Source organism: Mesoplodon densirostris, chromosome 2 (genome assembly GCF_025265405.1).
Source record: "Mesoplodon densirostris isolate mMesDen1 chromosome 2, mMesDen1 primary haplotype, whole genome shotgun sequence".
Classification (NCBI taxonomy): domain Eukaryota; kingdom Metazoa; phylum Chordata; class Mammalia; order Artiodactyla; family Ziphiidae; genus Mesoplodon; species Mesoplodon densirostris.
The window spans coordinates 21,438,231-21,499,178 of NC_082662.1; the positions used below are offsets into that span (position 1 = coordinate 21,438,231).

The 60,948-nt window shown below is 51.0% G+C and overlaps 6 protein-coding genes and 1 non-coding gene across 7 annotated transcripts; 4 read left to right on the top strand and 3 right to left on the bottom strand.

Annotated features, from left to right (window-relative positions):
• The first annotated feature begins 20,262 nt into the window (after nucleotides 1-20,262).
• Nucleotides 20,263-21,812, top strand: FAM110D (family with sequence similarity 110 member D). Its single transcript, XM_060081100.1, has 2 exons — nucleotides 20,263-20,276; nucleotides 20,906-21,812. The coding sequence occupies exons 1-2, from the start codon at nucleotides 20,263-20,265 to the stop codon at nucleotides 21,810-21,812; spliced, it is 921 nt and encodes a 306-aa protein (XP_059937083.1).
• A 1,452-nt stretch (nucleotides 21,813-23,264) lies between these two features.
• Nucleotides 23,265-26,688, bottom strand: C2H1orf232 (chromosome 2 C1orf232 homolog). The gene is made up of 4 exons (XM_060081114.1): nucleotides 26,605-26,688; nucleotides 25,185-25,268; nucleotides 24,974-25,071; nucleotides 23,265-23,550 (listed from the first exon to the last, which is right to left on the bottom strand). Exons 1-4 carry the CDS (start codon nucleotides 26,686-26,688, stop codon nucleotides 23,265-23,267), a joined length of 552 nt encoding a protein of 183 aa, XP_059937097.1.
• A 1,299-nt stretch (nucleotides 26,689-27,987) lies between these two features.
• Nucleotides 27,988-28,975, top strand: ZNF593 (zinc finger protein 593). The gene is made up of 3 exons (XM_060081128.1): nucleotides 27,988-28,293; nucleotides 28,529-28,591; nucleotides 28,683-28,975. Exons 1-3 carry the CDS (start codon nucleotides 28,094-28,096, stop codon nucleotides 28,822-28,824), a joined length of 405 nt encoding a protein of 134 aa, XP_059937111.1. The 5' UTR covers nucleotides 27,988-28,093; the 3' UTR covers nucleotides 28,825-28,975.
• A 342-nt stretch (nucleotides 28,976-29,317) lies between these two features.
• Nucleotides 29,318-29,785, bottom strand: ZNF593OS (ZNF593 opposite strand). Its single transcript, XM_060088704.1, has 2 exons — nucleotides 29,741-29,785; nucleotides 29,318-29,464 (listed from the first exon to the last, which is right to left on the bottom strand). Exons 1-2 carry the CDS (start codon nucleotides 29,783-29,785, stop codon nucleotides 29,318-29,320), a joined length of 192 nt encoding a protein of 63 aa, XP_059944687.1.
• A 2,689-nt stretch (nucleotides 29,786-32,474) lies between these two features.
• On the bottom strand, nucleotides 32,475-32,546 carry TRNAV-UAC (transfer RNA valine (anticodon UAC)). Its single transcript has one exon. It is a non-coding gene; the product is annotated as a tRNA-Val (tRNA).
• A 1,555-nt stretch (nucleotides 32,547-34,101) lies between these two features.
• Nucleotides 34,102-44,043, top strand: CNKSR1 (connector enhancer of kinase suppressor of Ras 1). The gene is made up of 21 exons (XM_060081143.1): nucleotides 34,102-34,153; nucleotides 37,014-37,171; nucleotides 37,275-37,456; nucleotides 38,032-38,116; nucleotides 38,518-38,559; nucleotides 38,639-38,743; nucleotides 39,458-39,517; nucleotides 39,630-39,698; nucleotides 39,992-40,093; nucleotides 40,180-40,250; nucleotides 40,342-40,418; nucleotides 40,562-40,668; nucleotides 40,747-40,777; nucleotides 41,183-41,355; nucleotides 42,219-42,292; nucleotides 42,456-42,527; nucleotides 42,795-42,868; nucleotides 43,016-43,077; nucleotides 43,158-43,257; nucleotides 43,357-43,538; nucleotides 43,789-44,043. The coding sequence occupies exons 1-21, from the start codon at nucleotides 34,102-34,104 to the stop codon at nucleotides 44,041-44,043; spliced, it is 2,133 nt and encodes a 710-aa protein (XP_059937126.1).
• Nucleotides 44,044-45,189: 1,146 nt separating this feature from the next.
• Nucleotides 45,190-59,879, top strand: CATSPER4 (cation channel sperm associated 4). Its single transcript, XM_060118612.1, has 11 exons — nucleotides 45,190-45,261; nucleotides 45,389-45,463; nucleotides 45,942-46,085; nucleotides 49,070-49,171; nucleotides 55,063-55,160; nucleotides 55,331-55,451; nucleotides 55,644-55,777; nucleotides 57,279-57,453; nucleotides 58,208-58,419; nucleotides 58,970-59,135; nucleotides 59,754-59,879. Exons 1-11 carry the CDS (start codon nucleotides 45,190-45,192, stop codon nucleotides 59,877-59,879), a joined length of 1,425 nt encoding a protein of 474 aa, XP_059974595.1.
• The last annotated feature ends 1,069 nt before the right edge of the window (nucleotides 59,880-60,948 follow it).

The following is a 60,948-nucleotide window of genomic DNA, read 5'->3' on the forward strand; positions in this document are numbered from 1 at the left end:
TGCTTTTACTGCTAATTTACACCCCTGATAAAGAGCAAGTTTTGTTTGTTTTTTATTTAATTTAGCTTATATTTTTACAATATTTGAAAAATATCTTGTATTCCATGACTATAATGTCCTGTCCTGCCTGACTCTTTGCCTTATACCCTCCACAGGTATAGTTCTTAACTGACAATCTCCTTAGCCCAGTTTTCTTTCCTCTATTTGCTGATAACATGATTTCTGTCTCTCAGACGTAGAGAACCATGCCTAGAAATTTGGAGAGTACTCATAAGTACCAAATCCTAGAATGTCATGCCGTTTCTCCTAGCTTTGCATATAAGGCAAGGAGAATGTGAGTTAACCTGCATGATTTGAGAGGTGACAGTAGAAGCACGGCTGCAAGGGGGCCAGAGAAAAGCATGGCAATAGTGGCTAAAACTCCAATAACAAGAATAGAATTAGACTACAGTGGTTCCCAACTCCAGCCATACATTAGAATTTTAACCTAGGGAGATTGAAAAAAAAACCAAACTGATAACTTCTGCTTCTGGCCATTAGGGGGTGACAGGGCCTAGATTTCTCTTCCTGCCTTATACAGCTAAAACGTCAGACATTGGACAACTGGCAGTGCGGGATAGTGATCCCTGGGAGAAGGAAATCAAATGAGGAGCACTGTGATTGCCCCAGCTTGCTTCCTGTAGAGAATCTTCAGGCTGCCATACAGGGAAGGGGCATCTAAACCAAGTCCAGCAATCTTGCTGAGTTGAGGAGACAGCATTCAGAGTTCAGGGAGGCCAGGTCAACTAGAATTCATGGGAGAGAGAGAGCTGAACAAAGAGAGAACTCCAGACATTTGCGGAGAGCTTTTTCAAGACATTGGCTGAGCACTGATGAGTATATATGCTTGTGAGGAAACTACCTGAGAGCAGGAAAGACTGTCTGAAAGGATCAGGCAGAACAACCCTCCCAGCTCACACAGGATCAAGGATAATTGCTGTTCCCACCAGCCAGAATGGAGAGATCTCCTAATACATCACAGAAGTACATCCATCAGGAGTGAGGCCAAATTAGTCCTAGGCTAAAGGGTATTCTGGATCTGTCTAACAAAGCTTAAAAGTAAATCTTGAAAGAAATTTTTTTCCCTAAGAAACTTCATGTGCCGGGACAAAGCTCAAAATTACTTAAAGGAGTACAAAAATTCCAGTCCTCAATAACGTAAAATTCACAATGTCTGCCATAAAATTAAAAAGTATTAGGCATGCAAAGAAAGCAGGAAAATACAACCCACGTTGAAGAGAACAACCAGCAGAAACAGACCTCAGAAATAACACAGATAAAGTACTATACAAAGATGTTAAATATACTTCATATGTACATTTGAAGGCAGAGGGAAGCATAAGCATGGTAAGGAGAGAAGGTATGGAATATATATATTCCAAAATGAAATTTGAGAAATGAAAAAATATAATTACTGGGGTGAAAAATACACAGAAATTAGACACTATAGAAGATAAGCAACCTTGAAGACAATTCAATATAAGCTATACAAAATGAAACAGAGAGAAAAGAAGACTGAAAGAAAAAAAAATGAGCACAGCATTAGTGAGCTGTGAGACATCAAGTGGCCCATGTATAACGGATCCCAGAAGAAGAGATGAGAGTTGGAGAAAATATTTGAAGTAATAATGGTCAAATTTTTTTCCTAAATTTGATGAAAATTAGAAACTCAGAGATCCAAGAAGCTCAATAAGCCCAAGAACAAGAAAACTATACCAAGATATATCAATTACTTAAAATCAATGATAAAAGAAAATCTTAAATGGAGCCAGAGGAAAAACATACCTCACATACAGAAGAAAAAACAATTTGATGACAGATTTGTTGGAAATAATGCAGACCAGAAGACAGTGGGATGACATCTTCTAAATACTTAGAGAAAAAAAAAATCTAGAATTTTATACCCAGAAAAAAAATACCTTTCAGGGCTTCCCTGGTGGCGCAGTGGTTGAGAGTCTGCCTGCCAATGCAGGGGACACAGGTTCGAGCCCTGGTCTGGGAAGATCCCACATGCCGCGGAGCAACTGGGCCCGTGAGCCACAACTACTGAGCCTGCGCGTCTGGAAACTGTGCTCCGCAACAAGAGAGGCCGAGATAGTGAGAGGCCCGCGCGCCGCAATGAAGAGTGGCCCCCACCCGCCGCAACTAGAGAAAAGCCCTCGCACAGAAACAAAGACCCAACACGGCAAAAACAAAACAAATAAATAAATAAATAAATACCTTTCAAAAAATGAAGGTTAAAAAAAGGACTTTTTTCTGGAGTACAGAAGCTGGAAGAACTCATCACCAGTAGATCAGCACTATAAGAAATATTAAAAGAAGGCTTTCAGGGACTTCCTTGGTGGCACAGTGGTTAAGACTCAGCGCTCCCAATGCAGGGGGCCTGGGTTCAATCCATGGCCAGGGAACTAGATCCTACATGCCACAGTTAAGGAGCCCGCATGCTGCAACTAAGAAGACTGTGAGCTGTAACTAAGGAGCCCACGTGCCGCAACTAAGGAGCCGGCGAGCTGCAACTAAGGAGCCTACCTGCTGCAACTAAGACTCGGTGCAACCAAATAAAAATGAATAAATATTAAAAAATAAAAAAATAAAATAAATAAAAGAAGGTTTTCAGGGAGAAGGAAATGATAGCAGATGGATCTGGGCCTATACAAAGGATGAAGAGCAACAGAAATGGTAAATATGTGTGAAAATATAAAACACTTTTCTTTAAAAGAGGAAAAATAATAACAATGTATTGTGGGATTTATAATATATGTAGAATTAAATGTAGGACAACAATGACACAAAGGCCAGCAGAGGGATAAAGGAAGTATACTGTCATTATGTTCTTAAACTATACGTGAAGTGGTATAATATTATTTGAAATAGACTGTAATAAGTTAAAGGTATGTACTATAAACCTTAAAACAATTACCAAAAGCAAAACAAAACAAAAAACCAAAGAGATATAGCTAATAAGACAATAAAGGAGGTAAAATGAAATCATCAAAACTACTCACTGCAAAAGAAGGCAGAAAAAGAGGTAAAGGGAACAAAGAACAGATGAGACAAATAGCAACATGGTAGATTTAACAATGTGATTTACACTGAAGGCTTTGGAACACATCACATCAGTTCCAACCTCCAGAGGAACTGGAGACTGAAGGAATTGAACTGAACCTCTGGGAGGGGCTGGAGACTAAAGGTCAGCCATTCAAGCACTGTGTGACAGAGCCCCATTCAAACTCAGGGGCCCAAAGGCTCAGATGAGCTTCTCTGGTTGGCAGTACTCTGAGTATGGTCACATTTTAACACCGGGAGAGTAACGTGTTGAGGATGATAGAAGCCTCACTTTTGGAACCTTCCCAGACTATGCCCTTGTGTATCTCTGCCTTTGCTTACAATTCTAGTGGGTCTGGTTCTAATGGTCTAATTGCTATAATAAAACTGCCGTCGTAAGTATAACACTTTACTGAGTTCTGCATGTCCTTCCAGCAAATTATTGAACCTAGGGGTGGTCCTGGGAACTCCTGAATTTGTAGTTAGCACCTGGGAAGTGAGGGTGACCCTGGGACTCTCAGACGTTGCTTTTGATGTCTACAGTGAGGTCAGTCCTATGGGGAGTATGCCCTCAGTCTGGGCAGTATGCCCAAACTCCCTTATAACTATTCAGCAATAAAAAGGAACAAATGCATCTTTAATGATATTGTAAAAGCAGCCAGGCCCCTCCCCTGGGGAGGTACATACTGTATGGCTACATTTCACATTAATAAAATCTAGAACAAATATACCAGAAAGCAGCTCAGTGGTTGCCTGGGGATGAAGTGGGGTAGGTGGTAGGAGCATGGACCACAGAGGTGCATAAGGAGGAAATTTTGGGGAAAATGGGTATGTTCATGGGTTTCATATATATATCAGAATTTTCCAAACTATATACTTAAATGTATTTTATTTTGCATCAATAAAGTCGTGTAAATGTTTAAAAAACTGATGCCCAGGGTCCATCTCATATTAATTAAGTGAGAATTTCAGTAGGTAGAGTACTCACACTAATATTTTTAAACTATTAGTGACCCTAATGTGAAGATAGGATGAAATGTTGCAACTGAAAGAGCATCGGTCAGACTTTGGGATAGGTAGATTAGGTCAAAGTATGGTCTTTCAGATTCACTTACCTTCTACCAACCAGCAGCACCCCACCCCTGTCTTCACCCTCAGGTTCCTTCTACCTCATGTTAGAACTTAACTGTGTTTCTGAGAAACAGAAGAGATAAATCATTATCAGGTATTTTGCTCTAGGGGAGGGCTTCTTAAGCAGGAATCCAACAGAGGGCTCCAGGATTGTCAGCAGACTCCCTAGAATTGTAAGCAAAATTTTATGTATACATGAATTTTTCCATGGAGATGTTCCATAAATTTTAGCAGATTCTTAAAGAGGTCCAAAAGACTAAGAACCACTATTCTACTCACATAAGGAGAACTCTGGGTACAGGGTAAATTGGGTGGATATTAAAAGGAAAAGAGGGGCTTCCCTGGTGGCGCAGTGGTTGAGAGACCGCCTGCCGGTTCGTGCCTCGGTCCGGGAAGATCCCACGTGCCGCGGAGCGGCTGGGCCCGTGAGCCATGGCCACTGGCCTGCGCGTCCGGAGCCTGTGCTCCGCGATGGGAGAGGCCACAACAGTGAGAGGCCCGTGTACCGCAAAAAAAAAAAAAAAAAAAAAAAAGGAAAAGAATGAACACCAAAGGGTTTGGAAAACTGAGTCAGAGACTAGCCTAATGCAGCCTGGAGTTGCCTGGTTGTCTCCTGAGAGGCAGCCATTCTTATGTAGGTCTGTGTGTCAGAATACAACTACTTGTATCTGCAGGGGCTCTGGTCCTTTTCCAGCTGGCTCACAAACTAACCAGCCTGCTCCAGAGGCTTGATTTGGGCCCTGCCTTTTCCATTTTAGCAGACAGGATTCCTGAAGCTGATGAGAGATCTGGTGGGCCCTCAGCCCCTCTGCTCTAATCATATCAATACCAGTGACTGGAGGAGGACACTTGGTACTTCCAGTCCTTCCCAAAGGAATGTCTGTACGTGTGAGCTACAGTGGGCTGTGGAGAAGAATTATTCTTTAAGGTTGCTCACTTCCCTGTCTTTCAACACTTTGAGCCATTTCATTGCCCTTGAGACTTGAAAAGCAAAGCACCTGGGGACTTCCCTGGTGGCGCAGTGGGTAAGACTCTGAGCTCCCAATGCAGGGGGCCCGGGTTCGATCCCTGGCCAGGGAACTAGATCCCACATGCATGCTGCAATTAAGAGTTCGCTTGCCACAACTAAGGAGCCCACCTACCACAACTAAGACCTGGCTCAACCAAATAAATAAATATTAAAAAAAAAAAAAAAAGCAAAGCGCTTGTCTCCCTACTGGGACAAGTGAAGCTATAGGCCTCCAGGACAGAAAGCTCTATTGCCCCCTTGAAATGGCAAAAGGAAAATTGCCTCTTGAGAAAATTAGCCCTACTGTGTGCTGAGCACTTTGTTAAGTACTTTAAAAAACTATTTTATTAACAGAAATCCTCTCTCAGTTTACAGATGAGATGTAGGAAACTAATAGTGACACACTATATAAGAAAGAATAGTAATAACCCCTAAAAATGTATCAAGCAGTTACAATGTGCCAGGCACTGCTTTAAGTGCTTCACATGCATTGACTCATATGATCCCTGCAACCCTGAAACATAAGTACTATTCTTTACCATTTTACAAGTAAAGAAACAGAGACACAGAGAGGGTAGATCACCTGCCCAAGGTCCACAGTTAGTTCAGGATCTGATGCCGATCAACTAACTGATGAATACAGTTAGTTCAGACCCAGGCTATCTTGACCTGAGAGCCCATGATCTAAATCACTACTCTGCACTCTACAAACAGAGGAAGCCCAGAATTGAGTAGAAATCATGGAGATGCTGAGATGGACCACTGCTGGGAATGTATGTCAGGAAAAAAATGTTGGATGAATCTAATGAGATCAAATTATGAAGGGTCTTTGAAGACAGGCAGAAAAATATGAACTTGTGATCAAAGCTAAAAAATTAATGCCTTTCTGTTCCACCTCACTGCACTGTAACATGCAGGGGTTCTTAATGTAGAATCCATGGATGGATCTTGGAGAATCTTGACCCCCCTGAAATTTTAGTGTATTTGTATCAATGTACACATTTCTGGGAAGAGGGTCTAGAGCTTTCATTGGGTTCTTAAAGAGGTCCATGTCTTCCAAAGATTCTTAGCAAAAGTTCTTAACCTTTAGAGGGTGAATACCAATGGTTATACCAAGTCCCGGTTCAGCCCTAGAGTTGGTGTAACCTTGGGCAAAACTCAGTGCCTATGTTTCTTCACCTGTAAAATAGGGATAATAATATCTACCTCTCTAGGTTAGCTGGGCAAATTAAATGATTTATTATCATTATAAATCATAATATATACAAGTCATACTATATGAAACTCATAACATTAAATGTATAAAAAACTCTAAAATGTCATAAAGCAAATAAATGTGAGTTATAATGAAACATTTCATTTTAACATTTTTTCCCAACAATACAGTGAATTGGGTACCTGAGTAACCCTCCTGATGAAAAAAATTAAAATATTGCATAGAGGGGCTTTTTAAAAATTATTTTTTACGATGTTGCTGAGCTGCTGTGAAAGTAAGGAATATGCCAAGCCCCCAAATGAAGTGAAACCAGGAACTGTGGAGAGGGGAAAGTAAATGCCCAAATTGTCCTTAACTCTCACAGGATGCCTGTCAAGGCCTGGAGACCGTAATGTCCTCCTTTTGTGTGTGCAAAGGATATATGGGAGACAGGAGATAAATCCCAGGGCCCCTCCCAGATAGAACTCTAATAGGATATCCCAAAGGATTATAAGTACAATGCAAGAGCCAATGTCAAGTAAACCCTCACACTCAGAAAGGAGGAGATATGAAAATTTCCTATATCAACTCTGGCCCGGGGAAGAGGGGAAAACAAAATTCTCCTTTAAGAATTCATAATTTACAAGTCAGTTCCCTCATAAAATCTGAAGTCAAATCACATTACTTATATAATCCTAAAATCCTCAAACAGAGAATTTAAAGTGGTGTGGGCTGATGGCACCAGCACGTTATTGACAGCAATAAATGCACATTGTCTCTGAAGGAACTCAATTTCAACACAGGCCTCTCACAAATTTCTAGGCAATATGAGCAGCTCATGGTAAAAAAAAAAAAAAAAAAAAAAAGTCACCAAACACACAAGGTAACAAGGCACCATAAGGGAGAACAAGTAGAACTGAGAGGTGGTGAAACAGACCTTCAAAGATATTGTAATTACCAGACACACAATATAAAATAAACTTGTTTAATGTATTTAAAGAAATAAAAGAGAAACTTGATACTATGTGGGAACTAGTACATTTGGAAAAAGAACCAAATACAATTTCTGAAAATACAAAAATATGTTAATTGGAATAGAAAACTCAGCAGATATTAGGTTAGAATTGCTGAGGTAACCATTACAAGAGCCTACAAACCTCCAAACAAACAGAGGTGAGGAGTGGGGAGATCAATCCAAAAAAAAAATGTTTTAAAAAAAGAGAGAGAGGGAAAGTTCAACAAATATAATGCACATTACAAGATGAGAGAAATAAATAAAAATATATCAGTCTCATTGGATGAGCTAAATTCTCCAGAGATAAAGGATGTCAGACCAAATAAAACAAAATCCAGCAATGTTCTGTTTACAAAAGACAGATCTAAAACATAAGAACACAGAATGACAAAGTTTGAACAAAGAAATACTAGGCAAAAAATAAATAAAAATAAAGAGGACAAAATAACTATAGTAAGGCAAAAAGCATCACTAGAGATAAAGAGGGTCACTACAAGTTGTTAAACTTCAATGCACCACAGAGAGAAGGCACATTTCTAAGGTGGTGTGCACTAATACCTTAGCCTCGAAATACTACAGAGAGAAATGGGCAAATCCACCATCCCACCGTGGAATATTTTAACACAAATTGTTAAATTTGTAACAGTAATTGATAGGTCAAGTAAACAAAAATTCAGTAAGGACATGGGAGATTTAAACTGTACAGTTAATAAGCTCTATATGTTCCAGTCATCTATTTGTCTATCCCTACTTCACTGTCTTATTTACTGTAGAATTAAATAAATCAACCCTTAACCTCATCCTTGTCACACAGCGAGTGCTCACTAGATGTTAGTGCAGCAGCAGCAGTAACTTACTATGTGACTTTGGTCGAGCCACTCAACCTGTGAGCCTCAGTTACCGCTTCTAAAAATGGTCATAATAATAAATTATTTTTCCAAGTTGCTTTGCAAACCAGAAGAGTATGTTTGTGAAGATATTTCATAAACTATGGGGAAAAACATAAATGAAGGATCATTGCTTTTACCAGTTAACTGGTATTACAAAGCACCAAGGGTCAAGGTAAATAACCGTCAGAGTGGTCACCTGGTGGAGCAGCAGCACTAAGGGTGTCCAGGGAGGGCACATTATGCCAGCCGTGGTGTGGACCCTTGGGCTATTGGAGCCGGGAAGAGAGCCCGCAGGTGAAGGCAGATCAGGAAAGCTAGAGGGGTGAAGGCTGCCCTCTGGTGGATGTGCCTGGAATACCTTGCTCAAACACAGACTTGCACTTTCTGGGTGTCCTTAGGTAAAGCACTCCCTAGTCGGCACCTCTACATCCCCTCAGTTCCACAGACTTGCTTCCTATATACGATGTACGGTAGGGTGGGGTAATTTGGAAGCAAAATTTTCATTGTGGCCTGTGCCTTACAGTGCCAAGAGCTCACCTCATCTCAGAGCCTTGCTAGGGTCAGTCTCTAAAGGTAAGTGATTGACCGTAGATCCCACAGTACATCAGTAAAGAAGACGGCCTGGGCTCCCACCTCCTGATGACCAATCTCTTTTAGATCAGAGGATGGCAAGCGCAGCCTCTCTGACTATGGTTGGAACCTCCGGAAGCCAAAGGGGAGCAGATGACTCAGGATCCAGGGCCTTTATGGCACAAAGACTTATTCTCAGTTCTCACCTGAAGGCACTGAAACATTATCAAGGCTCTGGAACTAGTGGGTGCTTAATATTTGTTTGTAGAACAAACATTGAAGGGAGGAAGTGGGAAAGGGTGTCCAAATTTGTAATAAAGTAGAAAGAGATGTTTGGGAGGAGCTGCTCAGAAGCCCCCTTCAGATGGCCTGGGGATCTCTGAAGGGAAGCTGGAGAGAGGCTGAACTGTTCCTGGGGGCTGGAACAAGAGTATGTCCCAAGGGTAATACACTGCTGGTGTCATGGCTGGATTTTCTGAAAACAGACAGTGAGACAGAATTTGGGGTGCAAGGTGTTTATTGCGGAAAAACACCTATGAAGAAAAGGAGCAGGAATGAGGCTTAGGCAGAGAAAGAAGTTAAATTACAATGCAGGTTTGCAGATGACATGATATACATTGAGAATCCTAAAGACTCTACCAGAAAACTACTAGAGCTAACCAATGAATTTGGTAAAGTAGTACAAAATTAATGCACAGAAATCTCTTGCATTCCTATACACTAATGAAAAATCTGAAAGAGAAATGAAGGAAACACTCCCATTTACCACTGCAACAAAAAGAATAGGGGCCTCCCTGGTGGCGCAGTGGTTAAGAGTCCGCCTGCCGATGCAGGGGATGCGGGTTCGTGCCCCGGTCTGGGAGGATCCCATATGCCGCGGAGCGGCTGGGCCCGTGAGCCATGGCCGCTGGGCCTGCGCGTCCGGAGCCTGTGCTCCGCAACGGGAGAGGCCACAACAGTGAGAGGCCCACATACCGCAAAAAAAAGAAAAAAAAAAAAAAAAAAAAAAAAAAAAAAAAAAGAATAAAATACCTAGGAATAAACCTACCTAAGGAGACAGAAGACCTGTATGCAGAAAACTATAAGACACTGATGAAAGAAATTAGAGATGATACAAACAGATGGAGAGATATACCATGTTCTTGGACTGGAAGAATCAACATTGTGAAAATGACTATACTACCCAAAGCAATCTACACATTCAATGCAATCCCTATCAAACTACCAATGGCATTTTTCACAGAACCAGAACAAAAAATTTAACGATTTGTATGGAAACACAAAAGACCCCGAATAGCCAAAGCAATCTTGAGAAAGAAAAACGGAGCTGGAGGAATGAGACTCCCTGACTTCAGACTATACTACAAAGCTACAGTAATCAAGACAGTATGGTACTAGCACAAAAACAGAAATATAGATCAATGGAACAGGATAGAAAGCCCAGAGATAAACCCACGCACATATGGTCACCTTATTTTTGATAAAGGAGGCAAGAATATACAATGGAGAAAAGACAGCCTCTTCAATAAGTGGTGCTGGGAAAACTGGGCAGCTACATGTAAAAGAATGAAATTAGAACACTCCCTAACACCATACACAAAAATAAACTCAAAATGGATTAAAGACCTAAATGTAAGGCCAGACACTATAAACCTCTTAGAGGAAAACATAGGCAGAACACTCTATGACATAAATCACAGCAAGATCCTTTTTGACCCACGTCCTAGAGAAATGGAAATAAAAACAAAAATAAACAAATGGGACCTAATGAAACTTCAAAGCTTTTGCACAGCAAAGGCAACCATAAACAAGACCAAAAGACAACCCTCAGAATGGGAGAAAATATTTGCAAATGAAGCAACTGACAAAGGATTAATCTCCAAAATTTACAAGCAGCTCATGCAGCTCAATATCAAAAGAACAAACAACCCAATCCAAAAATGGGCAGAAGACCTAAATAGACATTTCTCTGATGAAGATATACAGATTGCCAACAAACACATGAAAGAACGCTCAGCATCACTAATCATTAGAGAAATGCAAATTAAAATTACAATGAGGTGTGGTGTCACCTAACACGAGTCAGAATGGCTATCATCAAAAAATCTACAAACAATAAATGCTGGAGAGGGTGTGGAGAAAAGGGAACCCTCTTGCACTGTTGGGGGGAATGTAAATTGATACAGCCACTATGGAGAACAGTATGGAGGTTCCTTAACAAACTAAAAACAGAACTACCATATGACCGAGCAATCCCACTACTGGGCATATACCCTGAGAAAACCATAATTCAAAGAGTCATGTACCACAATGTTCAATGCAGCTCTATTTACAATAGCCAGGTCATGGAAGCAACCTAAGTGTCCATCAACAGATGAATGGATAAAGAAGATGTGGCACATATATACAATGGAATATTACTCAGCCATAAAAAGAAACGAAATTGAGTTATTTGTGGGGAGGTGGATGGACCTAGAGACTGTCATACAGAGTGAAGTAAGTCAGAAAGAGAAAAACAAATATCATATATTAACGCATATATGTGGAACCTAGAAAAATGGTACAGATGAACCGGTTTGCAGGGCAGAAATTGAGACACAGATGCAGAGAACAAACATATGGACACCAAGTGGGGAGAGCGGTGGGGGTGGGGGTGTGCTGAATTGGGCAATTGGGATTGACATGTATACACTGATGTGTATAAAATTGATGACTAATAAGGACCTGCTGTATAAAAAAATAAATAAAATTAAATTTAAAAAAAATTCATTCATGAAACAAATGTATTGAGCACCCACTGGGCACCAGGCACTGTTTCAGGCACTTGGGATATATCAGTGAACCAAACAGAGATCCTTGCCTTCATTGAACTTACATTCTAGTTGGGGGCGGGGAGATATTTATGAGCACAAACAAGTAAATTAGTATGTTACAATGTGATAAGTTGAAACAAAGAAGAAGCAAAGAAAAAGTAGAACAGAGTAAAAAGGATTGGGAATGCTGCAGAAAGGGGCTGGCTGACTTAATAAACAAGGTCAGGGTTGGTCTCACTGGGTGAGATATTAACCAAGTCCTAAGGAAGTAAAAGAGGTATCAAAGCGGAGAACTAGAGGAAGGGCATTCCAGGTGGAGGGTCAAAGGCCGTAAGGTGGACATAGTCGGCGTGTTCAAGGAACAGGCCAGGAGGCGAAAGGTACCTGGGGTAAAGTGGGTGAGAGGGAGGATAGTAGGAGATCGGGTCAGAGAGCTAGCAGGGCCGGGTCATGTAAAGCCTTGCAAGCCAGTGAAGACTTTAGCTTTCCCTCAAGCGAAACGAGGAGCCTTTTCTGGGATTTGAGCAGAGAAGTGACATGATTGACTTTTATATATATATATAATTTTTTTTTTTTTTTTTTTTTTTGCGGTACGCAGGCCTCTCACTGTTGTGGCCTCTCCCGTTGCGGAGCACAGGCTCCGGACACGCAGGCTCAGTGTTCATGTAGCCAACTGGAATCCACCCAAGGAACAGCTTTGGGGAACCACTGATCTGATCCACTTTCCTCCTTTTAACAGATCAGAATCTGAGGGTGGAGAGAGAAAGTGACTTGCTCCAGACCAAAAGTGAGTTCATGTCCAAGTCAGGACCATAACTTTGGTCTCCTGACTCCTTATGGGAACTTCTGCTGCTCTTCCAGGCCAGCTTTACCACAAACCTGGAAATATCTGGTCAGCATACCTGAGAAATTAGTGTGGAGATGGGTCGGAATGGTGGGCAAACCAAGGCTGCACATGTTCAATGCTACAGGCACTGTGATGAAGGTGACCTAGTTGGGGAGAGAATGATGTGTTTCCTTCTGGTTGATCTTGGTTGTAAGTGACTAAAAAATCAACCCAACAGGGTTAAGCCAAAAAGAAATGTACTGGCTTACCCAGTGTCAAGACCACGTGTAGGTTTGCTTCACACGTGATGAGATATGGAGGCTCCACTCATCCAGGTTGGTTTTCACTGTCTGTTCTCTGCTGACTCTGTCCTCAGGCAGGCTGTCCTCTCAGGGCTCTGTCTTCCCAGGTTCTTGCACAGCAGAGAACAGAGGGAAGCTTTGTCTCAGTCGTCTCAGCAAAAGTCTCATCGGCTGTAATCAAGTTACATGTCCAGCTTTAAATGACATACTGTAGCCAGAGAAATGTGATAGGCTTTTTGACCCACACTTAGGTCAAGTGCCCCACTGAGTCATGTTACCCCACTCTGGGAGCACAGGGACTGAGAGTGGGAGAAAAGTGGCCAAGATCAGGGTAAGAGTGCCAGGAGAAAGATGAGTAATTGCTGAAAGGTCAAAACTGCAGATGTTTCCAGTCCTAGGAACGATGGGGAACCTGACAACGGCCCTGGAGAAGGTGGTGGTTATAATCCAGTGGTGATATTAAGGTGTTGGTTATAATGCTATGGTGGTGTGAGAGATGGTGGTTATAATGCCCACCTCTTGGGGTGTCCGCCCAGTCCTCAACCTCCACTTTCTCTGGGAATTGCCCTCTTCACATATAAAAGGGTAGGTCCTCACCTTCGGGTATGTTCAGTGTGACACAACACCTCCGTGGCCATAGCTCAGTGCTACATTTACAAGTGACCAGAGAGGCTCCCACCCATAAAGGGCCCTTGATATAAAAAGTACCCCAAAAGTCATTTATTAAGGACCACATGGGCATCTGCCACTCAGGACACAGTGCTCAGCGCTGCACAGTGTAAACTCAAACCCTCAGCATCTACTCAGCCCTAACACCATTCGGCCCCAGGGAAACAGACGCTTCTCCACACCTCTTACCTCGTCCTCCAAACAAAAGACGATTGCATCGCTCTGCCGGAAGGTTTGCACTGCTGCTGAAATTGCAGACAGCCACTGTTTGGAGTGTGGGGAGACTGGGGAAAGCCCTTAGGTAAGAGAAAATGCAGATTAATTAACTGGTCAAATCTTCCCTCTCAGAGAGCATTAATGCGTAGATTCGTTCGTAAGGGAGTATTGTTTCCCAGAAAGTGCTAGCATCCATTTTCTTGCTTCACTTCGTGCTCCAGTGGGTAGCATGGTATTTGCAATAGTAGCGTATGATGGCTGAGGAACATTCTGCAGCATTAAACAATGCATTTTACACTTAAATTTGTAAATGAAGGCGAAGCATAATATGGAAGAAGTATTCTTGCCAATTCTTTACTGTTATGAATCTAGACATTGCTTAATGAGATGGTAAAAGTCGTGATATAAGATATAGGGATTTATATGATGTCATTAAGATACATTGTAATATGTTCTGTGCTGATGATAATTTATCATATACACACCATTTAAATATTTGAACATGTTATGTACCATTTATAATTCATCTCTAAATTTAAGTATTAAGTATTGAAAATTTATTTTCAATTCTAACTTCTACTACCTCAGCAGAACAAAGTTTCCTCAAATTGAAATTTTAAAAAAATGAAAAAATAAAATAACAGACTAAGTAAAAGTGGTCTAATTAGACATTACTATCAGCAGAATACAAATTATGTGAAAATTTAGTTATAGCAACACAATTGGTAATTTTGCTGAAATCAAAGCAAGAAAAATAGGTTTTATGGAATGAAGATATAATAATTTATTAATTATTCACATCTTTGTTTTTTCGCTCATCTAACATTGCTGACCCTCATCTAACAAAACATCTATGTATGCTCAATGATAATTAAATTCAATCATCTTTGGTACTTTGATGACTTTCTCTGTATAAAAAAATCAAAACATATTTTTCAGTGTGTCATTATGAAAGTGTATTTGTCAAGGTAGGAGGATAGATTTCTTGCCATTGCTTTTCTATGAGAAGCCCCTGATTCCCTTACACGTGTTCCTCTACTTTGCTTAGTGTAGACTGGATGCTTTTTGTTCCTTGTGCTCTATCTAAAGGCCACTTAGTGAAGACAGTGGTGGAAGGTAGAATGCTGGAGATGTTGTTGATAAAGACGGGATGATGCAAGTGTAGGTGATAAGGCCTGGAGCACAATGCAGTTGGGGCTGACCTCCTTCCAATCCTTGCTTGGGTCCAGAAGACTTGGAAGTCCTGCCCAGCCAACAGAAAAGCAAGGCAGGAGGGCCAGCGGGCAGGGAGAGCAGACTTGCTTGAGCCCCGCCTGAGGGGTAGAATCGAGGCAGGCAGTGGGTAAGAGCCGGCTCCGGAGTCCCAGCTCTACCATCTGCAAGCTGTGTGACCCTAGGTGAGTTACTTTGCCTCTCTCTGCCTCTGTTTACTCACCACTTCACATGGGGTTTTGTGAGGAGTAAGAGAGGTACTGAGAGTCAAGCACTTAGCAGAGCGCCTAGCACAGAGTAAGCGCTCAGTAAATGCAGCTGGTTTTGTTCTAACTCTAGGTTATAAGCTCCTGAGAGCAGAAATCCTATCTGTTTTATTTCCGTTGTTCGTTAGCATCTTGTACGTGCTCCGGGGGAAAAATGTTTAATGACCCCCTCCTCCCCTCTTCGGCCGCCCCCGCGGCGAGTACCCGGCAGCAGGCGGCGCCGGCTCTGCCCAGAAGCCACACCCCTCGGAGGGAGAGGGCGCGGGAGCCAGGCTATTGTTGTGGCCGAGATTCCTTCCGAAACGGAAAGCCCGGAATTAGGGGATAGCGGCTCTAATCGGTACGGGGCTCACCCACGGCCGGCGTAGGGGGGTCTCCTCCTGTGGTGCCGGGGCGTTACAGACCCCAGTCTGAGCCCCTCCCTCTCTCTGAACTCTCCACCTCCCACTGAACCCCTGTCCCCTGCCCTGAGGCCCCACCTCTCCTCTAAGCCCCCTTCTCTCACTGAGCCTGCCTTTGCTCGGTGTCCCCATCGCCTCCCTGCGCCCATCTCCTCACAGAAACCCCTCTCTTCCCTGTACCCCCTCTTCTCTCTAAGTCCTCTTGAGCACCGGCCCCCCTTCTCTCTCAGCAGCCGCCTTCCCTAGCCTCTTGCCCTCACTGAGACCCTGGCTCCTGCCGTCCCCTTAGCCTATTGCTCTCACCATCCCTCCCTCAACGCCCCCCCCAACCCTGCCCTCTACAGCCTCCCCTCCCTCCCATCCCACCCCCATCAGAAATCCCCTCCAGACCCAGATCTGATACCCCCTCCTCTTTGAAAGCTTCCCACCCCAGCCCGGGCAGAACAGATGCCCCCCCAAGTGCCCCTGCTTTTTTCAACTTTGTTAACAGCAGCGCTGCTCACACTTGAGCTGTGGTCAGTCCTTCACACTTCTGTTCCCCCCACCCCTGCAGCAGGGTGAGCTCCCTGAGAGCAAAAGCCAGGTCTGACCCATCTGCTGCACAGGGCAGTGTTCAAAACGACTTGGTGATGTGGCTGACAGTGAGACTGTGGGATGAGAAAAAAAGACTTAGGCCGTTGGGGTCGGGGAAGGCGCTGGAGGGTGCTTTCTCAGGCACCACTTCTTTGCGCCACACAAAAGCTGGTCTTACTCCCATTTTACACAGAAGGAAAGTCAGAGAGGTTAAGTTCTTGCCTGAGGCCTCAGAGCCAGTGACTGACAGACCAGGATTAGAATCAGAGGCACCGAGGTGTGCTTGCCTGTGGTGAGGGGGCAGTATCTGGCTGGTGAGGGAAGTGACACATTTCTCCTCTGCGACAGTGTGGATCTGGGGCCTGAGGCTGGAGCTGAAGGTTCTCCTGACCTGTCCTCATCACTCCTGACACTGACCAGAGATGTGTCCCCACCCTCCCACCACCCTCTCCTGGAAGGAGCCAGTTCTGACTCAGCCATTCCCATCTACCCTCATCCTCAAGGTGATCCGGGAATGAGCTCGGAAATAGGAAGGAAACATCCCTCAGATTTGACCTCCCCCCTCAACAAAGGTCCTGGCTCTAGGGCCAGAAGGAGTCACTTTAAGGCTCTCCCTGGGGACCCATGACCAGAAAGACAGATGATCCAGTTCAAGTCAAGTGTGACCAAGAGACAGGCAGGGCAGGCAGCTGGATCTCCCACGATCTCCCCCACCTCCCACCTCTTTCAGGGCTGACTCCTTCAGGGCTCGCTCAGCCGAAAGCCAATCCAGTCAAACCTCGCCCCCATGACTCTGCTCTCCAGGATGGTAGTATGTGTCTATTGACATCCTGGGATAGGGTACCATCACCCCTCAGACTGGGAGCTCCTGAAAGCAGGGCTCTTTGACCAGTCCCCACCCCCAGACTCCTGAGGGCAGGGCTGTGTCTGGCCCTTCTGACTGGGGACTCCCAGGGCTGGGGCTGTGTCTCCCTACTCTGAGCACTCCTGAGGGGAGGTGGGCTCACTTTTAGTCACCCTCATCAGACTGGGGGCTACCCCAGGGCAGCACCTGCATTGTACTCTGAATCCCCCTCTTTCTGTAGCCCAGTATCTGTCTGGAGCTGAGAAGGAGGCCCCTGCCTGCCCTGCCACCCAACCCGGATGCTCCTTTAAGACCAAAGGGATGGGGGTTGTATAAGAGTCAGACACAACAGCCCCATCCTCCCCCTCCTTCACAGGCCAGGTTTCCTGCCATTGACAGCATCCCAGCTGGGCCCTGCCCGGCCTCATGCTTAACCCCTTCATGACCAGATCTCAGGGCTACTGGCCTGCACCTGCAAACTTCATCTATAAAATTAGGAAAATAATTGAGTTGTTTTGAGGATTAAATGTGTTAATCATTGTGTGAAGTACTCAGAACAGTGCCCTAGGATATATTAGTCTCTCAATAAAAATTAGCCGTTCTTCCTAATTGTGTGAGCTTGGGTTAGTCATTTCACATATCTGAGCCTCAGTCTCTTAAGCAGTCAAATGGAGAAAATAACAAACCTACTTCCGAAACATAGTCCTGGGGATGAACTGTGATAATGTATATGGGAGCATTTTGTAGAGTGCTGTAACAACACAATATGGAACTATCTATCATGAACAAAAAAAAAATACTCCCTCTAACTAGGTAATAAAAATCTCTTACCAGGAGATGGGCCTTTTGGTTTTCAGACTTATTACCTTACTTGACAGGCAGAAGGTACAGTGGAAAGAGTGGATTTGGGTTGGAAATAAGTACCCCCCTTTAATCCTGTTTCCTTACCCATAAAGTGGGGTGGTCACTCCTGCTGGGTCCTCTGTTTAGGGTCCTTGGGAGGGACAAAGGAGATCAGAGAGCACAGGTGTGAATGTGCTTTGCAAACATTAAAAAGTGCTAGAAGGGAGGGAAAAGGATTTGTGAAAAGTGGCCATGGGGTGGTGGTGCAGGAACCTCTTGGCAAGGACATTGGTCTTTGAGCTCTGGGTACTGCAGAGTTTACCCACTGGGGAGAGAAGAGGGGCTCTCTTGGAACCAGCATTGTGGAGCCTGGGCTCCCCCTTGAGACATGAGGTGTCAAATAAGAAGCTGTGCTAGCTCTAGAATTTCCCAATGGGGGCAGAGAAGGAAGGAGGTCCTTTACCCAGGCTTGGCCCCAGAATCATCCCTTCATCAACCTCTTCCCAGACAATCCCATTTGCCATCAGAGGACCTTGAGCAGAGGCAGCTCCAATGGGCTCCCTTGTGACCTTCATGCCAAGACTTGCTGGGAGGGGCTCACCCAGCACATCTGCAGCACCACTGCCCCCGCCTTTAGGTTGCAGATTCCTGGCCTCACCCCTCGGGAGAGCAAGCTTGACACCATCCACACACCTGGACCAGGACAGGTCTCAACCTGCTACAGAGGGGAAAAGCTGGTTAACTAGAACCCTGCGCCTTCTTATCTGAATGAGGAGGATCTGCCAAGGCCCAGCAGAGGGGGCTGACCCCACGTGAATCGCATGTCCCCACCCCAGGCCTCTGGAGGAAGCTTGGGAATCAGGAGACCTTGTCTGGGGTGCTGGCTGTGCCCCAAGCTCACTGTGCCTCTGTGCAAATCACTTAACCTGTCAGGGACCGTTTGACCATCTGTAAAGTAAAGGAGCTGGATGTGGTCCAAAGGTCCTCTCCAGCACTGAGACTGTGACCAGGAAGGAGTTAACAGAGGCCAGGCTCCAGGTCAGGAAGGCAAGGGTTAACCTGGGGGGGGTGGAGGCTCTCTTGGCTTTTCCTGTGTAGCGTGAGGTTTGGCTGCCACCAAAGTTACTTCCAGTCCCTGCTGTCCCTCCTGCCTTCAGTCTGGACCTGCCTGGGGACCCTGGCATTCAGCCTCACCATGCAGAGGTGAGTGCATCCTGAGCCCAGGGCTGGGGTGGGAGGGCACCCAGGGACCCAAGGGCAAGGAGGCTGGCACCAAGCCAGTGAGCACAGTCCCCTAGCCTGCATCTGCATCCAAAGCCAAATGCTTGGGCAAAGTTCGGACCACTAACCCCAGTACTGGGAGAGGGTGGGCAAAGGGATGGCGGGCACAAAGATGTCTGCCAGGCTTCTAGGGTGGAATGTCTGTGGTTGGGCACCAAGGCAGCCCAGAAGGCAGGGAAGAGGCAGTGGACAGCAAACTATTTTCGTCCCTGTGTTTAGGAACTTTTTATAGCCTCCTGCACAGCGCTCGGAAGAGAAGGAGGGGACGGGAGGGTACCCTTGAAGTCAGACAAGCACAGTGCCCTCCTGGGACCTTGGAATCTGACCTATTGCCAAGTTTAGTCATTGGGAGGCAGGAAGGAGGGCACTGCTAGGCTTTCCTTGCCGCCTGGTTTCCCAGTCACCAACTACCTATGGACTGACTTGCTAGACCCTAGATGGGTGTATGTAAGTGTGTGGGGGGGGAGTGGGTGGGTGTTGGTGTGTGTGTGTGTGTGTGTGTATACACACAGACTGCCCTGGGGTGGGTAGGGTTGGCAGAGTCTCTGCCCCAAGGCCCCTTACCAGGGCTCCCCTCCCCCCATCCCTGGCAAGTTCTGTTCCTTTGTTGCCTGCAGACCCGAGTTCTCCTCAGCCCCCAGAACTGATGTGTCCCTCTCAGCTGAATGGAGGATGGGGGGAGCAGGGAAACGGGGATGGGGTAGAGTGTACTGAGCCGTGTGGGTGGCCCATTCTGTTACTGCCAAGGGAACTGTCAGCTCTTGATTTACAACCCCTCCAGCCCCCCTTCCCCAGCAGAAGGGAGCTGGATGAGAAGGGTCACGGGTTTTAGGATGAGGGACCCTGAGGGCAGATTTCTGGGAACGCAGGTTATTGGGAAGAATTAGTGGAAGGAAATTTTTAGTGAGATAAGGGGCCAATCTCTAGCAGAAAGTGCTTGGTTTTATAGCAGCAGGAATAGAAGCAAAACATAGAGGAAAGTTTTGACAGGCAAGTGAGATACTCATTTTGAACAAGTTCTGGACTGCAAAGCAAGAGATCTGGGTTCCAGTCCTGGGCCCAAACTCTCAGTAAGACCTGAACAAGCCTCCTCCTCTCAGGGCCAGTTTTCTCTTCTATGAAATGGAAATGCAGAGGTAAACAAGGTGATGTATACAGTTGGGCATTGTGGAATTCCCTTCGCAGGGGGCACAGAGCAGGTGGCAGGTAGCTGGCTGAAGTGACCTGGTGACCATCTCCCTCTCTTTCCCTGATGGCCCTGCTGGGCCTGGGCAGGGCAGTTGGCTGCAATTACTGGAGGCTCCTACCCTGTGGTTATATCCCTGACCTCTGTGTTTGGGGGCGGGATGGGTGGGTCCTGCTGGAGCCAGCATGTGGCTGGGAAGCCTCCTTGTCTTGGACTCAAAGTTGCTAGGTTGGGAAGAGGTATTTTTTCCGGTTGAGGCTACTTTCGGGAATTGGGCAGGGACCAGCCCCATTTCCTTTTCCAAGTGTCCTGCTTGCTGATGCTTGCTTGGCATGGCCCTGTGGCCAGAATGGGGCACCCTCAAAGGGGCATATGTTTCTGGGTGGCCAGGGAGCCCCTGCCCATTGTCTCTGAGGGACGGGCGTGGGAGGGATACCTGAGCCTCTGACCCCTGGGCATGGCACCTGGCTGACTTGGATGGGGGAGGGGTGGCTGGCTGAGCCTATTCCCAGGAATGCCTGCAGGAGACGGGCAGGGACATTTCCTACTCTCCCCCTGACCATTCCTCTTTCTCCGCAGGTCCCAGGAGGCCCCAGCCAATTGCTCTCAGCTCCTCAACTATCTGCCTACCTCCAGTGGCTTATGGGGCACTGTCCTGCCCAGTTCTGCTAAGATGCTCCTGGCCTCTCCCTCCACCCCATCCAGGGGACGGACCCCCAGCGCTGTGGAGAGGCTGGAGGCCGACAAAGCCAAGTACGTCAAGACGCACCAGGTGATAGCGCGACGCCAGGAGCCAGCTCTGCGTGGGGGTCCCGGGCCGCTCACCCCGCACCCCTGCAACGAGCTGGGGCCCCCTCCATCGCCCAGGACGCCCAGACCTGCCCGCCGGGGCAGTGGCAGGCGGCTGCCAAGGCCTGATTCCCTCATCTTCTACCGCCAGAAGCGGGACTGCAAGGCTTCAGTGAACAAAGAGAACGCCAAGGGCCAGGGGCTCGTGCGTCGCCTCTTCCTGGGCGCCCCCCGAGACGTCGCTTCAAGCAGCCCAGGCTCAACGGAGCGACCCGCGGCTCCTGGGGGTTGGGCCGCGCCCCAAGATGCCCCAGAAGCAGCGGGAAAGCGGGCATTGTGCCCCACGTGCTCGCTGCCCCTGTCGGAGAAGGAGCGCTTCTTCAACTACTGCGGTCTGGAGCGCGCGCTGGTGGAGGTGCTGGGCGCCGAGCGCTTCTCTCCGCAGAGCTGGGGCGCCGACACCAGCCCCCAGCCCGGAACGTCGCCGCCGCCCGGCTCTGGGGACGCCAGCGACTGGACGTCCAGCGACGGCGGCGCAGAACACCGGGAGCGTGCGGAGGGCGGTGGCTCGGAAGCGGCGGGCTCGGCGCGGGACGGGCGCCCCCAGGTGTCGGTGGTGGAGCGCAACGCGCGCGTCATCCAGTGGTTGTACGGCTGCCAGCGCGCCCGCGGCCCGCCGCGCGAGTCCGAGGTGTGACTGCCGCCGCTCGTGAGCAGGCTCTGGTGGAGTCCGGGGTCCGGGGAAGGGCAAGGGGTGAGCGCGGGGCTGGACCCAGGCACGGGTGGGGACACCCTGCCTCTCACGCGCCGGGTGCTTTTGGGCAAACCCTTCCCTTTGGATCTCGGTTTCCCCTCATGAACCTTGGGAGGATGGAACAAAAAGATCCTCAAGGCCCTTCCCAGCGCAGGCGGCGGACGGGGAGGGGGCGGCCTCGTGGCCCCTGTGGAGGCCGGGAGGCTAGTGAAGACTGGGCGAGTGAGGACTGGGATGGGAGATCAGAGAACCTGCTGAATAAAGTCAAAAAGTTATTTAAAGGAGTCGAGAGGCTGGATTACAGAGCAGACGCGCGAGGGTTTTTGGAGTGTGGGTTCCAGGCAGACTGTGCCTCTCGGGACCGCAGACACACCTCTCGGTGATCAAAGTATATTTGAAATGGTCACAAAGCGCTTGGCAAAGTTCCTGGCATATAGAAAGTGCTCAATAAACGAAGCCGCTATGACCACTACCGAATTGGCACTAACACTATTATGATCGTCTCCGCCACCGACCCCCCAGGAGGGTCCAAATTAGAGCTGGGAGCCGGGAATCGCGCGTTTGTGGAGTTTTGGGGAGGGGTCTGCTCCAGAAATCTGGGGTTCACCAGCCCCCGAAGGCTCCCATTCCTGGAGCTTTGCTACCCATTTTGGTTACTAGATATGAAGGGCTGAGATGTGGAGGATCCAGAATCGAGGACAATAAAGGACTCTTCAAACCAGGACTTTGCCAACCCGCAGCCTCACATCTTGTCACCGTCTTCCTTTCCCTCAAAGACAAACAAGGTCACCTGTTTTCCTCACATGTTCACACCTGTAAGTCTTTGTTCAAGGCCGCCTCCCTTTGCCTGGGTTACCTTCCCCTTTCTCTCCACTCATCCTTCTAAGATTACATATACGCATTCTCAGGAACTCCTGAATTTCCCAGCCGGGGTCATCTCCTCTGAGCTCCCAGCTACAGCCTTATTTTTGTGCCTCACCTTATCACCTTGTGTGGGACCCGCTGGTAGTCTGGGTTCTCTTGTTAGTCACTGACCTTCCCCTGGTACAGGGACAGCCCACGTAGCGAGGCCACAGGAAACGTTTGTCGAACTAAAAGGGGCTGGACAGGGCGGCGGTACTTGTCCTTTAGGGTTCCCCAGATTCCTGGAAAGTTGGACCCTAAGTCGAACACAATCTATCCTGATACCTAGGAGGTCTCTGGTCATTTTCTCCTTGTACGTTTGTGGGGGGAGAAGGCGAGGACCACTCCAGCTGGACCCTGCCCTGAGGTTGCCCACCCAAAAGCAGCCTTCCCCGCCGTATGGACAAAAGCACGCGGTCACACGGGGTGTCGGGCCAGGGTTTTTTTTTTATCGCGGGAGGGGAGAGGCGGTCGCCCAGTTAGGCCGGCAGACTAGTCGCCCTTGGGCGCAGCTTTCACCCTCAACTCGGCCAGTTTGTGGGTGAGGAAGCCCCACTTGAAGCCGGCTGCGGGATCGGCTTCCCGCGGCTCGGGGCGCTCGGCGGCCTCGTCCCCGGCTTCAGGGTCCTGATCCGGAGTGGGTTCCGCGTCGCGTAGCATGGACGCTGCCGCCGCCTGCTGCTGCTGCTGCTGCTGCCACCTGCTGGCGAACGCGTCCCAGAACCCGGTCCCGCGCGTCTCCGCCGCCGGCGGAGAGGAGGGCTGCGCCGCCAGCGGGCTGCAGGAGAGAGGCGGGGTCAGGGGCTGGCCGAGAGGCCCCGGAGAGGACAAAGGACAGGAGGCGGGGTCAAGGGGCCAGTAGTGGGGCCAGTGGGGCCCGGGTGAGGTCAGGGGCTGGAGGGGCCCGGGAGACTGGGGGCAGGGCCTGGAGGCAAGGGGAGGGCTCAGAGGCACTGGGAAAGGGGGCTGGGGTGGGACAGGGTCAGGGGATTAGGTGAGGGGTCTGGGAAGAGGGGACCGGGATCAGGATCCCTGGGGAGAGAGCTGGGGTCAGGGGTTTACGGTAGAGGAGAGGGGCGAGGCCAGAGGAGGGGAGCCAGAGGCGCAGGGTCTGGGAAGGTGGAGGAGGAGGACGAGCCCTGAGAGAGGGGCGGGCGGAAGGATGCGAAGGGACTGTGGGACCAGAATGGGAACGTTAGATCCGGGGAGGGGGCGGGGTCAGACTCGGGGCGGTCGTTCCGGAACCCGAGGGCAGAGCCCTGGGGAAGGAGACGGGGCGGGGACAGGGGTCTGGCTCTGGGATGGAGGAAAAGAGGGTCCAGAAAAATGAGGGACGCTGGGGAGAAGGATGGGTGGAGCGACCCCGAGGGAAGGAGAAAGGCCTAGATCAAAGGCTTACGGGAGAGGGGGACTAGGGAGGTAGCAAGTAGATGTGGGGGGAGGGCAATCAAGGAGCAGTGATGAGGCTTGAGGTAGGGAGAGGGAGTGAGCAGGAGGGAGAAAAGGAACCCTGGGGCATGAGAGATGGGTGGGTCAGGGGGAACCTAGGGAAGAAAGGAATAGGGGAATGCCAAAAGGGAAGTGTGACTGGGCTGGAGGAAAGGGCAGAGATGGAGTGTGTGACAGAATAGAGCTAGGAGGAAGACAAGGCCCAGAGTCTGACCCTCTATGCCCCCAGCATCAAAGGCCTGTTAAGACAGTGGTTCCTAAACTATTGTCCTCAAGTCTTCAGGGAGCTCGCTGAAAATATAGATACCAGGCCTCAGCCAACACCGGCTGAATCAAAATCTTTGAGGGAGGGTCTGGGAATTTGTGTTTGTCTCAAGTTCCCTGGGAGGATGAGGGTTTAGACCAATACTTGGGAACCACTGATCTGAACCACTCTCTGTTGCAAACACCTAAAGCTTCTCTCCTGGGTTCCCTTCTTCTAGGGAGATGACCCCTCCCACATGGATGGGGAGAGAGAGCCCATAATACCTTTTAGCATCTCAATCCCAACAGCTGGTAAATTCCTCCTGAGATCTAACCTAATCTCCCAGATATGCTGATTGGGCCTCTTGCCTGCTGAGAGAAACAGAAACAGCCAGGGGCTGGCCCTCCCTAGTCCTCGGTAGTCAGAAAGACAAACAAACCAGAAGGAAAGGACACGGGAGAAGGGGATCCCCAGGCCCATCCCAGACCCCCTCAACACACACACGTACTGGTCAGCACAGGGCTCTGGGGGCAGCAGCTTGTCCTCATCTTCTTTGTTAAACAGAGACGACATTGTCAGCCAGCCTCTCGCCCCAACCCCCTGAACCTGGGAGAGAGAGGGGCTGGGAGTCAAGGAGGGGCCCCAGCACCACCCCCCAGGACTCCACAGCAGCTTCTGCCAGGCTCCCCAGGGTTGGGGTGGAAGAAGGGAGAACTCACCCGGCGGGCCAGCTGTGACATGGGATTGAAGGCCTCTTCAGCTGGTTCTGCTGCGTCAGACTCCACTAACGCTGGGTTCTCCTTCTGGGACACAAGACCCCTACCCAGCATGAGAGAGGCCCCAGAGGAATATGACCTCCCTCCCCCACTGCTAGCCTGGTACACATAGACCTGGCACCCCAAACCCCATGGAACAAGACGCACACCTAGGCCCCTGACACCCTCCAAAAATACACGCAGCTGTACCTCTATGCAAAGCTACCTGTCACACATTTCCTGTATAGTTAATCCTTGCAGACACCTTTGAGCTCGCATACTGCCCACCCACAAACACATGCATACACACTGCAAAACATGTGGACAAGGGCTTGCATGCCAGTATAGACACACACCTGTACAGGAGCGTGCCTCCACATGGCTACAACTCTTCACCTGTATGTACACAGATATATGTGCTGTGAGGCACCTACACAAGGACACTTACACAGTTATACCATTCACACCTGTGCACTTCCACAGCTGAAGACAGCTGCATGGAGGCCCACTCACAGCACACAGAACCTCTCCACCCATCCACAGACACCAAGACACAGATGTTCACACACACCCAAACACACATGCCATACAAACATAGTACCTGCGAATGCCTGCATGCCTCTGTAGACTTCTGCCCCCCCAAAACACACCTGAAAATACCTGTAACCGGTTCACACCTGCACACACACCTTAACTGGGGATTCCACACGGACGCCAATCCCAATACTGACCCACAGATACTTCTACACAGGGCCAGCCCTAGACACCAACCTGTGTAGACATACACATGTTCACACTGACATACACACACCCCAGCACTAGTTCCTGCCTCTGCCATATCTGTTTGTGCAACTGCCATTTATCACAGCCTCCAGAGGTAAGACTGTTTTGGAGCCTTTTCAATTTTTCTTTTTAAATGTCAGAACAAACATGGTCCAAGTATGGCTCTGTTCTGTTGCTGCTACAGTAACCCTCAGTGTACAAGTGCCACTTCCCCTACTTCCCGGGGGCTTGCTTCCTCTCAAGGCGAGTCATCCTGCTTTTGCTCAGCTCTGCCCATCAGAAAGTTGTGTCAAGCTGAGTGTATCTGCGTGGGTACTGCGCATGGGTCCTAAAAGGATCCCTTCCGTGTGGCAGCCCTTGAGATCTTTGGAGACAGTGACCACTCTTCCAGTGCCCCCCAAGTCTTTTCTTCCTTGGTTTTCTGGAGCGTCCTGACTTTCTGACACTGCACCGTGCCATTGGTCATCCATGAATTGCCAGTTGCTTCTGCACAAATCCCTCTTTCTCCCTCTATCATAGCCAGTCCCTTGCCCTTCTTAGTATCTTTCACTCCTGCTGCCCCTCTGCTCATGCCCCATCCAGCAAGCAGGATAGTACCCACCTCCTCTGCCAGGTCCTCCTCAGATTCCCCACTCAGGGTCTGTAGCACTTTGGACTTGTAGGTTTTCCAGAAGGTTTGGTTCATGGCTGCAGGGGAAATGGGCCTGGCACCCAGGCACAGGAGGCACCCAGTGTGTCTGGCTTCAGGAACTTGGTGAGGCTGAGAGCCTGTCCCAGGGATCAGGTGACCTCATTAAAGATGCACCAGCCTCCCCAGATGGCACAGTGCCCAGCAGGTGAACCCGATCCAAAGGAGTCTGTGGTGAGAGCCAGCTTCTGCCACTTCAGCCCCTCGTCTTGACCCATATTCGCCAAGAATAATGAAGACATAGTGAAGACTCCCTCCACAGAAGCCTCCTTCCTGGGCCTAGGAGTTCTTGAATTTGATCATTTGGAATGGCTCCAGAAATATCCTCTTCCATTCACGAATTCCATTTACAAAGTCCTTGGGCTCAGGACCCACAGTGGTTCCCCTGTGACTGTAGCCATACCAGCTGTGCCCTCAACAGGGCTCTGCCCTGTGTCTGCACTCAGCCTCTGTGAACTGGAGTGGGAAGGTCCCAAGGCTCCCAGTCGGTGCCCTGGGCTTACATTTCACCGCTTTGTCTGGGCTGGAAACTGATTCCTTTCCCCAGGGATGCACGTGCTGGTCTCCCTGTTTCCTGGCAACAGGTTCCAAGGAACCCGGAGCTCCTGAATTATTGCTGAGTTCCTCTGGTCAGCCTGGAAGGCACCAGGCTCTGGTGCATGGGGAAAGGCTCTCTGGCCCTCTCCCCACTCTGAGCACACAACACCTGGGCTGTATCTCTCCCTTTGATGCCAGCCCACGCCTGGGAGTCCAGGGCTCAGAGAAGGGGCTCAAAGATGGGAGGTCCTTCTGTGAGCATCTCCTTTTCCTGTGAGAGGAGCCGACCCCTCTTGAGTCTGACAGTACGCCTAAGCACTGTGATCTCTGGGGAGGAATAACTGGGGAGGGGTGAGAAGTGGCGAGGGCTTTCTCAGGGACTAGATGTATTTCTGTGGGGGCCGGGATCCCAAACTTACTCACTTTCATTCATTTATTAATTTATTAACATCACAGACATTTTTCAGTGCCTCCCAAATATGCAGCATCCCCCCGACACACCCGCAACGCGGAGTCTAAGATCTGGGAACCAGGAAGGGGTGATAAGGCCAGAGGACGGTGCTGTGGGCCAGGCGGGGCGGGCAGGGCAGCGGACGGGCCGGCATCCCCCCAGGGAACGCACCACCCTGCCCTTCCAGCGACGGAAGAGGACGCTTCGTGGGGTCCGGCCCCGAGCTCCGTCACTGACGTCGACGGCCGCCTGGGGGCGCTCGAGGCGCGGCCCGCGCAAGTGACGTCATCAGAGGCGGTCTGGCAGAGCCTGATCATTCCCAGGGCGTCCCAAGGCGTCATTGAGCAGTCCGGAAGCGCCCACACGTGTTCTCCCAACTCGGCTCTGGGACCCCTAGTCTTGCTGTCACCCGCCATGGGTCGCTCCCGCCGGACGGGCGCGCACCGAGCGCACTCCCTGGCCCGCCAGATGAAGGCGAAGCGGCGGCAGCCAGACCTGGATGAGATTCACCGCGATTTGCGGCCCCAGGTTGCCGCACGGCCCCGGCCAGACCCAGGCGCGGAACCCGATCCCGACCTGCCAGGGGGCGGCCTGCATCGCTGTCTGGCCTGCGCGTGAGTTCCGGCCGGGCCCAGCCTGAGGAGGAGAAGGGTCCGCGGTACGGGCCAGGGGTGTGAGATCCGGGTCCCGGGACGCGCAGGGTCTCTTCTCCTGGGACCAGTGGGTCTGCCGGCCTCCCATCCCTTCAAGCCCGGAGCCTAGCATCAGGGAATGAGCTAGGGTCAGGGAAATAGGCGTACCTGAGAGGTATCACCTTCTAACTATCCTCCTTACCCCCCATCCCTACAGGAGGTACTTCATCGATTCTGCCAACCTGAAGACCCACTTCCGATCCAAAGACCACAAGAAAAGGTATGAAGGAGTAAGGAGAGGATTGATGGATGTGTGCCGGGCAGACAGGGCTTGCATCTGGTCAGCTCTCAACTCCTGTTCTTTTTCCCAGGCTGAAGCAGCTGAGTGTGGAGCCCTACAGTCAGGAAGAAGCAGAGAGGGCAGCGGGTATGGGTTCCTATGTTCCTCCCCAAAGGCTGGCAGTGCCCACAGAAGTATCCACCGCAGTCCCTGAGATGGACACGTCTACCTGACACGGCCTGAGGATGCAAGGCAGAGGAGCTGCCCATGGACAATGATGCAAGGGCCAGGCTGGGAGAGACTATGCCAGCCTCTTTTGGTTTGGGAAGTAGATGGCCTCTTCCGGGTGCCCTCCCTCCCAATAAAAGAACTGGATAAAGAGGACTTGCCTGTGACTCGCTAACCTCCAGGCCACTCCTCCAAATTCAAGCTCTGTAAGGGTTTCTCTCTACTCCTGTGTACAGGGTCCAGGGTGTTTGCTCCCTACTTGATTCAGCTTTAGAACCTGCATCCTTTCCTTTCTTCAGGGATCCTGGCATATGAGCCGAAGCCCCCCATTGCAGCCCAGGTGTGTGGGGGGGATGGCTAGGATCAGGTTTATACTACCTTGCTTCCAATGAGGGCAGGGAGTGACCCCCCCCCCTCAGAAAAGAAGTAGGCTCCTGAGATTGCAGCCCCCGCGAGTCACCTACCCCGCAGGGCCGAGGTGAGAGGCTGCCCACTTCATCATGGAGCCTGTGGCGGCCGCCGCTGCCCCACCATCTTCCAGACAGCATAGCAGGAGCCGCCCAGCCCGAGGATAGCCAGCAGTGCAGCCACGATCCCCACCAGCGGACTCCGGGGCTCTGCCTTCAGCTCCCCGGCTATCTGCATCTGGAGGTGCACAGAGGGTCCACCTGAGGGGTCAGCTGAGGCTTCTGGGAGGGTGGGGGGTGGAAAGGGGCTGAGAAGCTACAGCTGAGGGAAGGAGATATGGATACCATTGCTGCCCCAGGGAGATTCCACCCCAATCCCTCTCGCTTCACTGCCTATGTGGGCCCTGGCTGCTCAGGCGGCAGGGAACGTGACAGCCTGGCTGCTGGGTATCATCCCAGCCATGGTAGGGGGAGGAAGGGGTCGGTCCCAGAAGCCACCATTTGGGGTGTTTACCTGTAGCACTCGGAAGTAGCCAGGTGTCAGGCGTCGAAATCGCATGGTGGGTGCTGCTAGTCTTCCTGACGTCCTGTGGGATGGAAGCGGGAATGAGTACCAGTGGCGTTCATGGTGCCAAGAAGTGGAAATCAGGACAGAGAGGATGCTCACCAGCGTCTGCCTTCCCAGGTCTGACAGGGGGCGGGGCAGCTAGACCTTTAAATCTGTCCCTTCCCCCGCCTGCCCGCCCTGCCAGCCTTAGGAGCAGCTGTCAGGAGAGATCAGCATCAGGCCTGAGCAGCACCTCCCCCACCCACCAGGGAGTCCAGGCCGGGTAGGCAGGAGAGGCCTTGCCTGGCAGTGTTGAGAAGTCTCAGGCCTGGACCAGGTATGGGAGGGCCTCCCAGCCCTGGTCATGGCCCTAACCCTACCTCAGATGATTGGATGTCACCAGCCAGCTCTCAGCAAAGGAGGGGTTGGGTGCCTTATTAGCACCCCCTCCAAACAGGAATAGGCCTTTTTCACTTGGTTTCTGTTGGATCAACCACACCTACCTTGGGGGAAGGCACATTCCACCCCTTTCCCCAAGATGGAGTTCCTGTAGGGACTTCCTTATCTCAGCTTGGGGACAATAAAAGATCTGCATCTTAAGAAAGCTGTCTGAGGGCTTCCCTGGTGGCGCAGTGGTTAAGAATCCGCCTGCCAATGCAGGGGACACGTGTTTGAGCCCTGGTCCAGGAAGATCCCACATGCCGCGGAGCAACTAAGCCTGTGCGCCACGTTTACTGAGCCTGCGCTCTAGAGCCTGAGAGCCACAACTACTGAGCCTGCGTGCCACAGCTACTGAAGCCCACATGCCTAGAGCCTGTGCTCCGCAACAGGAGAAGCCACCGCAATGAGATGCCTGCGAACCACAACGAAGAGTAGCCCCCGATCGCTGCAACCAGAGAAAGCCTGTGCACAGCAGCAAAGACCCAATGCAGCCAAAAATAAATAAATAAAAATAAATAATAATAACATTAAAAAAAAAAGAAAGCTGTCTGAGGTGTGCTAAAAAATAGTAGCTGACTGGGAGTTCCCTGCTGGCCTAGTGGTTAGAATTCCAGGCTTTCACTGCCATGGCTTGGGTTCAATACCTGGATCCTGCAAGCCACGTGGCGTGGCCAAAAAGAAAAAATAGTAGCTGACTGTGCTGGGCATTATTCTATGATTTCATTTGGTATTGATTAACTCATAAAAATGGGGGGACAAGCATATTTCCAGAGTAGCATGTAGAGTATCTGCCTATAGAGAGGATGGAAGAACACCCAGAAAACTTAACAGTGGCCCAACCTGGGCAACAGGATGGGGACATGCTGGGGAAAGGGCATGTCCTCCTTCCACTTAATGACCTAGTTATCGCTGAAATTTTTACAGCGAATAGATCCAAAGACCTTTCATAAACTCACAAAACTACCTTCAAAATAGAAGCTGCCATTTACTGTGCCCCTAACTGCCTAGCCCTGCCACGTGTTGGGGGCCCAGAGTAAAGGCACTGGTGTGGTTGTTAGGACCCCAGTCCTTTACAGGGAGTATTTGAGTACACGTGGTGAGTTCTTGTTGGTTTCTCCCCTACAAGATTGTGAGTTCAGGGAGGGCAGAGGCTGGCTGGCTTCTCCCCCCTATCTTGTGCCAGCTCAGGGTAGGTGTTTGATGAAGTCAGGATGGTGGAGATAGGTCTGTGTTTATTGGGTTTTCCCAGAGTGCCACAGGGAGGCCAGTGTAAGAAGAGGCAAAAACATTAAAGGGGAAAGCACCGAGGAGTGTTAAAGGGATACACACAGTGCAGCGTTTGAGGACGTGAGGCCAAGGACAAAGCCAGAGAGGTGGGGGCCAAATTGCAAATTGGAAGCCTACTGGTTCACAAATGAGGGAGCAAGTCCTGTGGGGACCTGGTGAGCTGGAGTCCCCTTGAAAGGAAGCAGCCGACGATCTGCACTCATGTTTGATGCCACGTGTGAAGGTGGGATGGGGTGAACAGAGCTGGCCAAGTTTCAGAGAACTCAATTTGTATGTGAAATTGTTAAATGATGACAAAACACACACACCACATGGACATCTGTGGGCCAGATTCAGACTTCAGGTCTCTGGGTGACAATCAAGATCATGACAGGCTTTGGAGGCCAGGTATTGGGGCACTGGTAGAGATTCCAAGTTAGGTGACACAGAGGGGGCAGGCCTCCCAGGCCCCTCCCCACGGAATTAAAGCAATAATAACTCATATCTACCTCATATTACAGATTTCAAAATATTTAAAAGACATCCTTACAGAGCTAAGGTCTAGTCACACACCCCCAGCCCCTGGCTTTTAGAGAGGAAGAAACCGGTTCAGAGAGGTGTAAGGGGTGGGCTCAGTCACATAGCAAGTGGAGCTGATTTTTTTTTTTTTGGCTGCCCTGGGTCTTAGTTGAGGCACGTGGGATCTTTTTTAGTTGCAGCACGTGGACTCTTAGTTGCAGCGTGTGGAATCTAGTTCCCCAACCAGGGATCCAACCCAGGCCCCCTGAATTGGGAGCATGGAGTCTTACCCACTGGACCACCAGGAAAGTCCTGGAACTGATTATTTTTTTAATTGAGATGTAGTTAATTTACAATGTGTTAGTTTCAGGTGTACAGCAAAGTGATTCAGTGATATATATATATATAAGAATACATATTAATATATATATATATTTTTTTTCTTTTTTTGGCTGCACCACACGGCATGCGGAACTTCCCTGACCAGGGATCAAACCCGTGCCCCTGCAGTGTAAGTGCAGCGTCTTAACCACTGGACCACCAGGGAAGTCCAAGAATATATATATATTCTCGCATATATATTCAAATTCTTTTCCCTTATAGATTAGTACAAAATATTGAGTATAGTTCCCTGTGCTATATAGTAGGTCCTCGCTGGTTATCTATTTTCTACATAACAGTGTGTATGTTCATTTCAAACAAGTGGAACTGATTCTGCCTGATTCCAAAGTCGTGGGAGTCCCCTGGCCTGGGATGATGATAATGATGATGATAACTGCAGACACTTAGTCTGTGTCAGACATTGTTCTAGAGGAAAGCTCTTAACCCGTGCTTCCCAACTCAGGGGGCCTATAAACTTGTATGGCAAAAAAAATTATATATTTATTTTCACTAACCGCTAACTGAAATTTACCACTTCCTTCTTCATGGATTGAAATATTAGCCGTATCTGTGGCTTTGTCACCAGTAGAAATCACAGATATTTTCATATCAAATTGTAGTTATCACAAGTATCCCAAAATATCACTTATGCTCATAACGATCTCAAAATGGTGACAGTTATGAACCCACTGCTAAATCACACTGTTTCAGACACTCCTGCAGCATAGCTGCCATTGATGGTGCCCAGTAGAGGGTCAGTGACCAAATGCTGAATCCATCTGCTCTCACATTGGTCACTCAGCTTATTTCTTACTCTCTTGCAACCTCTATCTGTAGGTGTTTGCTGATCAGTAAGTGCAAGGAGGTGAGTCAGAGGCCACCTCCACAGCTCAGTGTTATTCACGCTGAGTAACAACATGCTGATCATTAGAAAAGGAATTTAATTTGCCAGTCTTGTTATTTAATGCTGATAAATGCATATTACTATATCATAAATTTGTGGTTTTTAATATATTTTGATAACAACTGTCCTCCTTGTAATCGTCAGCATTTTGCTTTATGCTTTTAAAAGCATCATTCTAAGAAACTGTCCAGGGTTTCCACCAGATTGCCAAAAGGGTCCACGGTGCAAAAAAAGAGGGGGCTAAAAACCAGTTCTAAAGATTGTAGAGCTATTAACACAGGTACTCTGCATAGCAGCCCTCTGAAGTAGGAACTATTGTATCCATTTTACAGACAGGGAAAGTGATGCCTGGTGGGTAAGCTTAGCCCTTGGTCACACAGCTAACAAGCTGCCAAGTCAAGATTTGCACCCAGGCTCTGGCTTCCTCACCTCTGCGCTTTGCTACCGTGCTCACTGCTCACTTTTTGGCCCCTTTTTGAGGAGCCTTGAAGGTCAGGGTCGCACCCTGCCATTTGAGGCCAGTTTTGGGCGGGGATCCCAGGCCAGCTCTGAGGTCCCCTGGGTCACACATCAGTGGCACCACCCCCAGGTCTGGCAGCCCAGCTGCCCTAGGATGCCTGAAGGGCAGGGCAGGAGGTGGACGGCAGTAGGCCAATGGCTGTCACAGCGCCTCACCCAGCCAGCTCTGTGGGCCCAGGTATGCTACTGGCTCCGCCCCCAGCCCAGCCCAGCCTCTCCCCAGGTCAGAGCCCTGGGAGCGGAAATTCCTGCGCGGGCGAGACGGAGCTGGTGCGGATCCGAGAAGCCGAACTTGGCCATGGAGCCAGTAGCGACCTGGACCCCCGGGAAGGTGGCGGCTTGGCTGAGAGGTGGGTGGGGCTGGGGCAGCGTCGGGCGTGAGGGGCACCGGGACGGGGAGAGGAAAAGGACAAAGGACCTGGCGAGTTTGTCAGTTGGTTAGTCAGTCAACAAGTATTTACAGTGCCTGCCGTGAGCCTGGCAGAAGGATAATGGACATGACCCCGGGGGGCCCCCCCGGAGGACCCAGAGGGGGTCTCCCATCCCTCCAGAAGCCCAAGAAGCCTCCAGGGTGGCAATGGGGAGGCAGTGGTTGTGTAGGGAACACAGACGGTGTCTCCCCAGCTGCCCGCCCCCACTGTATCTCCTTCATCTTCCCTCTGCCCCAGGGCGCAGTGGGCTCTCATTAAACCCATTTTTCAGAAGCCGAAAACTACACACTGAGCCAGGAAGTGATTTGCTGAGGCTTTGGAATAGGGCCGGTGGGGTGTCTTTTCCCTTCCCCCCGCCCCGAAGCTCCCAGTGAGAGCAGAAGCCCCGGCCTGACTGGAGGGGTCAGCACAGCCCCTCCCTAGGCCTCCAGGGGGGATGAGCCCAGTTGGGTGGGAGAGGTCCCAGACTGTCAGCCGACTCAGAGAAGTGAAGACCTTCTGACATGCAGCTGGGAGCCGGGAGGTGAGTCAGGACACTCCTCCTACAGGGAGGAGCCAGAGTGGAGGGGGCAGCCGGAGTCCACTGAGGGCAGGCTCAGGGTGACCAGCCCCGGTGAAAGCAGGGATTCAGGGCTGCCGTCAGACTCCCAGACTGAGTTCCAGGCCCAGCCCCTCCACTCACCAGTTGAGTGACCACAAGTCTCAGTTTCCCTATCCATAAAATGGCAAGGGCAACTCTGATCTCACGAAGTGAATCAAATAAGACAATCATGTTGAGGGCCTGGCGCGTGCAGTTCAACATCAGGGTCTGTCGGGGGGTAGGCAGCACGGCACATTGGCTGTGTGCCCAGGAAGGGAGGTGCTCGAGCGCCCAGAGCCACGGAGCAACAGGTTCTCGAACGCCTAGTCAAGTGCTCTTAATGTCACACAGGGAATGAGGGAGAGCTATTGATCCCCAAAGACCCTGGCTTGGAATGGCAGGGGTTCCTTCAAAGAGTGAGAAAGCTAACTGTTAACCTCTATTTGTATGTTTTCCCACCTGTAAAATGAGAACAGTATCTCTGCTTTCTAGATTCGGTGAGGATTAAATGTGTTAGTATGTATAAAGCCCTTAAATTTTTCCTAACACATAGTAAGCATTCACTAGATCTTTTTCTTACTTGTGAGTGTCTACCTTGTAAGAGGCCTGGGCTGGAATTAGAGATGAACACTTGTTTAAGGCCCAGTCCTTGAAGAGCTCGTGATCAAGTAGGAGAGGTTAGTGCTTTGATGCAGGGGTTTGTGGAGGTGCGAGGGGCAGCGAGAGCAGCCCCCATCCCAGCCTGAGGAGTTGTGGAAGGCTTCCTGGAAGGTGTAAGATGAAAAGGGACGTGAAGGAGCTGTAAGAGCAGTCCAGGCAGAAGGAAGAGCACATCTGAGGACCCTGAGGCAAGAGAGCATTCCACGAGCTGCAGGGAGTTAGTGCTCTGGATCTGAAGTGTCTAGTTTGAGGGGCTGTGCGCCAAGAGATGACTGTAGAGGCAGGTGGCGGCCGGATCATACAGGGCCTTGGGGATCACGGTAAAGAGTCTGGCAATAATAATACGGGGGCTGTTACTGATTGTCTACCATGAACCAAGGCAGTTGGCCAAGTGCTTGACATGTGTCGTGTCATTTAATACACATGATGAGAAGGTAGGTGTTTTAATTTCCCCCATTTTATAGGTGAGGAAACTGAGGCACGGAGTAATTAAGTAATTAAGTAATTAAGCTCAATCGCTGTCACTCAGGTCTCCCTGACTCCAAAGCCCCATCAAGCATGAGTTCAGCAGCATCAGAACACCTGGAGGATTTGTTAGAATGCAAATTTCTGGGCCCTGCCCCTGAGTTCTGATTCAGCAGATGTGAGCATTCGTTTGTTTTTGTTTTTTTGGCCATGCCGTGTGGCTTGCGGGATCTTTGTTCCCTGACCAGGGATTGAGCCTTGAGCGGGGGCCATGGCAGTGAAAGCCCAGAATCCTAACCATAGTCACCATGCTGTACATTACATCCCCCAAACTGACTTATAAATAGAAGTTTGTACCTTTGGACCACCTTCACCCATTTCCCCTACCCCCTCATACCCTGCCTCTGGCAATCATCAATCTGTTCTCTGTTTCTATGAATTTGGGTGTTTGGGATTCCACAAGTAAGTGAGATAATACAGTATTTGTCTTTCTCTGATTTATTTCACTTAGCATAATGCCCTCAAGGTCCATCCATGTTGCTGCAAATGGCGAGATTTCCTTCTTTATGCCTGAATAATATTCCCATGTGTGTGTGTGTGTGTGTGTGAGAGAGAGAGAGAGAGAGAGAGAGAGAGAGAGAGTGTGTGATATATTTTCTTTATCCATTCATCTGTCAGTGGGTACTTAGGTTGTTTCCATGTTTTGGCTATTTTTCTTTTTTTTTTTTTTTTGGCCATGCCACACAGCTTGTGGGATCTTAGTTCCCCGACCAGGAATTGAACCCCGGCCACAGCTATGAAAACACTGGGTCCTAACCACTGGACCACCAGGGAATTCCCAGAATTTGTATTTCTAAGTTTTCCAGTGAGGCTGCGGCTGCTGGTCTGGGGACCATCCTTTGAGAACCACTGCCCTATATGACCCTACTTCTCAACTCAGTAGGCTTATCTGTGAAATGGGCAGGGCAGAACACTGCCTGGGTCTCAGGGTCATTAGGAGAAGGACTTGTGCACTGATCAGAAAGGCCTTGACCCCCACTGGCTCCCCCATGCTGACCCTCGTTCTTCCACCAGGCCTCGATGATTCCCTGCAGGACTATCACTTTGAGGACTGGGAGCTGCCTGGCAAGTACCTGCTCCAGCTCTGCCCCCGAAGCCTGGAAGCTCTAACTGTGTGGCCTCTGGGCCACCAGGAGCTCATCCTGGAAGGGGTAGAACAGCTCCGGGCCCTGGTGAGTGAATGGCGGCCACACTGGCTGCAGCTTCCACCCACCCTGGGGGTGCTGATGGGGGGCTGGCCGCTGCCAGGAATTAACCTGCCCCTCTGTGGTACAGAGCTCCGGGCTACAGTCAGAGAACCTGCAGAGCCTGACAGAGGGGCTGCTGGAGGGGATCCGGGCATTCCAGAGCTTAGTCCAAGGTCGCTTGGGGGGCTGTGCTGAGCCTCCTGCAGATGTCCTCAGCGCAGCCACGGAGCTGGTGCATGAGGCCCGTTCCCTCCTCTTCTGGCTCAACAGGTACTTCGGTCTCCTCCTAGGGTCTGAGTAACTGGTGAGGGGACCCTTCTCATCCTTGGCTTCCTCTGGGACCTGGGAGAGAAAAATAGAGCTTTGCTCTTGTTCAGATATAGTGGAACTGGGCAAAGAGGTTAATTGGTCTGTGTAGGGGCACTGGGTTGCCTGGGTTCCCACCCCACCTCCAGCTTGTAATCATGACAGTCACATCAACAGCATTATATAAAGAGCTCTCTACCCCCTTCACTGGCCGCTGCTTGTCCCATAGGTCCCAGCTCTAATGTCACCTCCTCGGGGAAGCCTTTCCTGTTACACAGTCTCAGAGCTCCCTACACTTCATAGCAGTAGAAGTTAAATCATTGATGTAATTAGATGTTTCATGTCTGTCTCCCCAGTGCCTAGAACAGTGCCTGGCATTTATTAGGCACTTGACTAAGGTCTTTAGATGTATCAGTCATCTCCTTTACCTCAAATCAAAACCCATCAGAGTCTTAGATGCGTAGCCGGCGCAGGGTGGTTCAGTGGCTTGACTGTTAAGCTCAGTTCCTTAACCACTGCTCCATCCTTCCCTCTGCCAGGTACCTCTTCTCCCACTTAAATGACTTCTCATCCTGCCAGGAGATTGGGGAATTGTGCGGGGAGCTGGGCCAGGCCTTGCAGGAGGTAGGAGGACCAGAGGCCAGGCTTGGCCCAGGCTGTAGAGACCAAGTCAGGCTAGAGCTTTTTATAACTTGTGAATCAGCACAGGATCAGGTGTGAGAGCTGGAAGAGGCGAGGGCAGAAAGAGAGGAGGCCCAGCCGCTGGGTAGGGGGTGATGGGGGTGTGGGAGCTCTCACTGGCGAGGGCAACACAGGAAGTTTGATTCTCAGGAGGGGGTGGAGCGGGGGAGGGCATGTGTGGTGACTTCTGGGGGCCTGGCGTCAGGGGGATGAGACCTTGGGGCGAAAGCTCTAAGGCCATGTAGTTCTGGGAAGGGGGCCAGGGTACGGGACGCCGGGAGGGACTGCAGGGAATCCCCCTGCCCTCAGGCGAAGGCAGTGCGCCCTGCTCACTCTGCTTCCAGGACTGTCCAGCGGCTGAGAAGGAGAGCAAAGTCCTGAGGATTGTGAGTCTGGGGGGTGAGTGGGGTGTGGGGATGGGGTGGGACGGGGCTCAGGCTAGACATCCTGCTCTCCATCCGCCAGAGCAGCCACGTGGCCGGGATCTGCCACAACATCCTGAGCTGCAGCCCAGAGGAGCTGCTGGAGCAGAAGGCCGTGCTACAGCACGTGCCGCTGGACGATCCTTCGGTGAGCCCTGACCTCTCAACTCTCACCCCTGACCCCTCGGCAGCCTTGTCTGGGCCCTGAAATCTGGTTCTGGGATCCCACAGAATCCTATACTGTCACAGCTGGAAGGCCCTGTTTTTTTTTCTTTTTTTGGCCGAACCGTGTGGCATGTGAGATCTTAGTTCCCCCACCAGGAATCAAACTTGCGCCCCCTGCAGTGCAAGCATGGAATCTTAACCCAGGGACTTTTTGTACAGATGTTAAAGGCCCAGAGGACTTCCCTGGGGTCTCACCGTCCTTCAGCCCCTTCTCCGGTCCTGAGGGGCTGCAGCTGGTGTGGTCTCAGGTGACACATCCCAGCCCTGGGACACGGACCTAGGGGAGAGGGGAGAGGACATGAACTTTCTTGCTTTAATCTTTGACCAGTTGGGAAAACCAGAGGCCCCAGCCCTGCCCTGTCCCGCTTCTCTCCCTGAGGTATGAGATGCTTCAGGAAAGTTGCTGAGAATCTCATACCTCAGAAGTCTGCAACCCGCTCCCCTCAGCCCTTAGGGGAGGAGGAGGCAGAGCTCAGAGAGGTGCAGCGCTGAGCCCGAAGTCACACAGCAAGTCGAGCGGTGCCAAGCTGAGGCCAGCTCTCTCCCCCATTCCACTCACCTGTGAGTCCTGGTGCCTAACAGGCATCCTGGTCCAGCGGTCCCCACACCCTTAGTGACTGCAGCCTCTGCCCTGCAGGGCCTGGAGATCTACACCACCAGCAACTGCCTACACTTTGTGTCTCGAGTGGGCACCCAGGTGAGACTCTTACACCCTTCTCAGCCGCCCACCCCCGTGGCCCTCCAACCTGCCAGCCAAGCCAGCTTCCAGCCCCATGAGGGTGCACCCTCTGAATCCCACCCCCCACCAGGTCCCCACTGATTCCCGGCTGCAGATCCTGCCTGGAGACGAGATTGTCCAGATCAATGAGCAGGTGGTGGTGAGTGAGGGGAGGGGCATGGTGGGCGGAAGGGGGTCCTGAGTAGAACTCAGGTCGGTGGGTGGGGAGGTTCCCTTGGGGAGACCAGGGCTGTGGGAGCTGCCTTCCGTGAGGCCAGCCAGCTCACACAGGTCAGAGGGGCTCGTGGAGGCTTCCTGGAGGAGGACGAGGTGAGGCTGAGCGGGAGGCTGAGGGAGTGCTCTGAGGCCAAGTGCTGTCGGGTTGCCTCAGAGCCTCTTGCCCAGTTCAGTCCCGCCCAGCATCCCTGCCCTGCCCTCTGCCCTGTCCCCCAGGTGGGCTGGCCCCATAAAAACGTGGTGAGGGAGCTGCTCCGGGAGCCAGACGGGGTCAGTTTAGTGCTGAAGAAGGTCCCAGAGCCGGAGGCACTCTCACAGGTACCTGCCGCCCGCCCCTGCCCCCAGTCTGCTTTCAGACCCCTGTCTGTTGCCAGCTCCATCACCTGTTTCTGATTATTCCTCAGAGCCCTCCTCAGGCCCTGGGCCCTCCACGCCCAGTGAGCCCATCGCTGGCTCCGGCCCTGCCGTCTCCCAGGTGACAGGCTCAGGTCTCGGGTAGGTCTTGGCCCCGGGTAGGTCTTGGCGGGTGGGCCATGGCTCACCTCATCTCTCCCTGATCTCTCCAGGGCCCCATCGGAAGACGTCTTCGCCTCCAACCTGACTTCAAACCCAAGTCCCGGACCCAGCCCTGCTGCCTGGACAGGTAATTTCAAAGCCCCACCAGTCGGCAGATGCCCTGGACAAGGCATGTGGGCTGCCTGACCCTGGACTCTTACACCCCGCCCCTACCACTGGGCCCGGGTCTGAGCTCAGGGACGCTCCCTCTCTCTCCTCCCTCCCTGACAGCCTCGACCTGCCTTGACCCGGAGCCCCTGCCCAGCCCCCATGCACCCTCAGCCACACTCCTAGCTGGGGTAGCAGACGCTCCAGAGCCCCCAGAACACCCTGACAAGGTAAGCTCTGGGGCTCAGCAAGGAGGGGTGTGTGGCTTTGAACCCATACGCTTCTCTAACCTCCTGTGGTCTTTTCAGAGTCCTGTCCCTGGTCGCAAGAAATCAAAAGGTATGAAATGCACCTGACGGGGTGGGGGTGATGCCCTGATAGGAGGAGCTCTTAGAAGTCTTTACAGTGCTGGGCAAGACCACCCCCCCACCAACACACACTTCACACACAGCCTCTCCTGGAAACAGCTCTGTTTCTGGGGTCAGACAGACCTATGCTCCCAGCCTGGGCCTCTCGCCAGCTCTGTGACTTCGGACAAACAGCTCATCCTCTGATCTTCAGCTTCCCTGTCTCTAAAATGGGAAGAGTCATCCCCACCTCAGAAGTGACACGTGTAACATTCTGAGCCCAGAGCATGGGTTCAGAAATATCAGCTGGGGGTGCTTGTGGGGGGCAAGGGAGCAGGTTGGTGGTCCGGGACACCCCGCCAGCCCCTCACTGACCAGCCGCGATGTGCTGCTGCAGGCGTGGCGACGCAGCTGAGCCGCCGGCGGGTGTCCTGCCGGGAGCTGGGCCGGCCTGACTGTGACGGCTGGCTCCTGCTGCGCAAGGTGCCCGGGGGCTTCATGGGCCCTCGCTGGCGCCGCTGCTGGTTTGTGCTCAAGGGACACACGCTCTACTGGTACCGCCAGCCTCAGGTGAGACCCCATACACACACACAGGTAAGCAAGTGAGTCACCTCAGGGCCTCGGCTCTTGTCCCTCCTCCACGGTCCACTCCCATCTGTGGTCACAGGTGGGCCCCAGTGTTCCTATGTGTAAAATGGGGACACTCCTCAGAGAGAACTGAGCAGATGTGTGTATAAAAGCGGTCTGGAAAAGGTATCACAGGCCGGGTAGAATCTCTTTGATTCCACCCGCCTTTCCTTCCTCTTCTGTTAATCTGTTCATCCTAGTTATGGGCCGTTCAAGCAATTGTTTATTCATTCAACTAACATTCAAGGTGCCTACTGTACACCCAGCTCTGGGCCGGGCCCTGGGCCACAGGGAAGAATTGGACCGTTTCCGTTACTCAGGCTGGTGGGGAGAGGAATGAATACACACTCAGGGACAATATGGGAACACAAACTATGATGGCAGAAGAGCCAGGGGTGGGTGGGAACCCAGCAAAGGTGGCCAGTCCACCTGAAGAGTGGTGAAGGCTTCCTGAAAAATCAGTGCCTGAGAGTTAGTCAGATGGAAAGGAGAAAGAAAACCAGGCAGGGAGAGGAGCATTTGCAAAGCAGCTTTGTCTGTGTCTGTGATGGAGCAAATGCATGAGGGGGCTCCTCTTCCTTGGCTGTTTCTCTGGATATCTTTGGCTCCCCGTGCCAGGCTCAGAGGCACCCCTTGGTCACACCTCCTGACCTCACCCCAGCTTCCTGCCCTGAGCTCTGGGCACTGAGAGATGAGTGGTTAGAGAGCCCAGGAAATGCCCTCTCCCCTCCCCCGCCCTTAGGAGCCTGACTGAGCCTTGAGGGTATTGGGGCTTCAAGCTGACCCTCACACTATGATCTCCCCAGGATGAGAAGGCTGAGGGCCTCATCAATGTCTCCAACTACAGTCTGGAAAGTGGACAAGATCAGAAAAAAAAATAGTTAAGTCCTGAGGTGTGACAAGCTGGGGGTGGGGAGAGAAAGGGAGAGGTAGGTGACAGGAGGGGCGGATGGGGGCAGCAGGTAGCTGGGATGCCCAGTCCAGCCTCTCTGCGTTCTGGATGGGCACCCCCAGGTGAGTGAGGCCCCTGTGCTTCCTGGCAGTGTGTTCCAGCTCACCCATAACGTGTACAAACCCTTCATCTTCGCTGCTGATACCCTGACGGACCTGAGCATGTGAGTGCCACCCCCTTCACCTCCACAGCTTGCACGGGAGTGCCCAGGGGCTTGGGCTCAGGAGCCTGGATTCAGAGCCCAGCTCGCTGATACGGCTCAACAAGACACTCACTCCTCTAAGCCTCAGTTTCATCTTCTCTAAAATGAACTAGTAAGAATTCCTATCTCTCAGAGTTGCTCTGAGGATTAAATTAGAAGATGATATAGGCGAAAGCCCCTGGCATACAGTAAGTGGAAACTCCCTGAGACCCATTTGCCCCTCCACAGGTGGGTGCGCCATCTCATTACCTGCATTTCCAAGTACCGGTCTCCAGGCCGCGCCCCCTTGCCCCGAGAGGAAGGTGGGTGCCTCACAGGGCTGGGTCTCCCCTGAGCCTCTGCCTTCCCTGGGATGGGGGCTGGGAGCTCAATTCCCCCGAGCCCACCTCCTGGCCTGCCCAAACCCTGTGAAGCTGAGTGGGTTCCCCAGTCACTCTTGTCCACCCCAGACTGCTACAGTGAGACGGAAGCAGAAGACCCCGACGATGACGCAGGATCCTGCTCAGCCTCGGTGAGTGGGAGCTGACGCGGGGTGAAGGGCAGGCGTGGAACTCAGACTGATACCCTCCTCTCCTTCCACCCTGCCCCCAGCCCAGCCCGGCCCAAGCTGGGAGTTCGCTCCACGGAGACACATCACCTATGGCCGCCCTCACGGAGGGCAGCCCACAGACCTCCTTCGGTCCTCCGACAGGTGCCGAGCCAAGTTGGGGGGCGGTGTGTGTGCTGGGAGCCGAGACGGAGGGCTGGGGGCGGGGGCGGGCACACGCTCACCCTGCTCCCCCTCCCACAGACAGCAGCGAAGGGGCCCTGGAAGGAATGGTACGGGGGCTGAGGCTGGGTGGCGTGTCCTTCCTGGGCAGGCCACAGCCCCTCACTCACGAGCAATGGCGGAGCTCTTTCATGCGGCGCAACCGAGACCCCCAGCTCAATGAGCGAGTGCACCGCGCGCGGGCGCTGCAGAGCACGCTCAAGGTCAGCGGGCGCAGGGCACCGTTAGGGGCTGGGCTCGGGGCTTTCGGCTCGGTTCCTGGCCCTCAGCCCTGGGCTCTGCTGTGGACTGGGCCGAGTTCTAGGTTCCTGGAGCCAGGCCCTCGATTTGAGGATGGGGGCTGGACCGGGCCAGGTGCTGGGTTCTAGGCCACTGGACTCCAGAGCTAGCTCTGGACTCAGGCTCTGCCCGCTCCCCGGGTGATCATGGCCCTAACCCCTACCCCTCTTCCAGGCAAAGCTGCAGGAGCTGCAGGCCCTGGAGGAGGTGCTAGGCGACCCCGAGCTCACTGGGGAGAAATTCCGCAGGTGGAAGGAGCAGAACCAGGAGCTCTACTCAGAGGGCCTGGGGGCCTGCAGAGTGGAGCGGGCCGAGGGCAGCTCCCAAGTCCCGAACTCTGACTCCGGGGAACCGTCTTCCCACCCCCCACCCTCTCAGCCTGAGGAGCACTCCTGTCTCTGCCCCCTGACCCCAGAGAGTGACTTCTGACCTCCTGACTTCTAACTCTGACCAGTACCCTAGTTCCTGACCTCTGGCCTTGAGGACCACCTCTGACACATCTAGGACTGAGCATCCCTGCATTCTGTTCCAGTCTGGAAGTAGTGCTTGTCCGTGGTTCTGTCCCAAGCTGACTGCCTCTTCCTGAGCTGCTGCCATTTCTGCTCCTTCCTCCCCTGGAGTGGGGTGAAGTGAAGTGAGCTTTGTGCCAAGGAAGGAGCAAGAGGCGGGGCCGAAAGAACTCTCTCCTACCCTGTGCTCTCTGGGGTCACAGACCTGCCCCCTCCGCCCCGCAGCACTTCGTTCCCCAAGCCAGTCTGTACGGGCGTTCTTCACTTTACCCAGGAGACACTTTTCAACTAAATAAAGTCAGTTTCTTTAACAGAAATCTACATGTGCCTTTGACTTCCGTATTAGAATCTGGAATCTGCTTCCCGGAGGGGACTGGGATGAAAAGCTGTCGGGGGGTTGGGGGGTGAGCACTTTTGGTCACTAGCCCACTGTGTGGCCCACCAGCCTGGGTTCTGTACCTGAAGCCCCATGCTACCAGGGTGGTGGGGACTCCTACCCATGCCCATCTCTCCCCAGCCCTTCAGAGACCGGAGTGCTGTCCTGCCCCATCTCCAGGGGCGAAAGGTGAAAAATAGAGAACAGCCTTTCACTCTACAGCTGGGGAAACGTACCTTGCCTGGAAAGGCGGCCGGGGGGGTGGGCAGCCCTGGAGACTGGAGTGGTGGGATGGGGTAGCTGGCGGGCAGGGTTGCAGGCTGAGGTCTGCTAGGAGGAGGACCACAGAACGAAACACCTTTCTCGTCTTCTCTCCTTAGCCCAGTCTCACCTCCAGCTCCTAGACGCAGAGCAGGGACCCGCCCCTCTGTCTCCATCCAGGCTGCACAGGAGACCTGACCTGCTCTCATCAGCCTCTGACCTCTGACCCCACCCAGCCCCTTGGTGTCCGTGGCCTCCTCTGTGGCATACTGAGGTGAGTCAGTGGGAAGAGCTTCTCTTGGTATGAGAATTCCTTGGTGGAATGCGGACAGGTGGAGGTCACAGAGGCCTCTATGATATCACCACGAAGGGAGGCAGGACGGCTTGGAATGAAGTTTCTTTGAGGAGTGGGAGGGACACTGAGCAACTATGGTGGATAACCAGAGGACCCGGTGGCAGCACTGGACCGACACCACCTATATCAAGCCTTTGAACCACATGGTAGGTGGTACCTGCCTGGCTGCCCTGCCCAAGCTGGGCATCCTGGGGCGGGACGGGGCACTGGAGGACCCTACTGAGTCCGGAGGGGCAGTGGCTGCACTGATGGGCCCTCTCCTCACCCTTGCAGAGGGCCGCTCACGAGCCCTACCTCCAGCCAGAGGAGCAAATGCTCATCAACCGCCGAGATATCACCAGCAGTAAGGTAAGGCCGAGGCCGGGCCTGCAGCCTGTCGGGGGGCCTGCAGCAATCCTCACCCCCACAGTGACCCTTGTGCAGCTGTGTCTATGGGGCAACCGGCCCTCAGAATACCGCTGCCCCTTCTGCCTTCTAAATGTCCCAGGTGTGATCCCTGCAGTGACCACCCCCTCCATGGTATGTTAGTAACCACCCGGCTGTGCCCCTACAGGAGCCCCTATATAATGACAGCCACTCCCCAGCAGATACCCCCAAAGAGTCTCCCTTACAATGACCCCAACAAAGACCACCCAGCAGTGACCCGCTTTTAGTGGCCATTTAGGTAGTGACCTCTACATTGAGGCCCCTGTTCCATGATCCCTTCTCAGGCAACTTCTTTCCCAAGAGTGGCCCCCAAGGGTCCCTATTTACTGAGAGCAAACTTCCAGGCAGAGGCCTCCTATGGTGACACCTGCCTGAAGGAAGGTCCCCCGCCCTCTCCCAGGATGCCTGGGACACGCAGGAGTTCATCACTTGCATGTACGTCAAGAAGCTGCTCCGACACCCGGCCTTCCAGCTGCTGCTGGCCGTGCTGCTGGTGGTCAACGCCATCACCATCGCTCTCCGCACTAACTCCGTTCTTGGCCAGGTGGGACTCCAGCCTGACCTCTGACCCCACTGATCTAACAGGGGCCTGGGCAAGCCACTTCCCTCTCTGGGCCTCAGGTTCCTCATCTGTTCATGATGGTTGGATTGGATGCTCTTCAAGGGCCTGTCAGTGCTGACTTTCCTAAAGATCAAGGAAGACTTCGTGGTGGGGGGGGACCCAGCTTTGAGAAATGCATTGGATTTGCAGAGGAAGGGCAAGAGAAAAATGGTGTGAGCGGAGGCAGGCAAATGGGTGCCTTATGGGGAAGAGTATCCCATTTTAATCAATAGCCACTAAGTGAGAATCACTCTGTACCAGATACTGCACTCAGTGCCAGGTATGGACACAACAGACCCAGTTCTGTCTCAGATAGACAGACATATCATTCCAAATGCCTGGGTGTCACAGAGTATGTGGAAGCTCAAAGGAGGCATTGACCCTAATCTGGGGGTCAGGGAAGGCTTCCTGGAGAAAGGGACATTTAAGCAGAGAGCAAAGAATGAATAGGAGTTGGCCAGACAGAGAGAGGTGGAGAAGAGTGTCTTGGGCAGAACAAACAGCATGGAAGTGAGTTCTGTGTGTCCAGCTTGAAGCTTGCTATGGCTTGGGTCTTACCCGTGATGTTTTAATTTCTTACAAGGAGTCTACCATATACATGAATTGTGCTATTGAAGATCAATATTTTTAAAATGTCCAGTGTGGTGACTGATGAGTTCAGAGAGGTGGTCAGCAGCCAGATCACACAGGGTCTTTAAGTTTTGTTAAAGAGGATGGGTTTTATCCTATGTCATTGGAAAGCCAATGTTTATTTTATTTTATTTTATTTTACTTTTATTTTTTTAATTGAAGTATAGTTGATTTACAATGTTGAGTTAATTTCTGCTGTACAGCAAAGTGATTCAGTTATATATATATATATATATATATATATATATATATATATATACACACACATTCTTTTTTTATATTCTTTTCCATTGTGGTTTATCATAGGATATTGACTGTGGTTTATCACAGGATATTGTGTAGTTCCCTGTGCTGTACAGTAGGACTTGTTGTTTATCCAGGAAAGCCAGGGTTTAAAGTATGGCAACGTGAGAGTGACTGGCATCTAGGTGGATGGTTGCCGAAGCTCAAGGAATGGATGAGGTTGGCTGGAGAGAGTGTTGAGTGAGAAGAGGACCAAGACAGAGCTCTGAGAAGAGGACCAAGACAGAGCTCTGAGGAGAGCCTCCAAGTAGAGGGCAGAAAATAGAGGAGGAGATGCCAAAGGATGCTTAGGAGGAGTGGCCAGAGGACTGGGAGGAGCCCCAGGAGAGCGCATTACCAAGGGAGCAGGCACAGGGTCAGGTGTGGCTAGGAGACAAGGCAAGGAAAGGACTCTGAAGCATCCCTTGTTTAGCTCTTGTGACCTTGACAAGAGCTGCCTCTGATGTGGTGGAGGCAGAAACCCAATTGCCAAGGTTTGCAGAATGCATGGACTACAGGGCAGATCAAAACCAATCAATGGCTCATGAAATGTGTTCAGAGTGTAGATAGCAGCATTTTGAAGTAGAATGAAATAAAATGAAAAAGAATGAAGTAGAAGTTGTAGTGGGGGAGAGGGAGGGAGGGGAGGAGGGGAGAGGGAGAGAAAGCATTATGGTGTAAAATGTAAAATATATTTCTTTGAGTCCCAGTCAAAAATGCTAAAATCCCTGATATAGGGTATGTGCCCATGAAGGTCAAATCCTAGAGACTTGTGAATGCCAGACTGGTTTTGAACCTCACCCTGCAGGCCATAGGGGGGCCATGGAAGCTTTGTGGGTGGAGAAGGCAACTCTGATTTAGCCACAGATGTTCATGACTTGGAGAAGGCAGGGGGACTGTTTAGGAAGCTCTTTCAATAAATAGTAAGGAGAGCCTATTGCCACCAGTGGCCAGTGGGGTAGAGCTGAAGGGAAAGATGAAGGGAAAGAAAGCCCTTCCTTGTTGTAGGCAGACGTCCCTGGCCCATGATGCCCTTTGGAATTTGGAACAGGCTGGAAGTCCATAAACTTTAGCTCCCATCTGAGTTTCAGAAGCTCTGCCTAGAGAATTCCCTGGTGGTCCAGTGGTTAGGACTCCACGCTTCCACTGCAGGGGGCCTGGGTTCGATCCCTGGTCGGGGAACTAAGATCCCACATGCTGCGTGGTGTGACCAAAAAAAAAAAAAAGAAGAAGAAACTCTGCCCAGCCTCGCATTGGCTGGTGGATGGGGTTGGTGGCAAGGTGTGGGGAGCAAGAGGCTTGAAGCACTGAGTCTGTGGGCCATGGAGGTGAGGAAAGGGAGGAGTCCAGGTGACTTTGGTAACTGCCAGGGTGGAGTCGGGGGCTGGGAGCTGTTCATGTCCCAAACTATAGCAGAGTCACAGCTTAACAGGAGATTGCGTGAACGTGAGTTGGGTTTTAAACAGAATTCAAAATCATGGATCCACCCATCAATCCATCCACCCAGGGAACATGTCTTGGACCCGTGAGTAGGGGGATACCCAGGAGTTTGGTCAGGCCTGGCTGGGGGGGATTTGGGAGCTGGAGCAGCAGGAGTGGTTGGGACAGTCAGAGAAGCAAGGATGGGGCTTGGTGTCCTCCATCTCAAGGGCCAGGTCTTTTCCTCCCAATCCTGGAGTCTGTTCTGCCTTTCTCCACCTCCCTTTTCCTACTCTAGAGGTTAAGAACAAGGGTTTGTAGTCAGACAACAGTCGTTATCATTAACTGTCTGACCTTGGGCACCTCTCTGAGGTTCCCATCAAGTGCAAGATGGAAATAAAACCTACTTCATAGGACGATGGTGATGGTAACATGAAATAATACATTTGTGGTCTTAGCATGGTCCTACAAAGATGCTGAGGATGAAGAGCAGTAAGAACCTGGGCTTCCCCTCCCCTGCAGACATGCTCTCTCCCTGGTCTTGCCACCCCCCTTACTCACCTTTCTGCCCTTCCTTTTCTCTGTCTTCCATGTAGAAACACTATGAGTTGTTCTCTACCATAGATGACATTGTGCTGACTATCCTTATCTGTGAAGTTCTCCTCGGCTGGTTAAATGGCTTCTGGATTTTCTGGAAGGTGAGATCCTGGGCCCTCCCTGCCATCACATCTATTCCTCCCATCCCCACCCCATCCCCATCCCCATCGCTGTGCACCTGGCCCTGGAAGGTGCACAGGGGGAGGGGTGTGTGTGCATGTGTGTGCATGTGTGCTCATGCAGAAGGAGAAACTTCTACTTCTGAGGTGTCTGTGATGGGGCAGAAAGTGATTTGTATTAGAAGTGCAGCCTCCCGGGGTTCCAATTCCTGACCCAGCCTTCCCTAGTTCTGCGATCTTGGGCAAACCTTGATTTCCTTATTGGAGAAATACAGTTGAGAGTAACCACCTTAACTTACAGGGTTCAAGAGCAGGGGTCAGCAAAGATTTTCTGTAAAGGGTGTTGACCTTAAGAATAAAACAGTCAGTTATTTTACCAGCAAAAAAGGGTTTATTTGGGAATAGCAGAGGAATCGCAAATCAGTACTAGCAAACTACAGCAAAAGCCAAAGGCTAGTCCAACAGACAATGGAGAGGAATGTTATTTTATAGAGAAAAAGGAGGAAGTTGGGAAGGGTTGTTTTGAACCAAAATCTACTGGAGAAAAGTGAGATATCAGGGTGATGATGGTCTCTCATTGGCTGAGTTGCTGGAATAGTTGATTTCTTGTAGGAGATGCAATGTACATCTTTTCCTGTTGGGGCCTGTAATTGATGATTCTTTCCCCTTTGAGATTTTTCTGTTGAAGTCTGTAATTGACAATTCTTCCTGTAATTGACATCTAGTGATACTGCGTGAGAGCTCCCCCTTTTGGCCTCCCAATTCCATTGTAGTGACGTTTTCCTTTATTTTCACAAGGGCCAGATAAATATTTTAAGCTTAAATATTTTAAGCTTTGTGGACCATACAGTCTCTGTTGCAAACACTCACTTCTGCTGTGAGAGCACAAAAGCAGCCATAGACGGTACATAGAGAAATGAGCATGGCTATGTTCCAAATGTTTTATTTGTGAATACTAAAATTTGAACTTTGTGTAATTTTCACATGTCACAAAACAGTATTCTTCTTTTGATTTTCCCCCTAACCATTTAAAAATATAAAAACCATTCTAAACCTGAGGGTCTTTAGAAAGAGGGGCTGCTGGTCAATTTGGCCCTTTGCCTACCCCTATTCTGGAGGTTATCAAAAAGCTGGGTGGGAACAGATCTTAACATTACATAAAATGAGACAAAGACTCAAATTCTTTGTTTGAATAGGACTTCTGGAGTCAAGGGATTTCTGGAGTCAAGGGATTTATCTTGCCTTTGGGCATGTGCAAGAAGAGGCTTTAAAAAAAAAACACCTATCAGATTTTTATACGTTTCATAAAAAGGAATCATCATTTAAATACCTTTACCAGGAAAACCAATTAGAATTACAAGCTTTCCAGGGCTTAGAGGTGTCACTTCCCAGAACACAGAATGTAGAACCTAGAACAATATTTCTGAAGTCCAGATGTCTTTTTTTTTAATATAAATTTATTTGTTTATTTATTTATTTTTGGCTGTGTTGGGTCTTCGTTGCTGCACACGGGCTTTCTCTAGTTGCGGCGAGCAGGGGCTACCCTTCTTTGCGGTACACAGGCTTCTCATTGCGGTGGCTCCTCTTGTTGCGGAGCACGGGCTCGAGAGCACAGGCTCAGTAGTTGTGGTGAACAGGCTTCGTTGCTCCGCGGCATGTGGGATCTTCCCAGACCAGGGCTCAAACCCGTGTCCCCTGCATTGGCGGGCGGATTCTTAACCGCTGTGCCACCAGGGAAGCCCCAGATGTCTTAAAGACTGCTTTGTGAAAAGACCACTTGGGATGATGTTTATTAACAGAAAATATAATAGGATGGTGCATATTTACATGTCTCCACACTGGAGAGGAGAATAGGTACCATGCTTTTTGTGAATTTTTTTTTTTTTTTTTTTTTTTTTTTGCTGTACGCGGGCCTCTCACTGTTGTGGCCTCTCCCGTTGCGGAGCACAGGCTCCGGACGCGCAGGCTCAGCGGCCATGGCTCACGGGCCCAGCCGCTCCGCGGCATATGGGATCCTCCCAAACCGGGGCACGAACCCGTATCCCCTGCATCGGCAGGCGGACTCCCAACCACTGCGCCACCAGGGAGGCCCTTTTTGTGAATATTTTAATGCACCAATTTTTCAGAACTAGCTCTAGGTTACAGGCAGACATCTGTTGCATAAGAGAGAACATTTCTTCCTTCCTGTGGACGTGAGATTTCTTTTGTTACCGGCCAGGGTTCTTGGCCTCCTTAATTAATAGAAACTGATCAGAGGCCAGACAAGAAATTCAGGCAAGGCTTTATTGGGGCCCCTGCTGCAGCAGGGGGGAGAGAGAACAAGTAACAAGTTCCCTTGCTCACTCGCTTCGGAGGGGGGATGAGCTTGTGGCTTGGGTGGTTTGCCCACCCCTTTGGTGATGTTGTGTGCAAGGGGCATGCACAGTACCCTGCTTTTGATCCCAACCCCTTGCCTTTGCTCCCTGCTCTTCAGAAGTGGCCTTTGGACCTTTTGTATCTTTTTATCCATAATTTGCCCCAGCTGCTCATGCGGGCAGTTATTTTTAGTCCCTTATAGTTTCTTTGTATTTTGTTGCTCCAGGAGTCATGTATCAGGTGCAAGCACTGCAGCCAAGGGTCCCAGGTCCCAGCCTGCCTCACTTTTAGCAGTTAGGAAGGTCTGCACTTTCAAGGGGGCTGCACTTTCAAGGGGGCTGCACTTTCAAAGCTAAGCTCCAGCGTCTCATTAGCACAAGAGAACTGGAGCAAGCCTGAGAATCTTCCGTTCTTCCAAGCCACTCTGCTTGTCCTATCAAGGACAAGATTTCTCAACCTTGGCACAGTTGACGTGTTGGCCTGGATAATTCTTTGTTGTTGGGGGACTGTCCTGTGCGTTGTAGAATGTTTAGCAGCATTCCTGGCCTCTACCCATTAGATGCCATTAGCACCCTCCTACCTGTGACAATCAAGGATGTCCCCAGACACTGCCAGATGTCCTCTGGAAGGCAAAACCACCCTCCAGAACTAATGGCTGAGAACTAATGTCCCAAACCCCACCTTCATCTGGGGCCAGCCTCCCAGGGCCAAAAGCCAGGGCTTGTTAGAGGCCCTCTGCCGTCTCCTTCCCCACCCCCAACCCCTCCCCTGGTCCCAGTGTACAAGGACTGCTCCCTGTTGAATGGGTAGATGGAAAGGGAGAATGCGGGGGAGGGAGGAAAGTCTGCAAGTTAATATCTCAAATATTACCCAGGCACCTGGGGATCCCCAGAGTTTTGCTCCCAGTGCCCCCTTTTCTATGGCCCTTGTGTGACTCCTCCCTCTCCTTACCTCCACAGCCCATTAATTACTATTTCACCACCTAAATATTTCTCAGATTTCTTGCTGCCTCTGCATCTCTGCTATCCCTGTTCTAGCTCTTACTTTGTCTTCTCTGACCAGGATGTTGCTATGGCTTCCTGCGTACCCCACATGCCATCAAAGTAATTTTCCGAAGGCCCAAAACAAAGTACCCTTAAACTACTCCAGTGGCTCCCTGTCGTTTATAGGATCAGGGCTAAATGCCTCACTGTGCTTAAGGCCTTCCATGATGTGGCTCTTGCTTGCTTTTGCAGCCTCATCACTCCTGGCCTTACCCTTGGGTATTCCAGCTACGTCAAGCTGCTTGTAGTGGCATTCCCCAACACACACTTTCAAGTGCATGCATGCACACACACACACATACACACACTGCTGTTTCTCACCTCACGCCCATGCTGACCCCTAGTCTACAAAATCTCTTTGCCACTTACTCACTTGCTTTCCTCCTACTTACAGCTTAAGACTCTTGCAGATGTATTCTCTTCCAGGAAGTCTTCCTGTCTCTCCCAGGCTAGGTTAGTTGTTGCTGTGTCTCCCTAATGCTTTGTACTCACCTCTCACCTGGAGTTAAAATTTACTGTCTATCCACCTCCCTCAAAATAGTCTGTGAGCCGAGCAGGGCAGAAATCCTATATCTTCAAGATCTGATTTGAGGTGTGGAATATAGTAGGAGCTTAATACTGAATGGATAGAGGGATGGATCTGTAGACAGGCAGACTTGTGTCTCCCTGTGTATGTTTAGGCACCGACACTTTGAATGTGAAACACCAGGAGGGCTTGTGTTTATTGGACTGCCTAATAAATTTAAGAACTTTTTCTCCATTAAAAATCATTTTTTGAATATTTAATGCAGCTACATATTGGTCAAAAGTATTGAGAGACTGTCATATAGAATGAAGTAAGTCAGAAAGAAAAAAACATTAACACATATATGTGGAATCTAGAAAAATGGTAGAAATGAACTTATTTGCAAAGCAGAAATAGAGACATGGACGTAGACAACAAACGAATGGATACCAAGCAGGGAAGGGTGGTGGTGGGATGGATTGGGAGATTGGGATTGACATATATATACTACTATGTATAAAACAGATAACTAATGAGAACAGACTGTATGGCACAGGGAACTCTACTCGGTGCTCTGTGGTGACCTAAATGTGAAGGAAATCCAAGGAAGAGGGGATATATGTGTACGTGTGACTGATTCACTTTGCTGTACAGCAGGAATCAACACAATACTGTAAAGCGACTATACTACAATTAAAAAAAAAAAAAGACTATTGAAAGGCACACACAGAATTCTTGTTCCCACTCCTGACCCTTCATCCCTTTCCCTCACCCACACCCTCTTCAGATAATCTTCGTTATTTATAATCTCTTGTTTATCCTCCTAGTGTTTATTTTGCAATCATAAGCAAATATGTACATATTTTTAGTCTTCCCTTTCCTAACAGTAGCATACTGTAAACACTGTTCTGCACTTTCCTTTTTGTCACTTAATGGATCTTTCTATATCAGTACATGGAGACCTTTCTCATTATCCTGTACTCCACTGAATGAATGTGCAGTAGTTTATTCAACCAGTGTCCCAATTGCTGAACACTTTGGTTATTTTCAGCCTTCTACGAATGTCATTTTGTACTTGTACTAGAGTTTGTGTGGGTCGGATTTCGAGAAGTGGGATCACTGGTCAAAGGTAAATGCGGATTGTTTATTAGAGCGAATTCTCCTCTGTAGTGGTTGTGCTCAAATTTGTCATACACATGAGCTTCCTTCCTCCATCCCTATTCTAAAAGAGTTTGTGCCATATTGGACAAAGGGCTTGCAAAATGTGCCTTTCTTCCACAGTGAGAGTTAGTTCACCTCTGACCTGACTACTGAAGCATTGTTCCTTAATGTTGTTTTGTTTTTGTTTTTGTTTTTTGCCGTACGCGGGCCTCTCACTGTTGCAGCCTCTCCCGTTGCGGAGCACAGGCTCCGGACGCGCAGGCTCAGCGGCCATGGTTCACGGGCCCAGCCGCTCCGCAGCATGTGGGATCTTTCCGGACCGGGACACGAACCCGTGTCCCCTACATCGTCAGGCGGACTCTCAACCACTGCGCCACCAGGGAAGCCCCCTTAATGTTTTAATCAGTATTTATTTTCATTTTATTATTAATTGTAGTGTGTGTCACACAAAGTTGGAGCATCCAAACACTCTCAGGTCGCCTAACTGCAGGGCAAGGCCATTGTCAGCAGCACACTAGCCAAGGTGGGCACTCAGCTTAGGAGCTGGCTGTGTATATGTGAGAGACTCCACTGTGTGCTTCAGACACTGCACTTGGCTATTGACACATGTATGAGACAGCGAGCGCATGCATGTTTTGTGGCATGTTTGGGGCGACAACAGGATGAGTAACAGCAGTGGATGGCAGATGACTGGCCCTGCTTCGAGAGGACCATTGAGTCCCCCATCCTTGGGGTGTAGGGAGGGCAGACCCAGGATGAACCCATGGGCTGCGCCTGACAGACCCTGCTGGGGCTGGCCCACCCCCCAGGACGGCTGGAACATCCTCAACTTCCTTATCATCTTTATCTTGCTCGTGGGGTTCTTCGTTAATGAACTCAGTGCCATCTCTATCACCTACACCCTCAGGTAAGCTGGGAACTCTGAGAAAAGAAGGGACCTGTCTGGACCCTGGGAAAGAGAGGAAGGGGTTGTTACCTGGTGGGGATCAGCTCTGCCTTTCTGGGCAGATGGGGGGGACGGTGAGGAGGAGGGGTCTGGGAAGGGCCGAGGGGCACCCCTGAGAGGCTCTGTCACAGGGCACTTCGTCTGGTGCACGTGTGCATGGCGGTGGAGCCCCTGGCCCGGATCATCCGTGTCATCCTGCAGTCAGTGCCCGACATGGCCAACATCATGGCCCTCATCCTCTTCTTCATGCTGGTCAGTGCCCTCCCCTGCCCCCGGCTACTCCCCTTCCCTGAAGAGGCCCCTAGGTCCCTGGGGATACAGGGTGTCTGGAGAAGAGGAGAGGCTATGGGCCTGAAGCCCTGTGACTCCCCTGGCAGCTCATTTGCATGTCCTGTCCCCAAGTCCCTCGGGTGAAGTCTGGGCGGTCTCTGGTCTCTCTGGCAGGTGTTCTCAGTATTTGGGGTCACTCTCTTTGGTGCGTTCGTGCCCAAGCATTTCCAGAACATGCAGGTTGCCCTGTATACCCTCTTCGTCTGCATCACCCAGGATGGCTGGGTGGACATCTACAGTGACTTTCAGTGAGTGCCCATGGGGCTTCCAGGGGAGGGGGGGGCCAGTCCAGGCAAGCTAGGCAGGGAGGGGCTGGGCTCCCAGGGGCAAAAAACTGACTGGGGAGGGAGACAGGCTCTTGGGTGGGAGTGCGGCTCCAGGGCTTGGGATGAGGATGGCACAGCAGGAGGGGGATGCCTGGGGCTTTAAACTGGAGAAAAGCAGACTCCCTGGAGCTGAGGGCTCTGGGTTTGTAGTCTACTTGAAGAGTCATCCCAATGAAAACTCCACCCATTCAAGGTCCCACTGCAGGCTATTCATGGAGATTTCTCCCATTATGCTCAGCAGCTGGGCAGCTAGGCCTCGGGCAAGGGAGCAGGTCTGTGGTTGCATCTAGGGTTCCAAGACAGCCTCCCAGCCCACACTGGAGCCCACCAAACTGCCTGGACTCCTGAGAACTTAGGGTCTCATTTATTCATTGAGACCCACTGCCCAAGGTCATTATTGGCCACAGATAGCTACCTGGGTTCTGTTCTTTACCTCTTTCCCATTAAGCCTAAACCCTATTTGTTTCCAGTCCACTCCAGGGAGTGGGTCCCCCTGAGTGATTTTCTTTTTATCTTCTTCGTGTGAGAGTAGAAGCCCAGTTGCTAAAGGGGCTTCTGCACTCACTACCCATTATGATGTAGGCAGTGGAAGAATCATGGAGTGTGCAATAAAGGTGGCCTGGGGTTTTGCTGCACTAGCCATGCAGCCGTATGAGCCTCAGTTTCCTCATCTGTCAACTGGGGATTATTAACCGTGTCATGGATTGCTGTGAGAATTAGTAGAGACTGGCACTGTGTGCACACACATGCACACACACGCATAGCAAGAGAGAGAAAACTATTATTTGGGAAAGTATTTTATGGGAGATTTACAATAGGTATTAACAGTGAGTGGGATTTTTTTCCTGTATATTTTCCTTCTGATCTTTCTATAATGAGCTTGAATTACTTTTTATAATAAGAACGACATGACTGGGCCTCCCTGGTGGCGCAAGTGGTTGGGAGTCCGCCTGCCGATGCAGGGGATGCGGGTTCGTGCCCCGGTCTGGGAGGATCCCATGTGCCGCGGAGCGGCTGGGCCCGTGGGCCGTGGCCGCTGAGCCTGCGCGTCCGGAGCCTGTGCTCCGCGGCGGGAGAGGCCACGGCAGTGGGAGGCCCGCATACCGCAAAAAAAAAAAAAAAAAAAAAAAAAAAGAACGACATGACTAAAGAACATGGCCAATAGATTAAACTCGATAATGCTGACATACAAATCCCCACCTTGCAGGGCTGGCTTGAGGACCGCCCACTGTCTGGCAGTACAGCTGGTGCTCAGTAAAGAGCAGCTGCAGGGACAATTAGGAGTAAGGCATTAGAGCTCCACAACAGCAGAGAGGCAGCAGAAGTCCCAGTGGGCCTTGAGATAATTTCCCCATTTCACAGATGAGGAAACTGAGGCCCAAAGGGCCAGGGAGGTGATAGGGCCCCTGACTGCCATCTCCAGGATGGAGACAAGGGAGTACGGAGTGGAGATTGGGGGCGCCATCTACTTTGCCATCTTCATCACCGTCGGTGCCTTCATTGGCATCAACCTGTTGGTCGTCGTGGTGACCACCAATCTGGAGCAAATGATAAAGGCAGACGAACAGGAGCAACCGCATCAAATAGCCTTCAGTGAGGTGAGTGAGACGGGGAGGGCAGAGGGGGGAGAGGCAGAGTGTATATGAGTGCTGAATTGAGCATGTGTGTTTGTGTGCGCGCGCACACGAGAGGGCCTGAAGAAAGCCAAGCCTGAGATGCAGAGGCAGCATTGCCCACGGCCAACTCAGCAACGGGGGCTTCTGAGGGGTGTGGAGTTCCTAGGTGTCTTGTTCTATGGCAACTAAAATCTAAGCAGCTGAGTGACCTTAGGGCGTTTAACCAATCTAAGCCTCAATTTCTTCTCCTGTAAAATGATAATAGTACTTCATAGGGCTATTATGATAATTTCATGGGTAAACGAACAGTACTTGGCACATACTAAGAACTCAATAAATATTAGCTATAGTGTTATTCATTCAGGGGTAGAGCTTCCGAAAGGCTGGAGAGTGTAGGGTGGAGTATTGCCTAAAATGTTGAGTGCTGTGGGCTGTGACTTGAGAGTAGATAGGGTTTCAGAAGTTTGCTGGGTAGGATTTATCAGGAGTGAAATGGTGGGGGAAGCACTAAGTTTTGAAAAGGGGTGAGAATTTCCAAAAAGGTGAGGGATGGGTTCGCACATTTCAAGTTGAGCTCCCACAGCAAAGGAGAGAGCCTAAGATTGGTTAGAGCTGAAACAAGGGGCATTAGAACCCTGGTGTCCTGAGACTCATCCTCCCTGAAGCCAAGCAGGAAGGGGCAAGGGGAGGGGGTGCCGGCTGAGCTGTCCTTCCCTCTCCATTTCCCCCTCCGCAGACAGGCAACGAGGAGGGAAATGGGAATAACGAGCTGCCGCTGGTGCACTGTGTGGTCGCCCGTTTGGAGACATCTGGCGTCCCCCAGGAGCCGTTTATGGGGGGCCTCCCGACGAACCTCTCAGAAAACACATTCGACAACTTTTGCTTGGTGCTCGAGGCAATACAGGAGAACCTGATGCAGTACACGGAGATCCGAGATGAGCTCAACACGTAGGGCGGGTACTGGGGGTACCCTCGAGTCTCGTGAGTCAGGGCTGAGTGGAGCCTCAGATTCTTCTGGCCTCAAACCCTCACCATTTTTTTTTTTTTTCTTCGGTATGCGGGCCTCTCACTGTTGTGGCCTCTCCCGTTGCGGAGCACAGGCTCCGGACGCGCAGGCTCAGCGGCCATGGCTCACGGGCCTAGCCGCTCCGCGGCATGTGGGATCTTCCCGGACCGGGGCACAAACCCGCGTCCCCTGCATCGGCAGGCGGACTCTCAACCACTGTGCCACTAGGGAAGCCCACGCCCTCACCATTTTATAATGCGGACCCTGGGGCCCAGAGAGGTTAAGTGAATTGCCCAGGTTTCCCCAGCCTGTCGGTGAGGGAACTGGAATCCAGACCTCCCGGTTCCTCGCATCTCACAAGAGCCTTGAGCCTCGGCCTGGGTCTCTCTCAGAGTAAAGGGGGAGGGCGAAGGGGGCTGGACACTAGGGAAAAGATGGGAGGGCAGCCTTCCTACCCTCACCCTCGGAACGCACTCACCCCTCCGCCCTCAGGATAGTGGACGAAGTACGCTCCATCCGCTTCAACCAGGAACAGGAGGAGGAGCTGATGCACAGGCACTTGTCGTGGAGCCTGTCGAGTGTGAGCGGGTCCTCCATAGCCATCCGTGAGATGACTTGCCAGCAAGACTTGATCACCGCGCTCGTCAACAGGGAAAAGGTGCAGCTTCCCTCTCCTACCCAGTGGGTACTCACCTCACCACGCCACCCAGCTCAGCCTCAACCCCATTAGTGAAGGTCTCTGTCTATTCCAAGATCTGGCCGGCCCCCTAGACTCCCAAGCACCCCAGCAGTCACCGCCAATCTGGTTAGGTTCCAATTTTTCCTTCTTCTGGAGGCCCCGCCCCTCCCATAGGGCTCCACCCACTGAGCCATCTCTGTCTTCACCATCAAACCTACCCTTTCTTAGTGAGACTTGAGAGGTTCAGTTCCTGCTTAGTGACAGATACTCAGGCCCACTGGGGGCATAGGACCCCCAGGTCCTGTCTAGGGTGCATAAGAGGAGCAGCCTCCTGAGGGAGGAAGATTCTATGGAGAAAAAGTCACACTCCCACATTATTTAGTTTCTTTCTGCTTCCCACACCATCAGACTGGGAGCCTTGTGAATGTCCACGGCCTGAGCTCCCACGGTCAGAGAGCAGACTCGGCAGGCTAGAGTTAGACGTGAAGGACTTCCTGCCAGGCCTGGATGAACAGCTGTTGAGCTGAAGGAGGGGAGTAAGGGGGTGTCTGCCATGTCAGGGTGGGGGTATTGACAAGAAGACCTCTTGGTTTGCAGGTTCAGGAATCCAACACAAATGTACTCCTTAACAAACACAAGTCCAGCCGCAGAGAGGGCAGGATGGGAGCCAACGGGCATGAGCACACACACTCAGCCACTGCATCTTCTGCATCATTAGCATGACTTGGCACATCCTGGCCTGAACCCATCCTCTCCCTTACACCCGGGCAGATGCCTGGGGATGGAAGGGGGCAGCATCTCTAGGGCTTGTGCCTGTGAGCCCCAGGTCCAGAGGAGCCGGGATGGAGAAGGATGCTGGATGAGAGTGGGAGCCCTACCATGAGGATGAGCACAGAAGTGGGTGCTGGCCAAGGCAGCCAGGATTTGCCCTAAGGATGGGCATCCCTGGAATCCTGCTAGACCAGAACTAGATGGAGTCTAAGTGGGCCCAAGCACCGAGAGAAGAAAGGTGAGGACAGTGGGGCCAGGTATCTGTATCAACAATAAACTTTTGTGTTGGGACCAATGTGTCTGACTGGTGGATCTCCAAACCCTTGGGGCAGCCTTGCCCCTCGAAAGCCTGTTTGTCCAATGGGAGAGTCACTGACTGTCCTCCAGAGCTTCCAGTCTAATGGGAAAGAAAATCCACACCCTGAAAATTTTTGACTTAATGGTAGAGATATAATCCCTGCCCTTAGGGTCCTAAATTCGGGGGGTGAAAATCTGGCCCTCACAGTTGGGAGTGCCTCTCTTATGAAGGAGAGGAGACACCCTACCCTCTCTCTGTGTCTGAAGGTGTAGGAGACTGGTCCTCATTCTGGGGAGTTCTAGTCTGATGGGGTCACCATCGACCAAGTCATGCAGGTACAGGAAGCTCTATCCTGGATCAATGGAGAATGGCTGGGCGAAGTGTGGGTCCTGGCAGGCTCTCTGGGGGAGAATAACACTGAAGCTTCCTGGAAGGCATCAGGAGGAATTTGAGGGTCAGGTGAATGAAGTCCGGTGGAGAACTTGGGACCTGTGAGACCTCTTTGGGAGCTTCATACCAAAGAGCCACAGCAGGTTCCTGAGCCAGGCAATGCAGAGGCTGAGAAAGCTGTGGCAGTCGTGGGCGCTATGAAGAGCTGCCTTGGTGGATTCTCATCCTTGGGCAAATCACTGGGCCTCATTTTCCCCATCTGTGCAATCGGAAGAGGATACGAATGAGCACCAGCTCTAAAATCAAATGGCCGGCACTCAGCCCCAGAGTTGG

What these genes read in the sequence shown, in the direction of transcription:
- C2H1orf232 (XM_060081114.1), bottom strand. Translation starts at nt 26,688, where the DNA reads ATGAACCAAACCTTCTGGAAAACCTACAAGTCCAAAGTGCTACAGACC. An exon ending in TGTCACAGCTGGCCCGCCGG is followed by an intron (nt 25,072 to 25,184) that starts GTGAGTTCTCCC and finishes TCTCTCTCCCAG; the next exon opens with GTTCAGGGGGTTGGGGCGAG. An exon ending in CCAGAGCCCTGTGCTGACCA is followed by an intron (nt 23,551 to 24,973) that starts GTACGTGTGTGT and finishes TCTCTCCTGCAG; the next exon opens with CCCGCTGGCGGCGCAGCCCT.
- CATSPER4 (XM_060118612.1), top strand. Translation starts at nt 45,190, where the DNA reads ATGGTGGATAACCAGAGGACCCGGTGGCAGCACTGGACCGACACCACC. An exon ending in GCTTCTGGATTTTCTGGAAG is followed by an intron (nt 49,172 to 55,062) that starts GTGAGATCCTGG and finishes CCCACCCCCCAG; the next exon opens with GACGGCTGGAACATCCTCAA. An exon ending in ATCAAATAGCCTTCAGTGAG is followed by an intron (nt 57,454 to 58,207) that starts GTGAGTGAGACG and finishes CCCCCTCCGCAG; the next exon opens with ACAGGCAACGAGGAGGGAAA.
- ZNF593 (XM_060081128.1), top strand. Translation starts at nt 28,094, where the DNA reads ATGGGTCGCTCCCGCCGGACGGGCGCGCACCGAGCGCACTCCCTGGCC. An exon ending in CATCGCTGTCTGGCCTGCGC is followed by an intron (nt 28,294 to 28,528) that starts GTGAGTTCCGGC and finishes CCATCCCTACAG; the next exon opens with GAGGTACTTCATCGATTCTG. An exon ending in TCCAAAGACCACAAGAAAAG is followed by an intron (nt 28,592 to 28,682) that starts GTATGAAGGAGT and finishes TCTTTTTCCCAG; the next exon opens with GCTGAAGCAGCTGAGTGTGG.
- ZNF593OS (XM_060088704.1), bottom strand. Translation starts at nt 29,785, where the DNA reads ATGCGATTTCGACGCCTGACACCTGGCTACTTCCGAGTGCTACAG. An exon ending in GCTACTTCCGAGTGCTACAG is followed by an intron (nt 29,465 to 29,740) that starts GTAAACACCCCA and finishes GTGCACCTCCAG; the next exon opens with ATGCAGATAGCCGGGGAGCT.
- CNKSR1 (XM_060081143.1), top strand. Translation starts at nt 34,102, where the DNA reads ATGGAGCCAGTAGCGACCTGGACCCCCGGGAAGGTGGCGGCTTGGCTG. An exon ending in TGGGCCAGGCCTTGCAGGAG is followed by an intron (nt 38,117 to 38,517) that starts GTAGGAGGACCA and finishes CTCTGCTTCCAG; the next exon opens with GACTGTCCAGCGGCTGAGAA. An exon ending in CCGGCCCTGCCGTCTCCCAG is followed by an intron (nt 40,251 to 40,341) that starts GTGACAGGCTCA and finishes TGATCTCTCCAG; the next exon opens with GGCCCCATCGGAAGACGTCT.